The sequence below is a fragment of the Colias eurytheme genome, chromosome 19, assembly GCF_061535395.1.
Source record: "Colias eurytheme isolate Ceu_HAF_F1 chromosome 19, ilColEury1 Martin Lab GWU primary, whole genome shotgun sequence".
Classification (NCBI taxonomy): Eukaryota; Metazoa; Arthropoda; class Insecta; order Lepidoptera; family Pieridae; genus Colias; species Colias eurytheme.
Window position 1 is genome coordinate 8,848,982 of NC_142998.1, and position 56,865 is coordinate 8,905,846.

General features: G+C 32.0%; 7 protein-coding genes across 7 annotated transcripts; all 7 read left to right on the forward strand.

Moving 5' to 3' along the window:
* Window positions 1–502: 502 nt before the first annotated feature.
* Window positions 503–6,890, forward strand: LOC149900305 (uncharacterized). Its single transcript, XM_090113414.1, has 5 exons — window positions 503–653; window positions 2,136–2,340; window positions 4,796–4,954; window positions 5,625–5,735; window positions 6,202–6,890. Exons 1-5 carry the CDS (start codon window positions 503–505, stop codon window positions 6,326–6,328), a joined length of 753 nt encoding a protein of 250 aa, XP_089969540.1. The 3' UTR covers window positions 6,329–6,890.
* A 475-nt stretch (window positions 6,891–7,365) lies between these two features.
* LOC149900306 (uncharacterized) lies at window positions 7,366–11,580 on the forward strand. Its single transcript, XM_090113415.1, has 5 exons — window positions 7,366–7,563; window positions 8,773–8,986; window positions 9,929–10,171; window positions 10,786–10,890; window positions 11,460–11,580. The coding sequence occupies exons 1-5, from the start codon at window positions 7,401–7,403 to the stop codon at window positions 11,578–11,580; spliced, it is 846 nt and encodes a 281-aa protein (XP_089969541.1). The 5' UTR covers window positions 7,366–7,400.
* Window positions 11,581–13,146: 1,566 nt separating this feature from the next.
* LOC149900307 (uncharacterized) lies at window positions 13,147–19,650 on the forward strand. Its single transcript, XM_090113229.1, has 5 exons — window positions 13,147–13,473; window positions 13,762–13,978; window positions 14,209–14,409; window positions 16,529–16,636; window positions 19,536–19,650. The coding sequence occupies exons 1-5, from the start codon at window positions 13,302–13,304 to the stop codon at window positions 19,627–19,629; spliced, it is 792 nt and encodes a 263-aa protein (XP_089969355.1). The 5' UTR covers window positions 13,147–13,301; the 3' UTR covers window positions 19,630–19,650.
* Window positions 19,651–21,903: 2,253 nt separating this feature from the next.
* LOC149900308 (uncharacterized) lies at window positions 21,904–26,427 on the forward strand. Its single transcript, XM_090113441.1, has 4 exons — window positions 21,904–22,082; window positions 23,804–23,982; window positions 25,005–25,115; window positions 26,269–26,427. Exons 1-4 carry the CDS (start codon window positions 21,948–21,950, stop codon window positions 26,408–26,410), a joined length of 567 nt encoding a protein of 188 aa, XP_089969567.1. The 5' UTR covers window positions 21,904–21,947; the 3' UTR covers window positions 26,411–26,427.
* A 7,451-nt stretch (window positions 26,428–33,878) lies between these two features.
* On the forward strand, window positions 33,879–38,126 carry LOC149900309 (uncharacterized). Its single transcript, XM_090113416.1, has 4 exons — window positions 33,879–34,022; window positions 35,324–35,499; window positions 36,595–36,705; window positions 37,988–38,126. Exons 1-4 carry the CDS (start codon window positions 33,879–33,881, stop codon window positions 38,124–38,126), a joined length of 570 nt encoding a protein of 189 aa, XP_089969542.1.
* Window positions 38,127–39,284: 1,158 nt separating this feature from the next.
* On the forward strand, window positions 39,285–41,869 carry LOC149900310 (uncharacterized). The gene is made up of 4 exons (XM_090113002.1): window positions 39,285–39,428; window positions 39,698–39,873; window positions 40,174–40,284; window positions 41,696–41,869. Exons 1-4 carry the CDS (start codon window positions 39,285–39,287, stop codon window positions 41,832–41,834), a joined length of 570 nt encoding a protein of 189 aa, XP_089969128.1. The 3' UTR covers window positions 41,835–41,869.
* A 4,616-nt stretch (window positions 41,870–46,485) lies between these two features.
* Window positions 46,486–50,363, forward strand: LOC149900311 (uncharacterized). Its single transcript, XM_090113109.1, has 4 exons — window positions 46,486–46,600; window positions 47,091–47,299; window positions 47,876–47,986; window positions 49,917–50,363. The coding sequence occupies exons 1-4, from the start codon at window positions 46,487–46,489 to the stop codon at window positions 50,131–50,133; spliced, it is 651 nt and encodes a 216-aa protein (XP_089969235.1). The 5' UTR covers window position 46,486; the 3' UTR covers window positions 50,134–50,363.
* Window positions 50,364–56,865: the final 6,502 nt, after the last annotated feature.

Below are 56,865 nucleotides of genomic sequence, written 5' to 3' on the forward strand. Positions count from 1 at the left end.
TTATTTTTGCTATTGGCCTAGATTTAAAAAAAATATCCCAGGAATCATTGCAAATATATCCGATCGGTATAGAAATTAATGGTAGGTATTCTATTTCATGAAACGCTTGAATTACAAATCTTTGGATAACTGTAATTTCCGCTGCTGTGATTTCCGGTATGAAAATCTGTTGTGATCAATGGTAATTTAACTTTTTTTAAATATTATTTTTTTTTGTTAACAATGTGTCTAAAGCTAAATCAATTCTATAATTTGAATTTGATTAAGTGTTGTATTAGAGTGAGTTGAGTTGAGTTTTTTTTTTCACTATTTTTAATATGTTTTCATACCGGAGAGCACCCTGTGGTTTACTAATAACGGCTTAACGTTAAGCTGTTTGTACATCGTGATTATCATTTTACTGAGCTCTCTAGTTTACAGATAAATTTATGGTATTAGTGTAATCCAAAATCTCTTAAAAAATGTAACATTTTGTCTCACAAAATAATAAAAAATATTGAAAATGATGAGGATGTTTCAACTTGTTGTGTTTTTGTGTTTTATAGTGACTTGCATTTGTTTGGACTTTAATGCAACTGAGTCAAGTGAGAGTCGAGTGTTGTCAAGGAAGAAGCGATTCTTGATATTTCCTGAAGGAAGTTCTTTTCAATTGGGTGAGAATATTTAAAGATTCAGATTAATTATTACGTTTAGACCTATATCTGCTCTCTAGGTATACTGTTAAAGAACAAAAGTAAACCATTATGGGATTATATACTTTGTAGATGAATACATTTATCTGTTTCAAAAGTTGTTTTTGTCAAGGAAAATAAGGCTTCAAATACCTCTGTGTGTGTGATGATATTTTGCGCATGGGCATTTTTCTTTAAGCTTTGAGTGAGAGTTAGAAGGAGGTATGGGTGCAAACTGCTTCTTCTTTTTGATACACATGCTTTCGATTTTCTAACCTTAAATACATGGTACCAAGTTGATAAAGACATTGAAAATACGCCCTAATACTCACCATCTTTATTAAATTATACTCTTTATAGCGCGTAAAATACAGATAAAACTAGATGTTATGAACGATTGGGCGACTACGCGTTAAAAGGGCCAAAGGGAGCTATTTGCGGTCAAATGAATATACCCCGAATCATTAAAGAATTTACTCATATAAATCAATTGTAAATGAGATTTAGGTTCACACAGGGAAATTGTCGTAGACTTAAAATGTGGAATGCCTTTTTTTCTCGATGAAAGTTGAAGCACGAATTGTAGGTGTGTTTGTAATAATATTTGTGTGTGTTTGTGTGTGTGATTTGACAACACGAATTCTGTGAAAATGTATTAAAATTACGATTCGTCAATTCTTACATAGATAGAATTCTAAAAGATTATAAGTCACCAAGTTCCTCACCAATATAAACTACATAATCAATAAAACGTAGAATCACTTTTGAATACCGATATCAAAAACATGTTTCAATTTTATATTGATGAAACTGAAATTTAGAATCCTGCATATAAAAATATTTGGAGGTAGTTTTATATAAAAAGTTTTAAATAACCGCCAAGACGTGTCAGTCTTTTTTGAATCAATCATGATTCATGAATTTTATATTCGCGTTTTAAATCAGATTTTCTAAACATTTAATTATAATTAAAATTAAATTATAATTAGTGCATATATTTTATGTTTGGAACGCACGAGAAAAAAGAAAAATTTTAGACAGATAAGTCACTTAAGTTTTTTTTCTGTTATGGCAAGAATATATAACTGTTTGCCACACTTGTTTTTTTTTTAATTCAATTTTTTAATCTACATTGAGGCAAAGTATGACATTAGAAATACAGATTATATCTATCTTGTATTTTTTGTGTTTATCTGCAGCTGTAGGTATGAGTAACTTATACGTGTAATATTTTTCCGCTGTTTACTTATACAATTAAGAAAATTTTAAGAAAATTGCAAATAATATGTAAATAGAGTGAAAGAAGTATAAACATATAAATGACCAATTGTAAATACCTTATCAGAACATAATATTTCGACAGATTTTTTACAAAAAACATGCTATTTATAAAGCTATATTGATCGACTTCAAAAAAAGCTTCCATATTCCTCTTTAATCTATATTTTTGTATCAAAATTCCAGTATTCTGCCTCACGTACCCAGCGATCATTAGGATCAGTGATATCTTCATTTGGGGCAACACAGCCGCGCTGGCCTTCGAGCTGCCCCAGGACCCCTACTCCCCCTTCAATCACAAGGCTGACCCCCTCCACAGACGAGTGGATACCAAAGCTATATATTACACCGATGAAGCTGGCCAAATTATTCATAAGCAACCCTATAAACGGTAAGTTAATTGAACACTTTCATTCGTTATCATTTTCACTGTTTTACGTCTTATCAAGAGATAGGTCCTTGCAGGGGATTCATAAAGCTAAGATAATACAAATCAAATTAGACAATATTTTTACATTTCGTAACGAATTATATAATTTTTATGTTCTAATTATTATCATTCTATCATTAAGTTTTCATTCTCCACTAAGAGCTTATTGTTCATCTCTAAATAAAAATATTTCAATTTATTTAAGAACAAGAAATATTACCATAGATATTAAATAGTAACCTTTTACCAATATAAGAGTATATACATGTTGCAAAATGTTCAAATTTGATTCATTAATGCATGCAAATACATTCCCGGATACTTGCTACCGGAAGAAGTGTAAAGAAATGGAATTTTCTCGAAGGGAGCTCGGTCTCAGAGGAAAACAACCCACAAAGGGGACGATCAGGGAACAAACGGCGCGATTGCACATGCAAATTCAGTCTTGGCGGGAAAAACCCGCGCCATTTTGTGTCCGCAAACATATTAGTTTGGCGGGTTTTTAAGTCTTTTGCTGGTAGAGATAGTATTATATAATGTGGTGTTAATATTTGTTTTGGAAATAAAGATACAAGTTGAAAAGTTAGGATATAAAAAAAAATGTTTAGGTAGGCCGTTAGTTAGTTAGAAGTAAATAGAAGATTGAAGATAACCGAACAGTGACATCATAATAATAAAGGTTACCTAATGGTTTCTTTAAAGCAAGCTTCTTTGCTATAAATTGTAATTATAAGATATTTTATATAAGAAAGTATTAAAAAATTACTTACCTACTCATTTACTTAAATCAATACTTTATAACATTCAGTGATGCAAAGGCGTTCCATGTAGTCTTACGACTTACGGGAATATAGAAACATCTCGAAACCTTTTTAAATTCAGGAATATTTTCGCAACTTCCGCGACAGATTTTACACACGAGAAAATTTCCTTGTTGATCCGATACAGATTTGAATGTTCGCTTACTGGGTGTGAGGGACCCGGTGGTGCGTAGGCGACTTTAGTCAACCATATTCCGTACTTTTATATGAATATAATGTAAATAATACACTGGAAAAAATAGGATTATTTCCTCTGATGTTTTGGTTGCAGAGCGCTTTCATCTTTAATTCTGTTAACGATAAAGAAATAACGTTATACGAACACATCATAATGATTTCCATTTATAAATAACTTTCGAATAACAGATTTAAAACCTTTTTAGGCAAGACCCTTACTTTAATTGGGTAATAATTCTGAATAACCAATGAATCGATAGTACCAAGAGCAAAGATAATAACTGAAACTGCTCCATCATTCAAGCTGTAGATGAAATTGGAATTCAATGTTCGCATTAGCTGTGTGCTTAATTCGTGGATTATATTAGTACATACATCCAATAGGGATCAATGTATGAATAAATGTATATTGTGCACTGATCCTATTGTCACCTTTGTCTTAGAGTTTACTATGAACAGTGCAATGCTATTATTGGTTTTCCCTGCACTATATTATGTCTCAGGATTGTCTTGGAATGTTTTTGAGAAACAATGCTCATTTGTTATCAAAGCGTTAGCTAGAGAAACGTAAGTTGAAAATTATTAAAAACTAGCGGTCCGCCCCGGATTCGCCCGTGGTACATGTTTACGTTTTCTCTACTTAAGAACCATCCTCGTACTTCAAGGAATATAATAAAAAAAGAATTATCGAAATCGGCCGTTCAGCCGTTCTCGAGTTATGCGCTTACCAACACATTTTGCGATTCATTTTTATATATAAAGATAAAAATAAAACAATTAGCAAGGTTTTTTTTTCCTTATAAGGAAGAATCCCTAGAAATATGTGGACAATATTAATTCATTTTATGTGCATAATTACGTATAAGACATACATATACAAGTATGATATACAAGTATGTTATATATTTATATATTCATAATGCATTTGCAAAAGACATAATGCATATCTACAATACGGCAGCTGCAGGTCCCCAGACATTGTAAACTCAGTCTTCATTTACATTCCGAAACGCTGTTCTATTTTACTGAACAGTTGGTTGTCGGCTAAATAAATAAATACATAAATATTAATTCTACCAAATTAAATACCTAGATACAAAATAATAAATTATAAACTTACTACAAGATATAACTAATTGTGGTCGATATCCTTTCATGCTATTAAAATAATGTTATTGATATTTTTTGTTTATGAAGCTAAACTTAAATCAATCAAAAGCATAAAAAATACACACTTACCAACATCCATAACTTTAGTCAATTAAATTTCATCATCATCAGCCCACTGCTGGAATGCGGGCCTCCTTTGAGGGTAAATTACATTTACCCAAAGAATTAATTGAAGCTTCATTTCCTATCATATCAATTAGTACAAATGAATTCACCCAAAGCTAACCAGAACGGCATGTGCATTTCAGGAAGCCGATCGTAAATCCTGCCTTTGCGAAACGCAGTGTGGACACGGACAGACGGCAGATTCATGCATCAAGTACTAGATTGGGACTCAGTGAAAACGTCGAGTTCCACAGGACGAGCCGCACTGCTTTGTATGAGAAAATCGAAGTAATGTTACAGGGGTGAGATTCAAACTCAAACTCAAACTCAAACATTTATTTATTCAATTAGACTTCATATAGAAGCACTTTTGAAACGTCGTTACATATTTTAAAATTTACCACCGATTCGGAAAGCAGTATCAGAGAAGAACCGGCAAGAAACTCCATAGATGCTCTTTTAAATCATGTCAGTTTTACAATTTACAAAATACATATGTAACATCATATATTATAATAATTTATTGAACTCAAACTTATGAATAACACCAATGCCTTATTTGTTACTAATTATATACTTAGTTGCATTTTATAATAATGACGTGATAAATTAACAAATAAATGCACTGTACAATCAATCAAAACATTGTTAGTAAAAGTAATCAATGCTCATTTCTGCCAATTTATAATTTTTTTGTTAGAACATGGCATTATATTGTATTTCTTAAACTTATAATTATAGTTTGAAAAATGATTCGTAGTTTTTACGTTTATCATGACATGACAAAACAATATACCACGACATTCATAATATTAATACCATATCCATAGCGCATACCCAAATTTTCGATCCTTTTTCACTGAAGTTTGACCTGTAACCGTTAAAACAATACTGTAATACCCTAAAACTAACCTTATATATCACCTTACATATTATATTATATCACAAACACTTATATTCTTTATATATTAGGTTGGGCGGCAACGGCAGGGAGTGTCTGCTGAAAACGCTATGTATGTACGGTCAGACGAACCATTATCCTCAGGGCGGCTTCCTGCAAGAAATATTACGGGCCGTGTTCACGTAAGCCTTTCAAATATATTATTTCTTTTTTGTGCTGCTATTTGTTACAATTGTTTTTTCGAGTGTGTAGTTTTGATTTGAATTTGAACATCGAACGTTCTTGCTATTGGCTACATTTGTTTTTTAATTATTCTTCTTTATCTATGCTTATAGGCATTATTGTTTTTTTTAAACCTACCATAGATAAATTAAAATAAATATTTTCTTTTTTATATAGAATTAAAACAGAAGATTTGTGTGTTTGCTATAAAGTCCTATTATGCCTACTAATTCTAAAAATAATTATGAATAAATAAAAGATAATTAATTGCATTATAACAACATGCATTTATTAAAAAAATAATTAATTTGCAAGCATGCCACGTTAACCGAAGCCAACATTTAATCACAATACCTCCTTATTATAAAGCTCGAAAATATTTCTTCATCACGGCGTACAGTTCAAGTAATGTGCTCTATTTTTCAGATTACCTAAGAATAATGATCAGGATGTTTATGATGAAGACTACGATGTTGCGCATACAGCGTCGGGATCTTGCGATGAATTGTACCCGGACTGCGCGGCTCTATCCACAGATATTACAAGAACATAAGAATCATTAGCCGTGGCTTATTAGCATGGAGACGGCAAATGTTATTGTTAACTTAACATGGATTGAAATGGATAGGGCATTGTTTGTAAATTGTAATAGATTAAATATTATATAGTTTTTAATAATTAAATTTATTACGTGATTTGATCCCCCTTTTTAATGATTTTTTATTAAAAAGGGGAGTCTTCTCTGATGAAATGGAATGGAATATTATTGAAAGAGAATTGGTTCCATTTCCATTTAAAAATTTGTTAACTAATGTATAGCTGTTTAAATATACGAAATAATACAGACTGCTATTAAAACTTAGTTAAAAAAAATGTTGTGTGGTTTTATGAAACCACGGTAAAAGTGAAACTTAGGCACAAAATTATCGTATTTGTACGCTTACGGTTCGACCGTCACGCGACATGCGCTACACAGACCAAAAAGTTTGAGACGATGTAATAAAAGTTTCACTTTAAAAATAATTATTAAACAAATAGTCACTAATAAATTTATTTAAAAAATTGTAAATAATTTAATTTATTAAGAGCAAAATGTGTTTACAAATAAAATACTCGCACCCAGCATTCTTGTTTTCTTAAAAGACGTCTCTTTCTAAAAATACAAACACACTTCCAACCAGCGAAGTATCTTCGTCATTTGCTAATTTGCAATTTCTTTAATGTGAAAAAGTACTGGTCTATTAACGTCCATAGCTCATTACGTTCATAATTATGTCTTAATTTTAATGGCTCTCCCGCCATCATAGTCAAGAAATTGAAGACATTAAATGGCACCAATTATGAAGTAGACGGTATAAAGTGACACTTCACTTCTTACACCCTATTTATTTCATTATCACGATTCCCTTTTTTGTTTTTTAAAAATCAATAATAATTCTAACACGAATATAACTGTAACGTTGACACGGAACATGTTAATTGCTCTTTCTTTATACATATCCCCGTGCTCCAAGACAGTACATTTTGTGTTTTCTTACTGGCAACTCCATTTTCCAAATTTAAATGAGTTCGAATTTATCGAACGTTTAAATTGTTCCAGTGATTGACACAGATAATTAATTGCCATGCGATTCAGTGCTGTTTTGTTCGCTTTATTTGGCGTTGCAATAAGTGAAAATACAGAATGCAGGGATGAGGTCTGTGAAAAATTGGAGGGAAACGCGACGCGAGTGCTGTCCAGAAGCAAAAGATTTTTAGTGTTCCCAGACGGGAGTTCTCTTCAATTAGGTACGTGGGTAATCTAGTGTTTGCATGACGTATGTGAAAGGAACTAGAAAAAAACATTTGAAATGCTCTAACCCCCAGGTTGCGCCTTTGAAACAATACGCTGATTAAAAATTGCTTTTAAGTAATGAGAGAAAAACAGTCTAGAGTGTTTTTATTTTCAATGGTTTTATATTTATGTTCGTTATAGTTTAGTTTAAATTATGTTAACGTTTAAACGCTGTGAATGAGGGAATTTAACTTAATAATGTCGGTGACTAATTATTATAAAATGAGACGAGTGTTAACATTAGCTATTACATTTATAATATTTATACTGTTATTAATTTTATTAAAGCGAGCGGTTCCGATGAAGAGTTTAAAAGGCAGTAGCACCAGTTCGTGACGAAATCATATGACGTTACAACAAAATGAAAAACTAAACAAACTTTTGAGTCAAGCAATTATATGTCTAAACACAATAGTATATAGGATATTATTACATGAAGAAGCTAGATAACGTTACTTTAAATTAGATTAGTATATTTAAAGGTAATTGAACAGTTACCTGCATGCAACAACCGTGTGATATCCGGTCATGTCATTTTGTGTATGAGAGAGTGCATTTGTTTTGACGTTTACACGTTTTGAATAAATGAATGAATGTTTTGAATTTGCGGCAATGTACAGAATAACATGCTTTAATTTATAGATGCAGCGGTAGACAGAGAATGGCTGAAGAAATGTTTATTAAATTTTTATTTTATTTCTTCGTAATTTAACTAAATTAAAGAAGAAAGATTTGATACTTTGTTACTAAAAACTACTGCACCGATTTGAAAAATTTTTTCAATAGAGAAAGAAGAAGAAAGCTACATACTTCCGTTGGAAACCGACTGCCTTAACTGATTGATTGAAATAAAATTTTGATTGAAAGAAATGGATTCGTTAATCCATTTCTTTCAATCAAAACTGATTTAATAAAATTTAACGTTTTAACCCTTTGAGCCCCAAGCGGCCCGATCGGTCCTAGACACAATAGATTTTCTATTCTATTGTGTCTGTGGTTCCGGGGCCTGAGTTATTATAGGAATCTTTGTACAGCAAATAATTCTAGTATATCGTGAATATTCTTCAAAAATAGCACGTATAATCTTTAAAATAGAGTATGCCTTGTATGCCTATGTAGGTATAAAATTTAACCATTTTTAATGTAAAATATGGTATTTTCAGTATTCTGCCTGCAGACAGCAGCCTTGATTCCCATACAGGATATATTCTTATACAGCAACACAGCTGCATTAGCATGGACCTTGCCAACAGATCCAAAAACGCTGCTCATGTTTAAGGAATATGAAAAGAATGGCATCAGACGAACTGATACTGAGAAGAATGTTTACTATTTGGATAGTGATGGGAGGATCATGGCGAAGGTCCCTTTTAGAAGGTAGGGATTGTTTTTGTTTATGTTACTTTAGATTTATTATGATACTTTAGATTCTTTCTTTCTTTTCTTTTATGTTTTTGCATTGTATTCATTCATATTGTTTTATTTCTGTTTCTGTAATAGTGTTGGAAGAGCGGAACCTCCTGACACAAGCATTTTATTTGCTTACTAGGAGTGTTCCAATCACGAATTTGTTTAAGACCTAATGTAAAGGAAAGAAATAAATATTTTTTTTTTTATTTTTTATTTTAGAGACTGATTAGAATGTAGGTTATGTAAATAATACATAATTCTAATTAGTAATATGAATATCTTGAAACTATATGAATTAAATTTTAATAAGTAGAATGACATTTTTCATAATTATGCTAGAAAAACTCCTTCTTTTTATTTATTTATTTAATAAGGTGCACACCACAGCTGACAATTTTGCCTCGATAAACACAAATTTAATTACATGTTGCGGTGAAATGCCAACCAATTAATTGTATGCACACAGCATAGTTGAGGGAAAAAAAATTATTAAAAATTACATTAATTAGCACAATTCATAGTATCTGTATCTTTACTCACATGTAAGTTCAAGTTTTAAGTTCAATATTTAAATATCATTATGTAATTGTTACACTGAAAGAAAACATAGTCTGAATATATTACGGGTCCTCCTGACACAGGTTTTATCTTAAACTTACTAGGAGGGCCCTACTACTCCAAATTGTGTAAAATTTAGAAAGGAAATAAACTATTTTTATTTTTTTATTTTTATTCATATTTATATCTCTTAATCAATATGAACGAAGCATATTATTTCTCAGAAATAAATAAATCAATATAAGTTACGAATACAGTATAAATACTTAGTGCTTACGTAAAACGTATAGTCTTATCTATTAAACGAACTAGATATCGCTAAAAATCTTAGCCATTTACCAAACCTTTCAGGCCGGCAATCGTGAACCCAGCGTTTGCAAAGCGGAGTGTCAACGAAGCGTCCTTCAAAGAGAGATTAAAAGTCAAGATAGATCGGATGAAAATGCACGAGCGTCAGAAGGGGCAGATGAGGCAGACGGGACAAGCGGAGCAGACGGGGCAGACGGGGCACTTTCCAAAGCTTTCAGATAGTATATCGTTCCATAGAAATAGTCGCGTCGACTTGTACCAGAAACTGGAGGCATTAATTACGACGTGAGTGGATAATGAATCTTCGCCTTTGTGAAATGTTGGGAAGACGCGGTGGATTTGATTTGGGGTGTGAAAAATTACGGGGTGCTGCGCTGTGCAGGAATTTAGTTTGAGTTTTTTAATCTGTGTGAAAACTTCTGGGGTATTTATTAGATACGCATTTTTTTTATTTTTGTTTTTATTTGATTCACAACTTGTAATTGACACAAACAGGCTTAAAAACTATTTACTAAAAAACCTTTGCGGTGTAATTCCTAAATTAGTGAGCACATGGTGTATCGTTTGCGTAAAACTTTCAAATAAATAAACATTTCAAGAGAAAACTATCGGGTTTTTAATTAGGAATTTGTAATGGCCTTGAATAGTAGATAGGTATATTGCATATTTTTTTCAGTATTCCACTTGAGAGAAGTCATAGTGGCCATGCTAACTTAACATTTTATAATGTTGTATATTTAACTCTCCATAGTATATTTCCACTATTATAATTTCCTTTTATAATGGTAATACTTTTCGAAAGTTTTTAACAAAACCTTTGTAACAAAATAATTCAAGTACATAGTAAATTTCCTTCATAAATAGCATCCTTAAAATGGTATATGAATTCCTCTCACAAGGTTGGGGGCGGACGGGCGACAGTGCGTGCTCCGAAAACTATGCGAGTCGGCCAGACTCGGCGACCAAGGCACATTCCTGCAAGAGGTTATACGAGTTGTCTTTACGTAAGTTATATTATTATAGCTTAGGATATAAATTTTCTGATTCCATGAAGATGCCGTTGTTAGCAAAGTTCGAATCCAGCCTCGTGATCGATTTTTTTCTGTTATTTAATAAATGTATATTTAAAAAGCATTTGACTGCCACAAAACCAAAATATCAAATAAGCTACAGTAGTTTGTGCACACATATCAGAAGTAAAATTTCTTTGGCAAGATTCAAAGATACCAAAATCGTCGCCAAACTCCATGACGTGACGGTATTGCCATGACACGACCTTGAAATTTTACTCTCAACGCGCCTAAAGAAGCTTCACTTCTGACACGTGTGCTCGTCACCCACGCTCTTTTTTTTAATAAAAATTAACATTATTTTAATTTCAAATTAACTTATCCTATTTATTATTAAATCAATTCCATAATACTCGGATACGGATACTATTATAAGGAAGGTACCCGGTCCTTTGGAAGGCTTACATGGGAACACGGATCTAACACGCAGAGACCCTTTAGAGAACTGAACTGTGGGAACATTAAAACTAATTACTTAATATCTATTAAAACTATTATTACAGATTTCCAAAACACTCTGATGTACCTACAGAGGATCACAAGATCTACGAAGAAGCTCACGATCCGACACACGACTGCGAAAAAATGTATCCTGGATGTGAACTTTTTGACAAAAGAATGTAATTCTAAATAAAAATAAGAATAAAATAAAAATGTCTATAGAATATTTTTTTTATGTATCTAAAGTCAATTTCCCTTAACTTTAATAAAATTAGTCTTTTTAGGTTATGAGTAGTATTATTATATTATCTGTGGCTATTCTATAGAACGAAATAAAAAAAAGAATCTATCACACTATTTCAAATAGAAATTTGCTTCTATATAGCTATATTGTGGTTATCTTTTTATGATATCCTGTTGAAATAATATAATTTTCATAGCTTTTCCGTTATTTTTGTTTCTATATCTCGATATGAGTCAACTACATGTTATTATGCCAAAACAAAATGCTGTTGTTAGAAATCCTAAAAACTTTTCATGGGCGAGTGAGTCATAGGTAATAGGATAGAGAGTATAAGTAATAAAATAATACTTAAGAAAATCTATAGGTACAGGTTTACAATTATTTTACATTTTTTAAATCTATTGAAAACACCCATAATTTCTAATTCATTTAACATTCACGAATAATGCATAATTATTATAATATTATTATCACTTAATTATCTAGGCATTTGAAAATATTTTCTAATAATCCCAGAATAAAATTATAAAAAATATATAGTTACGGTCGAATTGAGAACCTCCTCCTTTTTTGAAGTCGGTTAAAAAAGAGCGAGTGTGTCGATCACACGTGTCAGAAGTGGATTTTCTTTGGCTATATTCAAATATACCAAAAACGTCACCTTACTCCATGACGTGACGGTATTGCCAAGACGTGACCTTGAAATTTCACTCCAAACGCGCCTAAAAAAGTTTCACTTCAAAAGAAATCAGAAAAAGTTAAACATAACAACTATAACATGTCATGTAAATAGTATGTTCTTAGACTGAGACGATCAAGTTTGAGAAAGTAGACACTATGTATGTACTGTCATGTAGACAATTTAATACATACCTATATTTTTTTTCAATACTTTCTGTATGTATGTAGTTAGTTCTTGATTTTTAATAATATTTATTTTATATCGCAAAGCACAGAATGAATCCTCTACTTTAATTTTCTTATTTTGTTGAGTTAACTTCCAAAGAGCCAAGTATTACTTAGTTATAATATTTTCTTTATTATTCTCAAAACGAAAAATATTACAACATCAGCAAAGGTTAGATTTAGTATTTTCAATATTGTTTTTTACTTTTCAATATTGTAATATCTGCTCACAGATTTACAAGAAAAATAAAAGCTGAAAATGTTCTTGAATAAATTGTGACGTCGTTCTATTTTAATCTAGGAAACTTTCTGCATTAACACAATGCAAACTTTAGAAATTTTCCTCAAAAGAAATTTAGTAATCTTCTTGTATTTTCGGTATCAATATAAATGTTCCAAGCTCCGACTGAAGTGGTCTAATAATAAAATAAGCGGTTTGAAACTCAGTCGCGCTCAGTCGATTAAAATTCATCAGGGCAAACGTTTTCTTTCGTTCGAGCTTTTCTTCGCGACTGTACTCAACCCTAATTGTATGTAAACAGGCCTGTTCTGATTTACAGAGGTCTAAATTTAATATACGTTGGTATGTGAATCAATGTAATGCCAGTTGTTTTGTGGTCGGGATGTTGACTGTGTCTGTTGTGGTAAATATTGGGGCGTGTAAGGTATCGTCGTTAACAAATTCAATATAATTTTTGCCATCTTACAAATTTAAAATATCAAAGTATTTCAAGGTTTTCATTTGATTTACTAAATGTTCGCAATACTTTTGAAGATATGTTTAGTTCTATTTATATGCCCTTTATCATATTCTTCGGAAACAAATTCTACGTCTATCGTGGACACAGAAGATTTGTTATCATCCAAAATTCTTTCAAGGCGAAAGAGATTCCTAAATTTTCCTGATGGGAGTTCATTTCAATTGGGTATGTGATTTAAATCTTATTATTGTTGTGCAATCATTCACCATACTCTGTCGTCTTACGTAGGTACCATTTTATCTTTTACTCGAACTATATTTATAATATTTTCAGGATTTTTACAATTAAAATTTATAATTCGTTAGGAATCCACGTGTAGATTATTATTTCAAGTTCTAAGCTTTATTATAAACAGTTTCGTTATATTCATTATTCTGTTCCATTTGTCCAATATTAAAAGTTAGCCTTCCATTCATGTCAATTTCTGAAGTACGATAACAAACATTTTTTCAGTCATCTGTACCCAAAACCATGGGTACCTCCAACTGGGGAACATTGTCTGGTTTGCAAACACAGCAGCGTTGGCATATGAGCTTCCATCGGACCCTAATTTCTTACTGATGTTTAAGGGCCGTGAAAAAGATTTGATTCAAAATAGGAATGGGATCTCGAAGAATATTTATCTTTTGGATGAGGATGGAAGGGTTTTGAAGAAGTTGCCATATCATAAGTAAGTAAACAAGGAATCTTTTCGATATTTTAATCTTTTATTCTTACTGTATTTCCCTCCTCATTGATAACGTGAAAAGTATTCGTATTTCATATACTCAAATCATTATTTAAGTGATTCAATTATTCTGCTTGACTCGAGATCAATGGAACCCTACATAATATGAATCGTGTTTATATTATGAAAATATGTGTAATGTTTCAATTAAATACCAATATTAATTGTTTTAGGAAATTTATAGTGAACCCCGCTTTTGCCAAGCGGAGCGTTGATGAAATGCCACAAAGCAACCGTCTTAATGCCAAATTAATTAAGGACATACACACAAAACAAGCTGTGAATCACCTTGAAAACTTGGATTCATCAAGTATTGAATTCCATAGAGAAGGAAGAATGGCCTTGTACGAGAAACTAAACGGCTTTCTCACTGCGTAAGTATTAGCGTTCATTTGAAAATATTCGAAGTTGCCAAGTTTATGAGAAATTTGATTTTAATTTGATCATCCTCGCTCTAGGGAGATTAAAGATTCTTATCCTACTACACTTATTATGAAGATGGATGGATGTTTATTTACTTTTTACGCAAAAAATATCTGATTGTCTCTGGGTTAAAAAGAAACTTTTATTTCTCTTTATATTTAATATTTAAAAATGCCTAACTGAGAAGAGACTGCCTAAGAGAAATAAGCAAGTGTAAAAAAAATGTAATATATTATTTTACATATTCATAGTTTATTATAGTAGTGTATACTGTATAGTTACAGAGGAATTTCTTTAAGTATACTAAATCTTAATACTAAAGGCGAAAGTTTGTATGGATGTATGGATGTTTGTTACTCTTTCACGTAAAAACTACTGAACCGATTACAATGAAATTTAGCACACATATAGAGGGTAACTTGGATTAACACATAGGATAGGTTTTATCCCGGAAATCCCACGGGAAGGGGAACTATGCGGGTTTTCCTTTGAAAACGCGGGCGAAGCCGCGGGCGGAAATCTAGTGCGATATAATGGTGCAAACAGATACGAAAACGATGAACTGGGGTACCGTTAGTTCTGATATGCTATGAAAGCATGCATTCCTGAACTATTTCAATGGCTTTATGTGAATATTATTATAAAGTTAAGTTGAATTTTAGTTAGGACATTTTTGTAATTTCTCTTTAGATTTTTTTACCTTATCTATACTAATATTAGAAAGCTGAAGAGTTTGTTTGTTTGTTTGAACGCGCTAACTCAGGAACTACTTGTCCGATTTGGAAAAATACTTTCGGTGTTAGATGGCCCATTTATCGAGGAAGGCTATGGGCTATATATCATCACGCTAAGACTAAAAGGAGCGGAGCAATGCGGGTAAAATCGCGTAGCACAGCTAGTTTCAATTATTATGAATGCCACCACTAAGTTGTAAAGGGGCAGCCGGTTATGGTTGTATCTATGATGACGTTATTCAGAAAGGTTACCTAACAATACCATTTCTTTAAAAATTAAGAATAATAATTATGAGCAATCTCCAGACCAAGACCTATGTAGGAAGTGATCAAATATACCCGATTTTTTGTTAAGGAGGGCAAGGGGTCAAATGTTCCAGCTTATTTACGTTGTCAGTAGGTAACGGATTTTATATTGATACAATATTTTAGTAGAAGTACTTTTCTGTCAGTATGTTTCCTCACAATGTTTTCTTAATATAAATTGTAATATGAATATTTTTGTGGTTACGTAAAAACTAATTAAATAGGTTTAAGTTTTTATCTGTAGAATGCCGTCAGGAATTTTCAGAAACGTTTCAAACAATAATATGAATAAAATAAAATTGTAAACCAGGAGATTCGAGTTGCCATTTTATATTAAAAACGTTTTTCATATAAAAGATCGCTCTTGACTGATTCACACGGACTTATACTTTGCTTTATCCCTCAAGTTTGAAACCGAATAAAAGGAAAAAGGGATTAAAATGTGAAACTTCCTTACAAACAGCTTTGAAGAAGAAACAAAGATTTTTAATACAAAAAGAAATAAACGAGGGTTCCGGAACATTCCGCGTTATATCATGAAATTATTTAGAAGCGTTTTCGCGTTTGTTTAACTTTATTCCTTATATCTATAGGTATTGGATTTACGTTGAAAAGCCTTGAAAGAATGCCTTTTATATTACTTCTATTCAATGCAAAATTGTTCGCTTTGTTTTATTTTAACATGACTGTTCCAAATATGAGAAGATAGTACATAAATTAATGTCTTCAGAAATTGAATTTATGAAACGCTTGATTTATTTATTTTACAATACTGAATTTAGTTTATTTAAGAACTTCTATATAGATGATACTTTCTGTAGTTAAATTGAAGTTATCAGTCGAATGATTTTTTTTGTACGTTAAGTAACCTAAAAAGTATAACGTAAAATAGCTGCTCCAAAAATGGTGATGTAACAAAGAGTCTTCAAAATACTCCAGCATCACGCAAGCATTTTATAAACACCCTTTATAGCTCATCAAAATTCAAAACAGGCTGTGTAAAGTATGTCGGCTAATGTTCTATCCTCAGGCTGGGCTACACGGGCGAGGAATGTGTACTACGCATGCTGTGTGAGACAGGACAGGGCAGAAACGAGCAAGGCACGTTCTTCGAAGAAATCATGAGAGCTACCTTTACGTGAGTGTTTTTAATATAGGCTTAACCCTTCCGTTTAAACGAATGTAAACTCTATCCCACTATCATAAGACACAATATACAATACGCCGCGTTCTCGCAATGTCGATAAAAAATGTATTCGAAACGTTTTACGTTTGAGGCGGTTATAGCGACTATTTGGTTAAATTGAAAAATGAAACACGGTTGCGCGGTAATATTGTTATTGTGTTTTATATGAAAACAAGTTGGCGGTTTCGCTTTTATTCTACGTATTACGAATTAATTAAATATGCTTGGGGGTTTAACTATTTAAGTTGTCCGAATATTCTCGTGAAAATAGGGACATGGGAACAATTGGGCTGGCTATTTTTCAATTTTTCTGGCTAATTGGCCAATATTGTTTCTATTATTGTTTATATTTATTACATTAGTGAAAAGTACAGTACGTTATGGATTATAAAGGGTTTCTACTTTCTTATGTGACACATTTCGAAAAATTTGTGAATCAAAATAAGCTAACGTTTACTAGCCAGCTTATTATGTGGCTGTATTGCAGCTGCTGATAAGCAAGTTATTCTTAAGACGATACACAAAAAAAAATCCACTGCTTGGCGGGCGGAGTCTAATAGCTCGCTATCGCGAACGCGGGTGTGCGCGAAGTCATTCTTGCAAACTCGCCGCGCTGCCGCTGGCCGACTCGGGACAAACATGTATGGAGTCGTCATACAGTTATAATATTGTTATACATTTATTCAATTGTTGATTTATTGGTTTTATTTTCTTGCTTATAAACAAATAATCTTCTTTCCAACAACTACTTAGACATTATTAATAATTATTATTATTTCGTAATGTTTACTTTATTACAAAATAATACAGGTTATAAATAATCTTTAAAATAACAAAAAATATTGTTACTCTGAAAAAATGAAATGGTAATCAATAACGCGGACTACTGAATTGATTTAGATAGAATTTGATGCTGACGTAGATATTACATCATGCCCAGAAATGAAAGGTACTATTTCTGAAAGAAGTTATAAACCCTAATTCTTCTCAGTCAAAGTCAAGAGTGGAAGATATCGCTAATACAGTAAAACTGATGCGAAACTTTGGATGTTAATTTGTATATTTTTTTGTTAGTTGTTACTTAATCACGTCAAGACTACATTACCAATTTTGATAAAATATAGCTAATTGCCTGGATTTACACATAGGATACTTTTTATGCGAACTGAACACTTCTGTGGGATAAAACAGGATTTACGATATATAACCTAATTCCAAGCGGGCAAAGCCGCGGTTGGAATGATATTTTTTTAAATAGAAAAATTGTTTTAAAAAAAACACAAAATATATTGACGCATGTATTTATTTTTTGCACTCTATTATAATTGTAATTATTCATTACAAATAATCAAAATAAAATAGCCAGAACAAAGTTAGGCCCTGGTAGGGTAGGTAGGCAGGTACAGCAATGTGAGACGAACACTGGCTTATTTATACCAATAATAATGTATTATAAACATTAAATTAAGTTTACAACAAAAATACATAATATTAGCTAATGTGAAAACGAATCAACCAATCATCCCACAACAATGAAATGTGCACACAAATATTCATCCAAATCGGTTCATGTGATTAGGAGGAGTGACTGCAGCGCCATTTTCCGGGCCCAATTGTGTTTCCAGATCACCCAGGAACTCAATTTAATATACTTACACAAAATTTTTCGAAATTAAAACTCACATTACTATGTAAATATGAATATAAACCTGTTTTAGTACTAAGCAATTTCCCGCACAGGTGTAGTAAGTATAAATGAAATAAATATCAACATCAAATTCTTTATACAACATACTTATCTACCACCTACTAAGAAATGTAATTCTTGAAATTTTTTCGTATTTTTTTTAAATATAATACTACTCCAATGAGCTCCTGTTCCATATCACGTCCGCCATACTTCCACTAAGTTCACCATGATTTTTTATTTCTTTGCACTTTGTTGCTTTTTGCTAAAAATGGAATCATGCGATAAAACCAGTAGAACGTTGATAACATACATTTTTGACTGAATAAAGGTACTTACGAAGGAGTGGGTTCACATTGTGAACAATCAGTGGGTTTATTTTCCTTCTGGATTCCGGATTTCTGAAAAGATTATCTATGCTATAAATGAAAAAAATCTTACACATTCGTTATGTACTTAAAACAGGGGTACATATCAAACATCGTCTATAATACAATTATCATCAAATTTAAAATAAAACCAACTTCTTCATTAATTTGTTCCAATTGTAAGCATTCTTTTTTCTCCAACCTTTATGTTTCTTCTTCTTATTTTCTTTATTGTCCCCATTTGTCTCATTTTGTCTTATCGTGTTGTCACCCTTTTTTACGATTGCGCGAGCGACACAAGTTCCCCGTGTGACGGCCGTAGCGGGAATGACTCGTGCAGCGATCGGGGTAGGAAGGTACAGGGCGGCTCTCGCTATATTGGCTGGTCGCGCGATAATTTCAAGTATTTCTTGTTTATTTCAAAACCATCGCATATTTCAAAATTCTAAATCGGTAGACGTATAGGTTGTATATTTTATAGTTAATATCCAAAAAGTCGTAACTTTACGTTTGTTATTTCGAAGATGCCAGAGATTATAAAAAAATAACAATGAGAACTTTGTATTTTTTTTCTATCGAGAAAATATCATGGAATCATGTTTCTAAAACGGTAGACGTATTGTGTTACTATTGAACTTTCTTGTCAAGAATTTTCATCACGACAACTTTAATAATATAAAAATTACAAAGGTTTGAAAAGGGCCGTAAATGTTAGAAAAATTAATTCATCACCTTAACCAGAATTATTCTTCGTAATTAGTTTTAAAGTATCTAAAACAAATTTTATGTTTAATAGGTTACCAGGTAAAAAGGACTCAGAATACGACGTGGCTCATACAAGAAAAGAAGACTGTGGAACTATGTATCCTGGATGTGCAATGACCCATTAAAATAATAAACGATAAAAATCATTGCCTTATTTATTTATATTCTATAATTAAAGAAATAGCCTGAGTAAATTATTTTAGTTTTTTTTGTTCATCAAAAACATGCCTATATTTTATTAACTGTCAATTAGAACTTACGTACTTTTAATATTAATAAACGGTAATTTTTCTTCTTCTTTTTTTTAAATGGCAAAATAAACGGTAATTATAAAGAGATTTTGGTGTTAAGACAAATTGCAATTACAGTTGTACGAAACTTCAATTTATATTTACATGTTAGAGCGGGAGACGCTTCGACGCAGCATCAAATGCCATAATCCATGAATTACTTAAGATCAAGCGCTTCGTTAATGTACCTTTTAATGAGACTTAGGCTCAATGTTTCATGATATAAGCCCAATAAGGATTGAACAGACAAAAATGAGTCTTATCCCCCAAAGATTAGAGTTAAAAGCTGTATAATCGAGATAAAAGGTGTTAACATGACTAACGTAATGAATAGACGGCAGTCGTGTTCTAATTCTTTGATCAAACATCCCGGGTCACTGAACAAGCGGGCTCGGGTAGCGATAATAGTGGATAATAATATTTTATATGTTAGCCTGACTGACACAAGTTATGAGTTATATCGCTTCAAACCCGCATATCCATCGCTTTATGCGGGTAAAATGTTCGAATGAAAATAATTTTAAATTAGTATTTTTGGATGACGATATTGAAATAAAAAAAAAAAATGACGTGTGGCACCCGGGGACTGCCGCGGTAAAGCTATTGCATGCTATGCCTTCAAGCCACACCTCCGTGCCCGTCGGAGTGGGGAGCGTGAGGTTTTTTCGTTACGGAATTTCTGGATTCGGTCCCCGCGCTCAAGGCCCGCGATAGAAGCTATGCAATAGCTTAAAAATAACTTCTAAGTATATCATTTGTTAACATATAATAATAATTCTATATTAACATACGGTAAATAAAACTGGTCATAAATTCAATTTAATTTAAAATATGAGTTTTGTTAGTATGTTACTAGATGGCACTACAGGAGATCTGTCAAAATATATTTATACTTTTTTTTTATTCTGTGGCCTGTCAAACTGACATTAAACGCATGTCGCATACGCATAATTCATTAAAAACCATTGTTGTGTAGATTTTGATATAGGTACGGTCTAAATGATATTGATGTTAACGAGGGTTTGTCCATGTTTTGTTCTCATCCATTTTGTCTAAAATATAGGCACAATACAAGTTTGTGTTTCTTTGATAAATTATTTGTTAGGAACAGTTTAATTCTTAGAATAGGCGTAATTCATCTAAGCTTTAGGTTATAGGAATTTCTCTTCAATACAATTACAAGATATTGATTAAGGAGTGTCCAATTTCTCTTGACCTTGTGTCCATTATCTGTAATTGAATTATAAAATAAAATAAAACTACAATTTTTTACTATACTGTCTTTTATTATGTACTTATGTACTATACTTATAAAATTAATGTTATGATAAAGTTGAAGAGTTTGTTTGTTTGAACGCGCTAATCTCGGGAACTACTAGTCCGATTTGAAAAATTCGGTGGATAGTCATTTATCGAGGAAGGTTATAGGCTATATATCATCTCGCTAAGACCAACAGGAGCGGAGCACAATTAGTATTTGATATAATTTATTTAATTAACTCTACCTCTATTTTACTGATTTATATGAAATAGCAGCAACTACAGCTTAAAGATCCAACTCTTAGGCAGATAAGAGACAAATATTTTATTATATTTTGGTGTTAAATTTTACAGTAAATCTAACAAGTCTCTATAGGAACAAAACCTTGTATTATTCATCATCAACCATCCATTCAGCCGAAAACAGGACATAGGACCCTCAGTGTGCCGAAATTAGATATATTTTGTTACACTAAATACCTACTCGTAGGAAATTGGTTATAGCAATTAATATAAAACTAAGTTTTCGTATCAGATTGCAGCTTTCAAAGTCTTTTGTAACCAATTTCCACATTCAGTCTATTTCTAAACATGTAACTTTTGCTTGGATAATACAAATGGATATCTTCCATACACCATAAGAGTACCAAGGTTCTATCACAGAAAAGGTTCATTTCCTTCTCTCAATGTACCTTTTACAAAACCAAACTTTACCAGTAAAAACAAAATACACCGGCCTTTTTTGAAGTCGGATAAAACCACATCGCACGACCATGTTTGTCACTCAGCAAACATAACGTTTATGTGCATTAGTCTCAAACAATCATCTCGTGACATGCTCATGAAGAACCAGCTTGAAACAGTAATGTTTTTCTGTTTTATTTTACTCTACAATGCTCCTTTGCGCAGTATTATTGTTCCTGTGTTTATGGGAGGGGAACACAGAACAGTGTCCTAATGTGAAGACGTCGCTAGGTGCGATACGGAAGAGACGGCATTTGGTGTTCCCCGATTCTGCTAATGTTGTGGTAAGTTTTGATTTTGATAAAAATAAACATTTTTTTTGAGTTCAAAAATGAATGCAGTTCATTTGAAAGTGCGGCTCTGTCTTCCTAGCTAGGAAAATTAAGGAAGGCATTTCCTTCCCAGAGAGTATGTCTAGAACAAAACAAAGATTACATTAATAGAAAAACAGAAAAAAGAATCAATAAAATTCTGTGTTTACAAGTTTGCGCGCGCGTGTGTGTGTGTGTGTGTGTGATTATAATATATATTACTACGTAGATAATTATGTATTACATAATATGTATTGTTATTATATTTGTAACTAGCTGTGCCCTGCAGGTAAAACTGCTGCATTTCTCTCTATATAGTCTATAGCCTTCCTCGATAAATAAGCTATCTAACACCGAAATAATTATTCAAATCGGACCAGTATTTTCTGAGATTAGCGCGTTAGAACAAACGAAACTTTTTAGCGTTAAATATTAGTATTGGTATACTTAGATTATTTAGTTAATGTCCCACTTTTTGTAACTATGTTTGGTAAATTAAACAAAATGATGTTAAACTATTGATGTCGAATCTTAGTTGTTTATGAAATAGTTAAGAAAGTAAATAGACAAAAACAATAACAAACAAGCTATGTTGCTCTTGATGGAAATTAGTTTTAAAACATTGATAAAATTGTTTGTATAGTCACGTGCTACCTTTAGTAGGTTTTATGTTAATTTGAGAAGGGTCACCCATAATGCGTTATTTATAATATTAGAAATAGAATATTTCGTACATACAGATATTACCGAATTTACAGGATAGGTAGAGCTTAAATATCAAAATAGTGATATTTTTAATCTTTATATACTTAATACACGCTAATGAGAATTAACAGGCACTTTCTAGGTGGACGTGACTTACCACCTTACATCTCATTTCATTTTATTACACACCGAGTGGTTGGCCTAATTATAGCATACATATATTTTTAAGTTCCTTTTAATACTAAGATAAGGATAGCGATAAGGCCGCCAAATTGTACATTTATTTTAAGTTAAATATCGTTTTTTGTAAATTTTGTTTTTGTGTGCATTGTACAATAAAGTGTTTTCTATTCTATTCTATTCTAATACTTTCATTTCATAATTCATTTCATCTCGTCACCACTTTCTATCAGGTGGGAGTGGGGTCTAACTATCTACGTATAAAAAAATCTCATTTATTTGAAATAAACTTAATTGAAAATGGAAATGTGTGTTTTTATAAATTAATGGGTGCTTTATTTTCACTTGGTTTGCGTCTAGATCCATACTAATATTATAAATGCGAAAGTAACTCTGTCTGTCTGTCTGTTACTCAATCACGCCTAAACTACTGAACCAATTTGCATGAAATTTGGTATGGAGATATTTTGATACCCGAGAAAGGACATCTTTTATTGCGAAATATGTAGGTACCACGGGCGAAGCCGGGGCGGACCACTAGTAAACCATTAAGTTGACAACCACAGGCCAGTTGAAAGTGAATAAATAGATATTATGTCTAGACTAGACATAATAAAATCATTAACACATTTAAAACATTTTCTTAAAATATATTTGCACCTTTTTCAAAATGATGTCACCATCTATACGTAACATTTTACATTCTCGATAGAATCGCTCTCATAAATCAACTATTAAAACGACTTCATACATCTAAAAGTTCGCCGGAATATGTCTCATAAACTATTATTATTTATGTATTTTTTCAGCTCACTATGTCTCTGGTAAAAGCGTTCATGACCCACGCTCCGTCAGGTTGGAATATAGCTTTAGAAATTGATGTATTATACCCGTTGCCAGATGAAAAATTCCTGAACGAGCACAGAAGAAAAAAGTACCACAGACAAAAAAGAGACTTCTGGGAACGGCTGGAGAAAGCTATAGATTTGTAAGTATTTTTTATATATTAAACTAACTTACCGCCCGCGGCTTCGCCCGCTTTACCTAAAACCTAATAAATTATATACTAAAACCTTCCTCTTGAATCACTCTATTAAAAAAACCGCATCAAAATCCGTTGGGTGGTTTTAAAGATTTAAGCATACAAAGGGACAGAGAAAGCTACTTTGTTTTGTACTATGTAGTGATCATAAAATGTGTATGTTTTTGTGTGTTTTATTTGTCATCTAGGTCTTTTTTTTCTAAGTTACTTGATAGAACAATAAAATATCACGAAGTTTTACTAATTAGAATAATAAAATTTATGCAAAATTATGTCCATCAGTTATACACATAGATAAAAAGCATCCAAGCCAAGATCTTAAAATTATTCACTTAAAATCACAATGACTTTCTTCGAAGAAGGAAATTCAAAGGAAGATTTTTAATTTTCTATCAATTATCAAAAGCACAATTAACCGTCCGATCCAATAAGATTCTCATTAAGACTGCTTCGAGATGCAATAAAGGCTTTAAATCGATTCAATGCAAGAAGACAAAATTGATTGAGCAAAATGAGAACAGATACTAGAAGTAAATGTTAAATTGTAGTGATTTTTCGTTATCTAAGGAGAGATCTATTGATATTATTGCCTTACAAGATTTTAGACCATGATGACCAATAAAAATAATATTAACATTAAAATGAGCACTGCACTGCACTCAAATTCGTTACAATCTTAATATATATAAATCTTGTGTCACAATGTTTGTCCTCAATGGACTCCTAAACCACTTAGCCGATTATAATAAAATTCGTACACCATGTGCAGTTCGATCCAACTTGAGAGATAGGATAGTTTAAACATGTAGGTACCACGAGCGAAGCCGGGGCGGACCGCTAGTGCCTTATATTTATTTACCAATTATAATTATGATGGAGATTTCTTCTTCTGTATTATTCATTCAATTTATTAATATTTCTGTAACCACTCGATAGACAAATACTTAATAATTATTTTAACTCTTCAGTCATAACCTGAACGGTCGTGCGTGTATCCTTCGATGCATTTGCGAGAGTGAGCGACATCTTGCTCCGAAGGGGAAATCCTTAGTACATGATATATTGAGAGCTATATTTACGTGAGTACCAACTAATTAATAATTTTATATCTCTTATTATGAAATAACCGTACCTATAGTTTTAGACTTAAAAAAGTGAATTATATTGGACCCAAGGCTTTTCACTGTTATCATTCAAATTTATCCAAATCTGTTCAGCTGTTTGGGCAAAAAATTAAAGAAGCTGTGGATTTGAAAGTAACTTTGTCTGTTGCACTTTCTTGTCCAAATCAAATAACCACTTTTGATATTTGGTATGATGAAGAGATAGGCTAGATATTTGTAAAAGAAAAAAATACTTTTTGTCTCATAAACCAAAGGAAGTGAGTGAGGTAAGAAAAGTTCCTACGAGCGAAGTCGCGGGAATCGAGAATAAAGCTAGTTGGTATAATAAATATGTATTTTAGAAGGTTCGCTGAACGTATCGCGATGATATGTATCGTTGCATATTACAATGCAGATTATTCAAATGTATGTTTCATCGCGATATGTGCAGCGGAACACAGGTGTGGCTCGTTCAAACTTAATACTAAGTTTTAAATTAGCTGTATTGCAATTAGCATTTTGTACTACTAATTAGCATTTATAAGATAGTGCGCTTTGTTTTGCTTTGCAATTCTGGTTTTGAGTAGGTATTCTAGCATAATATTCTAGTATAGTTAAAAAAATATAAAAATAGGTAGGTATTTGAAAAAAAAAATACATAAGAAATAAGTAAATTAGGTACTATGTATTTTATTATATTTTAATAAAATGATGCAGTTTCATGTGGATTTAAGATCAAGACCATTTCTATCGATGAATACTGATAGAGACGAATAAAAAGATTTATTGCGTTGTTTTTCCACCTTAATTAAAGAATGAAATTAATTTAATCTGCCCTTTAAGAGCGCGTATAAAGCTAGCGAATTTCTAGAATTCAGCCGCGCACTGCCGCGCCCCCGCATCACACCCCGCACACACCCGGCTCATCGAACGTTCATAAAGTTCATCGCACGCTAAATAAAACACAATATACCTGTCTCGCTCGTTCAACACGTACTTTCGGTAGTATATGTAAAATAATTATATATAACAGTGAACTAATCAATAAAATATACATTGTGTTTATTTTCAGAGGTGTATTTGCTATTTCAAAAAGTCCTGTATTAATTCTCGAAAATGTTTTTTCCAGAGCGCCCATACAGGAAGAGGATTTCATGAATGAAGTTGGAGAGACATACAGAGAAATGCTTCAACCAAAGTTTTGTGATAGCAACAACGATTGTCCATTTTCCATCCTCAGTTTTGTATTCGCATTGGGTAAACAAAAATAAATAGGCATACGGTAATTAGTAGCAAAAATGTATTATATCGATAAAATATATTTTATAAGCCAAAAAGTATTTTATTTAGCAAACTATAACCGTAACCGTAAAGAGCAAACTCAAACAGAAACTTAATCATTTATTTCGTCGACTTGACTCACAGCTAGACTTCTTTAAGTCGTCATATTATATTACAATTAGTTACCAATTTCCTTAGAAATCAGTTTCATTAGAAAACGGGCGGCAACCTCTTGAGTTCTTACGATCTTTATTTTTATTTCCTTCTATAAAGGTCTTTAACCTTTTATTCCAATAAAAAAAAAAAAGTGTGTGCGTGTAACCTTTACGCGCGATTGAAGTAAAACTTCTTTGGCGTTGACGACATATATCACTGAAATGATTAAATATTAACTTAAATAAATAAATATTATATTATAATTTAATTATATTTATTATTCATGTGCTTTACAAAGATTATTTAAATGTTATATTAATATTATTCATTCGAAACAGGTAATTGAATGTCATCATAATTTCTTACGTACGAAATTATAGGTTTGTGGTAACTATAATGTGAAACATAAATTTTACTCTCTAAATTTGCTACTTTTCTTGAAAATACAGCATCTATCGTTGTACCGAAACGCGTTGTTGAATGAAGTCGAGAAGTATTCATAGATAAATCAAATTTTTCTTCTAAAAAATCAATTAACGGCTGAGATTCCTGAGAGCGAAAATTAACATTAAAATCTCCAGTTAGAATCATCGGTAATTCATGATAATTACTATTTAAAAGTCGAGAACCTTCAATTGTGAAGTGAAGTAATTGCTGATGAATAAATTTTATGATATTTGTCAGGCTAGTATTTGTAGAAATATAAATAACAACGATAATCACAGGTTGGTCATTCGTATTAACACATCGAACCAAGGCGATGTCACCAATTTGTGAAACCTCATCGGAAATTTGTGATAATATAGTTGGTGAAATATTTTGAATTGGTGTTACATTGTTCAGTGTATCTGTAGATGAATGATATACAGCTACTCCACCAGCAGTTGAGTTGGGTCGTTTGTATTGGGTAACGCAATAAAAATTTTCAATAAGAATTTGTTCGTCATTTTTCATCCAAGTTTCGGAAAATAACAGCAATGTGGACCTTTTTAATACTTTATCATTCAGATCAGAAACATGAGCACGTAAACTTTGGCAGTTGAAGGAAAATAGTGTAATGTTACTCTCATTTACAAGGTTATATAATTCTTCCTGTTGTGTTATTAGGCGAGAATTTGAAAGTCTTTCAAATTCACACTGTAAATCAACTATTCCCCCTGGACGCTTTCTTCCATGATAAAATTTGTTGTCATCGGTGTTTGAGACAATGAACAATCCATTTATTACTCGTGATAATGCTACATATAACAGCTGCTGACTGTGACTTTTATTGTATTCATAAACGATTTGATCAAAAGTACCACCTTGAGACTTATGTATTGTAAGCGCACAAGCAGATACTAATGGAAAGTGATTTCTCTTTGCAAATATTGTCTTATTTCTATTCATTGGTACAGATGACGATCTTCGTAAAATTGGGACTGCTGTTCTACTAATGTTTAGAGTTTGAATATGATGGGCAGCTTTTTTCCTAATTTTCTCTCCTATCTTACCAGGAAACTCAAGCCATAAGCGTATGATGTTATCACTGTCATCACGTTCAATATACACTAACTTTCCAACACAACCGTTGGCTAAGCCATCAGATACATCAATATTGGTTGTAATAATGTAAAATTTGTTAAGAACTAATATGATTTCATAAGGCGATCCTCCTGTATCAATAACTGACATTTTATGAAATTGTTGGCGTACATATGCTTCTTGTTCAACTGAATGACAACCTATATACATATCTGTTGCTATGGATACTACTTTGTCTTCAGCAATATTTAAAATAGATTGATTATAATCCGCAACATGTTTATTTTTATTTTTAATTTACTTATTTTAAAAGTAATAAATAAACAAGTATATTTAGAGATTTTCAAAAAATTTTGCAATTTAAAATAATGTTTTTAAAACTGTTGAATTTTTCATTCACTTTGCTATTCACAATTGATCCGTTTGAAAATTTGAAAATAAATAATCCTAATTGATTATGATATTTGCCACTAGCTGGCGTATAAGTCAAGAAGCGTGTAGTATATGACATATACTTACAACCAATCAGAATTATTATTTTTAAATGGCGGAAACTACGCAGACTATAGTAAGCGTTACTTCCGTCAGAAAATAAATCTGAGTTACTCCCTAGTCGCGCCTAAAGAAGTTTTACTTCAAAAAGTATTATGACGTAAAAACTGAGTTAGAAAGGCACAATAAGAAAGTCTGGAATGCCCCTTTTTTGAGTTCTTCTGGATTCATAAATATTATTGAAAAAAAAAACTTTTTAATTTTATATTTACTAAATTTACAATTGTTATCACTACATAGTATAAAACAAAGTCGCTTTCTCTGTCCCTATGTCCCTTTGTATGCTTATTGCTTTAAAACTACGCAACGGATTTTGATGCGGTTTTTTTAAATAGATAGAGTGATTCAAGAGGAAGGTTTTAGTGTATAATTTATTAGGTTTTAGACAAAGCAGGCGAAGCCGCGGGCGGTAAGCTAGTATTACTACATAATATAAGATATCATTTACTTTTATTATAATGTCGAAGTGCCGTAACATCAAGACTAGTATGATATAACGTGGTATCCTGCTGGGAAATATTTCATGTTTACACCATAGTTCACAGCGTAGGAACTTTTACTGCTGGAATAAATTCGTTTTATAATTGTTAAATATAAGTACCTATAGAGCTTTTTATGGGTATTCTAAAGCGCGTCACACACGGTGAAGATACTATAATATTTTATCTTAAGATACGTTACTATTTTATATTATAGTATCATAAGGTATCCGGTATCAGCGTTCTTACCATCATTTTTCTTTTGGTTATTGCGTATACTAAGACCCCTGTGGAACCGCCATCCTGTTACAAATGACCCACAAAATTTCGGGTCAGTTGTAACAGGATGGCGGTTCTACAGGGGTCTTAGTAAGCAATGACAAAAAGACAAATGATGGTCAGAACGCTGATACCGGATACCTTAAGATACTGTAATAATATAAAATATTACAGTATCTTAAGATAAAATATTATAGTATCTTCACCGTGTGCGCTTACGTTGGGAGATGTAATTTCCCACATAATAAACTATGCTACATATTTTTGAAGTAAAACTTCTTTAGGCGCGACTAGGGAGTAACTCAGATTTATTTTCTGACGGAAGTAACGCTGTGTAGTTTCCGCCATTTAAAAATAATAATTCTGATTGGTTGTAAGTATATGTCATATACTACACGCTTCTTGACTTATACGCCAGCTAGTGGCAAATATCATAATCAATTAGGATTATTTATTTTCAAATTTTCAAACGGATCAATTGTGAATAGCAAAGTGAATGAAAAATTCAACAGTTTTAAAAACATTATTTTAAATTGCAAAATTTTTTGAAAATCTCTTAATATACTTGTTTATTTATTACTTTTAAAATAAGTAAATTAAAAATAAAAATAAACATGTTGCGGATTATAATCAATCTATTTTAAATATTGCTGAAGACAAAGTAGTATCCATAGCAACAGATATGTATATAGGTTGTCATTCAGTTGAACAAGAAGCATATGTACGCCAACAATTTCATAAAATGTCAGTTATTGATACAGGAGGATCGCCTTATGAAATCATATTAGTTCTTAACAAATTTTACATTATTACAACCAATATTGATGTATCTGATGGCTTAGCCAACGGTTGTGTTGGAAAGTTAGTGTATATTGAACGTGATGACAGTGATAACATCATACGCTTATGGCTTGAGTTTCCTGGTAAGATAGGAGAGAAAATTAGGAAAAAAGCTGCCCATCATATTCAAACTCTAAACATTAGTAGAACAGCAGTCCCAATTTTATGAAGATCGTCATCTGTACCAATGAATAGAAATAAGACAATATTTGCAAAGAGAAATCACTTTCCATTAGTATCTGCTTGTGCGCTTACAATACATAAGTCTCAAGGTGGTACTTTTGATCAAATCGTTTATGAATACAATAAAAGTCACAGTCAGCAGCTGTTATATGTAGCATTATCACGAGTAACTGATATAAATGGATTGTTCATTGTCTCAAACACCGATGACAACAAATTTTATCATGGAAGAAAGCGTCCAGGGGGAATAGTTGATTTACAGTGTGAATTTGAAAGACTTTCAAATTCTCGCCTAATAACACAACAGGAAGAATTATATAACCTTGTAAATGAGAGTAACATTACACTATTTTCCTTCAACTGCCAAAGTTTACGTGCTCATGTTTCTGATCTGAATGATAAAGTATTAAAAAGGTCCACATTGCTGTTATTTTCCGAAACTTGGATGAAAAATGACGAACAAATTCTTATTGAAAATTTTTATTGCGTTACCCAATACAAACGACCCAACTCAACTGCTGGTGGAGTGGCTGTATATCATTCATCTACAGATACACTGAACAATGTATTCACCAATTCAAAATATTTCACAAACGATATTATCACAAATTTCCGATGAGGTTTCACAAATTGGTGACATCGCCTTGGTTCGATGTGTTAATACGAATGACCAACCTGTGATTATCGTTGTTCATCAGCAATTACTTCACTTCACAATTGAAGGTTCTCGACTTTTAAATAGTAATTATCATGAATTACCGATGATTCTAACTGGAGATTTTAATGTTAATTTTCGCTCTCAGGAATCTCAGCCGTTAATTGATTTTTTAGAAGAAAAATTTGATTTATCTATGAATACTTCTCGACTTCATTCAACAACGCGTTTCGGTACAACGATAGATGCTGTATTTTCAAGAAAAGTAGCAAATTTAGAGAGTAAAATTTATGTTTCACATTATAGTTACCACAAACCTATAATTTCGTACGTAAGAAATTATGATGACATTCAATTACCTAATAAGAGCGCAGCTAGTAATTAATAACAAACAAAAAATCGGTCCTCTTTAATACTAAGTACTTGACTTATTGACTTCAAATGCAATAAAATTTATTATCGCAATCTTCACACTTTAAAGTCTTGTCCGCCTTAACCTCTCAATTTGTACCAGGTTACACAATGTTTCCTAATTTTTACATCAAAAGTAGCGACGAAGTTTCTTTTCCTTCCTATAACTTTTAAATACTTGCAACTCACCCTTAAACAAATTTTCTAACCCGTGTTTATTATTAAGCTTATATTATAGTATTCCTCGTCAATCAAACCTAATGAATTTGCACTAAGAAGATAAATTTTCAGATAAATTTACATAGCCACACGTGTCATGAGTATGCAAAAAAGTGTGTGAAAAAATTTTAGCTCAGATTTGTATGTGTAGGGCTTTTTGAGACTCGCTGATAAAGTTTCTTATAGCCTATTCAACATATCGTAAATTACTATCTACTTATAACAAGTAAGCTTAAATGAACATATCTAATCCGTGAAAACACAATATAACGGTATATTTTAGGTTATAATTATACAGGGTTACTTGTAAAACACCAGCAACCTCGGAGGACAAGATAGCTAACATCATAAGTAACAACATTTGTTCTACGACTATTGATAATTTGTTAGATTTTATTTTCATACAAAAATAAATATTCATTTAATTTTCCGTTTGAATATTATAAACTCTACGCGCATACCAATAATTACGTCAACAAGAAGCGAACGAGAGGGGGAAGGTGCGTCTCGCCATCCTTTCGATAATGAATAGAACATAGACTTACAAAATATGTTAGGAGAGTAGGTACAATAATAATAATATAATAATAATCATTTATTTGCAGACACATGAAGTCCATAGTAAATAAATTTAGGTACATATGAATCAAAAATTATAATTTTACAAAATCAAAAATAACTCAAGAATACATGCATATTATAACAATGTCAAAAATTATTATAATACAAAAATTAAAATATAATATACTTCATTTCTAATTAATTAATAAAAACAATAAAAGCTTAAAAAATCATTTAAAAATAATTTATTGCGTTATGCCAAAAGTCGTAGAACAAATGTTGTCATTTATGTTGCTAGCTATCTTGTCCTGCGAGGTTGCTGGTGTTTTACAAGTAACCCTGTAGGTATATAAATAAATGTTCTACTTTTTTGCAATAATGATCAATCGGTTTAAATAAGATGGTTTCATCTCAAGCATGCTTTAAGGCATACAATAGCGCCCTTGCCTTTTTCAGAATCAGTTGATTTAGTTTCGTAGAACATTTGTATTTATTCTATTCCACAAACCATCTTGGTATTAATTAGTATAGGTATATACTTTTTATAATATACTTACATCTATTCCCACACAAATTAAGTTCTTTTTAGATACACCTAGGCCCTCCACATTGAATTTTAAAAATCGCTCTTTATTGTGAATTGTTTACCTAATTAGTCTATTTAGAAATAAAAGCTTGCAAAAAGCCACGTGTTCAAACTATATCTTGGTCAAATTAGTAACGATCAATTAACATTGCTTAAGATAATTATTATCTCACCCATTCCATTGACTGCACAACACAAATATTATATTAATTATAATTAATTGCTACATTGATTGTAAATAAATACGATATTGGTTACAAATAACTTATTTATTAGATACTCTATGTCGAAAAGCTATTTATAACAAAAATTACATAATATTACCTAATGTTTCTTTATCTATAACAACATGCTGACTTAGCAATTTTTTTTGCAGGATACACCTATTACTTTTGTGTAAAAATAGATTACGATGAATAAAAAAATGCGTTAATGAAATGCGACAACTTTTCATGGATTTTCATCTTCCATATTATATTTCATTAATGCTATAATAGGCTCTCTGAACTAATACAGTTTTATTTACCTAAGTTTTAAATTTAGCATTATAAAACCTTTAATTCTAAGAGGAACTCAATTGTAAAACCTTGACCCATAAATTAATATTTAATTTAATATTAGAAAAATGGAATTTCAATTCTATTTCAAATTATTATGACACAATGAACACCTTGTGCAATACCTTAAAAAGTTGTAACAACTGAATGGATAAAGATTACGATTATATACTTAATATCCTGAGGCGCCTAGCTGGGGCAAAAGGCTTCGACAGTATTTCGTCATGTAACCCGACGATTGTAATATAGGTATTTATATAGGGAAAGCCCCGCATGCCCTCGTATGACCCCGCGGTATACTTGAAAAAGCTATCGTAAATATATCATTGTACACTCACATATTGCGCAATGAAATATACTAAAAACTTTACAATAGATACCTTCCACACTTCGTGACAAACTTGAAGTAGACGCCGGGATAGGCTGTGCTGTATGATTTAATATTTTTATATAATAATGTTATTTTTCATTTTATTTTTGATTGTAAGTCCGTGTGTGTGTGAACAATATATGTTTGAAAAATGTCCCAATGTGAAGACAAATATAGGTGCTATTCGAAAGCGAAGACATTTAGTTTTTCCGGATGGAAGCAATGTTGTTGTAAGTATTCATTATTAATTTATAATTGTTACAGTATTGTGTTAATAATTGTTACTGTAACTGTGAATGGGAAATAAAGGTAAATGTTTAACCGTTGCATTTAATTATTTTAGTAATATTATGTAGATAGTTGTATTTTATAAATTAGTAGCTTTCCGCCCGCGGCTTCGCCCGCTTTGTCTAAAACATAATAAATTATATACTAAAACCTTCCTCTTGAATCACTCTATCTATTAAAAAAAACCGCATCAAAATCCGTTTCGTAGTTTTAAAGATTTAAGCATACATTGGGACATAGGGACAGGGAAAGCGACTTTGTTTTATACTATGTAGTGACTATGTAGTGATATCATCCCACACAATAAGCAGTGTAAATTATTCAATATAATATAATTATTAAGAATTGAAGTAGAATGCATCATCAAAATCTAAAACTTATATTTATTTTGATTCCTAATAATAGCTAAGTACCAAAAGTTAGTTGTGATGTCAATCATTTATTAATCTTAAAATATTCACATTAAATCTTATCATACCGTAACTTATTGATAACTAAAAAGTAAAAAAGGCAATCATGCAAAAAAGGAGATAATAATAATCCAGAAAGAGAATATGGTTAATAAAAGACTTTGCGAGTACTAAAGTGCATTACTAACTTCATGATTACAGGAAAATATAAGTGTCTTAATTTATGGGATTTGTATTGGAAAATCTTTAGAAAATCTCAGTTTGACTTCCATCCTGTGATCATAGCTAATAAATGGAAGACTTTACGAGTATTATCATAAGGTAGCATTTAGAATATTCAATGTTAAATGTATGTACAATACAGTAAGGGGTGCTTATAGGTCGTACGTGAGGGTGCTTATAAACAAATGATAAGTTCGATATTCGGGCTCATACCCGCTGCGGAATTTCATCACCGCAACGCCCGTCACTATCCTACTTCCATGCACATCATTTGGACCACTGGTGAACGAGTACCGTACGCTTCTCACCACGCTTTTTACCACGTACTACCCTGTGAAATAGTCTACCCCCTTCGGTATTCCCGCACGTGCCTTACATGGATTTATTAAAAAAAAGAGCCTACATCCACCTTCGACAATCGGTAACAGCCTCGCGTAGGTATCTTTGTAAGTGTTCATGGGCGTTGGTTATCTCCTTATTAGGTGAGGCACCTGCTCCATTACCTGCTCTTTAAAAAAAATTTTTTTTTAACAAATTAAAGTTTTTTTATTGTATAGATTTACTTTTTTCTCTACAAAAGTATTAAAATAAATTAATATTTCCTCTTCCAGATCACGATATCGTTAGCCAAGGTGTTCTTAACTCACGTACCATCTGGTTGGTACGTGGTGTCAGATCTGGACGTCTTGTTCCCTTTACCAGACCAAAAGTTCTCTGATAAGCACAGGAGAAAGCATCACAAGCAGAAGAGGCAGATATGGCAGCAGATAGAAGACGCCCTTTACGTGTAGTGTGATTATTCCATTTTAGATCATGTATACTTAAAATAGAGTTTAAATTGTTTTAACTGTTCGTATATGAAAAGGTTGGACAAAAATGTCCAAAATCATGATTGCTGGGAATTGTACCCTATTATATTTATAAATTAAAAACTTCATTACGGATTTTAAACGCGATTTCTTCATTATATTATTAACCCGACGCTTCGAACACTTAACAGCGAGCATGCCCACTGGGGTTAATAGGGGAGGAATAAATCGCGTTTAAAATGTCTTTAATTTCTAAATGTATATTTCTAATCATTCAATCACATTACGAGTAAATTTGTAGTGGAGGCTGGCGAGTCTGGATTTGGATTCATTTTTTCCGTTTTTTTTAGTGAACGCCTCCGAACACGTTAAGTGTTATATATGTAGCACAATGAGAAAGCAAATTTACTTTATTTATATTACAAATATCATCAATCAATCGAACTATTTAGGAACTTTCGGACGTCACATATCCTAATTATTAAATTATGCACGATGAAATAACATCCGTTTCAAAGGCACGAGCTATTTTTTTGTATACTAAAAAGTTGTCTCAAATATAATTCAGTCACTTTAATACAAGCTAGAATGGATTACTATAATATATTTGGGACTGACATAAATTATAACATTTTTGTAAAGTTAATTGTTTTTCTGAGGATGCCTCTAGGTCAAAGATATACATTTTATCCAGACGTTTGAATTTAAATTTAACATTTATAATTATAATATCAATACTAATATTATAAATGCGAAAGTAACTCTGTCTGTCTGTCTGTTACTCAATCACGCCTAAACTACTGAACCAATTTGCATGAAATTTGGTATGGAGATATTTTGATACCCGAGAAAGGACATAGGCTACCTTTTATTGCGAAATATGTACCACGGGCGAAGCCGGGACGGACCACTAGTATTTTATAATTTATAATTTTACTTATAGGGCCAAGGCCAAAGATCAATTATTGGTTTGCGAATGAATCTGTCTAAAATGAAATCAAAATGATACTTATTGTAATTAATTATTTTTTATTGTAGGATAGAACTTAACCTAAACAAATGAACCTTTCCAGTAACAACATGGATGGTCGAGAATGTGTGCTACGTAGCATCTGCGAAAGCAAGAAATATCTCGCACCGCAAGGGAAGTCGCTAGTTCATGACCTCTTGAGGGCAATATTTACGTGAGTGTTTAACTATCATTATTATTGCTATGGATATCTGCTATTCTTCTTTTTAAGGAGGGAAAAAGAATTTTCTTTAAGGCTACGGTAGCACAGCAGTTTTGATTAACGCTTAGATCCTAGTGGCTGTATTCTAGCTGAGTCGAGACGCCAAATGAACTTTTTTATCATTCGTTTTATTAAAGTTTGTTTTGTCATAGTATAAAGAGAACAAGTAAGTCATCTTTGAACAAAGGTAATCCACGCCGTTGGTATGTACGCGGAGCGCTTTGCCACGCCCACCGTTCATGACCGTTCGCAAACTTGACGCATGCACACAACGCCGCGCCACTCGGTTCCTTCTCGTGGACCGTTCTCGCCAGGGGCGCGCCATTGCTGTGAGCGGTCGGTGTTTGTTTATGCAATTATTTAAAATATATCAACGACAAGTGACAATCCTGCGCCTCGCGAGTTAAGGTACCGTGCGCTCCTAAACATAGACTATATATACTTACTCCTAAACGCCAGGAGGCGGCTTACTTGTTCTCTTTATACTATGGTTTTATTCGCGAGTAGTAGAGTACAAGATATTTGTCGCGTTTTGCATAATTTATAAAAACAATACGTCCTTAAGTTTAGTCAGTAATAAGTTGAATTATTTTAACATTGAATAATTAGGACTAAACGAATGAGAACTAAATCTACATAAAAATGTACATATTAGGTTATGTATTTATTTTCATACTTAATAATTAATATGTATCATATTGTTACTCCTTGGTACAGTGGTTGGCGCTTGAGCGTAGAACCGATGGGTCCTGGGGTTCGATTCCCGGTGGAGACGAAAAAAAAAATGTCTCGGTCTGGCAGGACACAGAAGGCTGATCACCTACTTGTCCCTAAAGAAAATCGATCAGTGAAACAGATGTATGAATAATGCATCTGCCCCTCACCCCACTACGGGGACACGGGACTTTACATTATATTGTTATTAAAGGGGTCGGACTTCACATGTATGATTCCAAATTTCGTAATATTTTAATTGAGTTATGAGAACTAAATATAGGTATGATAACTATATAGGTATGATATAATTTTTTTACTGTTCTCGTCCGGCCAATTAGCTTGTATATCTTTTAATGTGGTTGCCTGGAAGAGATCACTACTAAGTGATAAGGCCGCCAAATAAGTTGTACCCTGTCTTTTTCCGTAATTACGTATAGTTCTAAGGTTTCCTGTACAACTTTATTGATGCGTTAAATAAATACAACAAATAAATAAATGTAACAATTATTATTTTCAGAGCGCCATTGCGAGAGGACGAAAATGAAATAAGTGAAATGTACAGAGAAATATTGGATCCGAACTTCTGTGACCGGCCTCATAACTGTCCATTTTCCATCCTGGATTTTATTTTAAAGCTTAATAAACAAAAGCATTAAGTTCAATTTATGAAATCAAACCTGAAAAAAAAAAGAAATAAAAAACTGTGATATAATAGACACGAGTTTATTACAAAATTTCGATTTTTATTTATCTCTATAAAGGTAGTTGATTCATTATTATAAAATTTAACCTCCATGAACTGCACACGCTGCCGTACTGCATGCACCGCATACGCATTATGCCAAAACGCTTTTTAACGCCTTAGGGCTCCCGCACATGGGCCACCGGCCACCGGCCACAAAACGCCGCCACCGGCATATTTCCTGTACTTTTCATAAATTTTATATGGACTCGCCGCACACGTTTGACGCCGGTGGCTACCACACGCTACACGCTTCTAGCTTCTCGTGGCAGCGCTTGTGGCTGTCGCGAGTGGCTCGTCTGCGGCGACACTTAACGTGACTATGTAACAAAAAACCTGAAACTGATGTTTTAAAGATCATCTACTAAGCATTTTAAATAATGCCTTTAAAACATAATTATACTAAAGTACATACGGGTTAAATTAAAATCACGGCTTTGTGGAATAATAACTCTTAAAGTGTCTTCACATTATAAGTTAGGGAATGCATTATTTTTTGTTCAGTTTTTTCCACCACACCAGTACGTAAAGATTGATTGGATTATTTAGTTATTGAAGTGAAAACTTCTTTAGCGGCGTTGGGTATAAAATCTTAAACTCGCGTCAGGACACGTGGCCTGATCGAAAAAGCGTAAGACGGATGTTTTTTTTTTTAGCCCTTATATTCCATGCGTGAGACGGATACCATTCCAAAATATCAAACATGCTCAACGTTAATAATCAAGTTTTCACTTCTGCCGGCACTCCCGGAGTGCAACCCGTCTTTTTTTTAAACTTTCTTTGAAAGTATTATTTTTAAATATTATAATTAATATAATATTTATTATAGGAAGTATGTATAGGCATCTTTCAAAGGGGAAAGCCTGCCTATACGGCATGCCATCGTATGACCCCGTGATATAGTTGAAAAAGCTTACGTATATATATCATTGTACATTAATTCACATATATCACAATGAAATATACTAAAAACCGTACAATAGATATTAGATACCTTCCACACTTCGTGACAAACTTGATGTAGGCGTCGGGATAGGCTGTGCTGTATGATTTAAAATTTTTATATATAAAAATGTTATATTTCATTTTGCTTTTGATCGTAAGTCCGTGTGTGTGTGAGCAATATATGTTTGAAAAATGTCCCAATGTGAAAACTAATATAGGTGCTATAAGAAAGCGAAGACATTTAGTTTTTCCCGATGGAAGCAATGTTGTTGTAAGTATTCATTATTGAATATTTAAGGTAAATTTTTAAGTTTTAACCATTGCATTTGATTATTTTAGTAAAATGTTATGTACATTTTACTAATTAAAATTATTTTAGTAAAATGTTATGTACATTTTACTAAAATTTGCTGTCTTCGTCGCCGTTGTTGATACTATAACCGAACCATTACCAGAATTTAACAAAGTGGAGTTTTTTAATGTATAAATTTACTTTTTTCTCTACTAAAGTATAAAATAAACGAATATTTCCTCTCTCAGATCACGATATCGTTAGCCAAGGTGTTCTTAACCCACGTACCATCTGGTTGGAGCGTTGTGTCGGATCTGGACGTCTTGTTCCCACTACCAGACCAAAAGTTCTCCGATGAGAACAGGAGGAAGCATCACAAGCAGAAGAGGCAGATCTGGCAGCAGATAGAAGACGCCCTTTACGGGTAGAGTGATTATTCCACTTTGATCATGACGTAGACTTACAATAGAATTATCAGAGTTCTACATATATATGACAGAAAGTCAAATTTACATAAATATCATCAATCAATCGAACTATTAAGGCAGTTTTTGACGTCAATTGCTCGTGCACAATTTATAAATTAGGATAATTTAGTCATGACAATGCAGTAACATCCGTTTCCGTAAAAAGTTATCTTAAATAGTATTCAGTTTCTTTAATACTATAATACTTTAATACTAGCTAAAAGGGATTACTATATATTTGAGAGGAATATTTACAGTAACAACATGGATGGTCGAGAATGTGTACTACGTAGCATCTGCGAAAGCAAGAGATATCTCGCACCGCAAGGGAAGTCGCTAGTTCATGACCTCTTGAGGGCAATATTTACGTGAGTGTTGAATACTCTTGTTATTATAGCTATGGATCTGCTGCTTTTCAATTTATTTAAGGTAAAATAAATTTGAATCTTGCAGGCTACGGCCGCAAAGGAGGTTTGATTAATATCTAGAGCCTAGTGGCATGGGTTTTGTTAGATAGAGTCTTGGCGCAGAAGTCAAAGAAAGCACTGTACATAATATACCTTGTTCGTTTTACTAAACTGGGGCCTTAGACAAAGTAACAATTAAAAAACGATAACGAAGTTAGAAAAGGCAAAAATGTATGGGATTGACATACGCCGCGTTAGATCACGTGGTCTATCTAATGTCAATCCCATACATTTTTCCTTTTCTAACTTCGTTATCGTTTTTTAATTGTTACTTTGTCTAAGGCCCCTGGTCGTTAGGTGACTCGCTAGCCTCTAAGCACCAAGCAGCCGCTTGTCTGTGTGGGTACGGCCTACGCCTACTGCTAGAGTACAAAATATTTTTGTCGATATAGTTTAATAATTATTACGGTATTAAAAACAATACTTCTTAAAGTTTTTTTGGCAGGTGTCGCTTATAATGTGACGTGTTTACTCGACTATCCTTTCAATAGTTAACCCAAATAACAACTAATATCTTAATCTTAATCTTAATACTATTATAAAGGCGAAAGTTTGTATGGATGTATGGATGTATGGATGTATGGATGTTTGTTACTCTTTCACGTAAAAACTACTGAACCGATTACAATGAAATTTAGCACACATATAGAGGGTAACTTGGATTAACACATAGGAAAGGTTTTATCCCGGAAATCCCACGGGAACGGGAACTATGCGGGTTTTCCTTTAAAAACGCGGGCGAAGCCGCGGGCGGAAATCTAGTCTAGCATATAACACAGATAAGTAAACCACTGGTTTCTATTTTATTGGCAATATATAAATGTAACATTATATTATAGGGGATTGCCATTAATGTTCTCTATTCGGGATGCGGTCATGTGAATAATGCGCAATGGTTGAAAATAGCTAATATTAATCACCTATTACTATTAATAACTGTATGATTATTATTGTTAACAGTGTATGTGGGTATACGTCAATATGTGTGTGTTAGGACGTTTGCCCCAAATGTTGAACTGCATGAACAATGAACATTATGAACTTATAATCTCTATCTGGACACAAATGTTATCTATATTATTATGTTTGTAAAGTATAATTATTTTAACTTCGCTCTTTTGAGCGAGAAACACTGCAACATCTTTTATCTATAAGTATAAAAATATATTGTGCCACACAAAGGTTTCATAATTTTTGGTTGCAATGTTCATTTGATAACTTATTTAACAGGAAAGCGATGTCCATGTGTTAATTTAGTAGGACTTTACTAAAATATTAATTGAATACTAAATATAACAATTATTATTTTCAGAGCACCATTGCAAGAGGACGAAAATGAAATAAGTGAAATGTACAGAGAAATATTGGATCCGAACTTCTGTGACCGGCCTCATAACTGTCCATTTTCCATCCTGGATTTTATTTTAAAGCTTAATAAACAAAAGTATTGAAATCTAAATAGAAGAAAATTCAAGAAATTCGCAATTCGAACCCTGTGATATTATTATTTTTTATTATTTAAAAAACAGTTAAAACATAACCATTGACATAACCATTGAAATGACACATTAAAAAAAAAACGATAGATACGAATTTATTATTAAATTTCGAATTTTAATTTTATTAAACTTTCACTTTTATTAAATCTATACTAATATTATAGAGTTGAAGAGTTTGTTTGTTTGTTTGTTTATTTGAACGCGCTAATCTCGGGAACTACTGGTCCGATTTGAAAAATTCTTTCGGTGTTAGATAGCCCATTTATCGAGGAAGGTTATAGGCTATATATCATCACGATTCGACCAACAGGGGTGGAGCTACGGGTGTGAAACCGCGCGGAGCAGCTAGTTTATTATAAAAGAATAAAAGTTACAAAATTAAAAGAAAACTATGTTAAAGCGCGACACGATATGTTAAAATTTACTTTTATGTAATAACTCATTATTTAATTGGAGTTGATTTTCGAAGGACATTGAAGAAATTCTTTACAGAAAATGAAAAATTCCTTTAATAGATTATGGCTGGGAAAATTATATATTATTAAGTACCTAGTTATTGTAGTTCTTTTTATAATAAAATATGTTTATTATAATGTTTTAATTTTTTTTTATTCTATTTAGCGATTGTTATTAAATAATGGATTCTGCTCTTATCGCAAATTTAATATAAAGTTCCAAATGATATGCACGATTTACAAATTAATTTGATATTATAATATTCGAAGTAAGATATGAGAGAAAGTTTGAAAGATTACGTGTAACGTGAGCTTAGCTTCGTAAGTAGGCCGTACGTTGAAATATACGTGTGTGTGTTCTGATATAGGAATTTAATCTAAAAATAATAAATATACATAGATGAAAAAACAGACTAAAAAACACGCTTTGGTGTACCCGGTAAATTATTGTATTTTTGACTTTTAATTATAATTATTGTTGACACAAGTTTACAAAATTTTGAAGTAAATCTTTATGTTTAAAATTGTCAAATGGTACGAGTCAAAAGGTAATACACAAACATACAAATAGATAGACATTGAATGAAAATAATGGTCGTCTTTATGCATCCATACTATTGGAATAAGTATTAGTACTGTGTAACATTGAACATACCATAAAATGCAAATGATAAATTGTGACTTTCAACATATACATTAGGAATGATTCGGGTAAACATAATTGCTTAGTACCTACACACAGGTTAAATCACAATATACACCTTCGCGAGATAATAACTTTTAAAGTATCTTTAAATTAAAAGTTGGAGACATCATTATTTTTATTCAGTTTTTCCCACCAGACCAGTAATCGTAAGGTTGATTATATGAATTATTTAGCTAGGTATCCAAAAATATTGTGATTGATATTTGCCTTTGATTATTTATATAATTATAATCATTTTAAATTATCTTAACTACAAAGTATTTCTGAATACTACAAGTTTTCTAAATATTTCCTTTGGCATAAAATTTGCATAAAAAGCGACGTTTTTGAAACAAATAACCTCCCGTATATTTTATTATAAGTATTCCCCATATCAAGTTAATTGCCTTATAATCCGCGCACGTGGAGCTTATCTCAACGGGGCTAGATTATTCATAATGGATAATATCAATACAAATTTCTATTCCTATAGCATTTTCAACGCAAATGAATGTTGGTGAAAGCTAGTTGAAACAGAGATCTTAATACTATTATAAAGGCGAAAGTTTGTATAGATGTATGGATGTTTGTTACTTTTCACGTAAAAACTACTGAACCGATTACAATGAAATTTAGCACACATATAGAGGGTAACTTGGATTAGCACATAGGATAGGTTTTATCCCGGAAATCCCACGGGAACGGGAACTATGCGCGTTTTCCTTTGAAAACGCGGGCGAAGCCGCGGGCGGAAATCTAGTACTATTATAAAGGTGAAAGTTTGTATGGATGTATGGATGTTTGTTACTCTTTCACGTAAAAACTACTGAACCGATTACAATGAAATTTAGCACACATATAGAGGGTAACTTGGATTAACACATAGGATAGGTTTTATCCCGGAAATCCCACGGGAACGGGAACTATGCGGGTTTTCCTTTGAAAACGCGGGCGAAGCCGCGGGCGGAAATCTAGTATCATAATACTTCGGAAAATTATGATGTGAGTATAAGCATTATTTGAAATTAGTACACAGTGGATATGATTTTGTTTATAATAGTAATAATTATTTTATTTGATAATTATATTATAAGTATAAAATAAATACAATACCTATACATAGATGGTAAACGATTATTTCTTGCTAGATGCGCTTCGCGGTTTCACCCGCGTGGCTCCGCTTCTTGGTCTTAGTGTGATAATATAAAGCTTATAGTCTTCCTCGATAAATGGGCTATCTAAAACCGAAACAATTTTTCAAATCTGACTAGTAATTCCTGAGATTAGCGCGTTCAAACAAACAAACTCTTCAGCTTTATAATATTAGTATAGATTATTCACTCGTACTCTGAAAGACCTTGCAATATTGACACAAAACAAACTTAAAAAAGGAAACTATAAAAACAAACTGAACAATTTCGTCGGATTGTATTTATTTTAGGAGTCACAGCAAATCTGATGAAGTTGGCACGGATTCTTTTCAAGTTATTTCCTTGGACGCGAGCAATTTGTAGTTTTCCCTCGAATACTTATCGCTTTAAACCAAACGACTTGGCTTAGCCCGATTTACAATACTTTTGGTGTATCAAATTGCATTATATATGGATATTCTAATTAAAATTATATGACGTCACATTTATGTGTTTCTATTTGTGTATTGTGTGTTTATAGGTGAAAATCGTTGGTATGTACCAATGTAATTGTGTATGTGTGGAATGTTATACAGTATTAGTCTTTTCCGTAGTAGTAAGTTAATTTTAGTACTAAATTATTGTTATTGTAATTGGTAGGTACACTAAAAATGAAAGAAAAGTTCACATAATGTTTTGTTATATTCTTTAAAAAATTATCAAGGGAAACCGTATATTAAAAAACCTTTTGTATTGTAACAGATACTTAATTTTTCATTCCAAGAAAATGAAAATATCCTTGAAAATTCTTTCAAGTTAAAAATTGTATGAAAATAGAAGTTTTAAGAATAGAATTGATGCTATCCATTGCTATTGCAAAAATGCAATCAATTCATTGCAATCGAAGTGGTTACATACATTGTAGATTCAAACTAGGTACGTCTTAAATAAAAGTTGCCTGCTATAAAAAGGAGATATAAAAACATCTTAATACTTTGTAGTGGACACCAAGAAGTTTTAATACTGTGTTGAGGTTATTTCATTAGATTCTTGATTTGGTTTGTTTTTAAGTTTATAATATGATTGGATATCAAGGGTTTTTCCATTAAAAATCGCTCTGGAGAATGAAATGGGTAAAAGGCAAATAACCTGTTTTTATAGTGGGGAAATCTTCCAAAGATACCCACGGCCCCCGGAGAAGGAGCCGTGGGCTATGTCGGATTCTTACCGACCAAAACCCCACTGTGTTCCGTCGAGCCCACAGGTCGAGCCGCTTTAATGATGGGGTATTGGTTGGAATTCTTCCGCGACTTATAACAGCAAAAGAAAACAAAGAAATTTATAAGAAAAATATCACAATAATGATTTCAATATTAGTTATACAATGAAAAAGTAAAATAAAAGTACATAATTTATATCACGCTGCATCTAAATCTTGCATGTTCTTAATTAGATCAAGAATCTCGGGACAGAGTTAAATATTAATTGATATAATATAATGTAAACCGTACAAAAAGTATTATATTTAATAAATAAATAAATATATATAATAAATATATTTAAATACATTATGTTCATGTCCATAAGCAAAAAATAACATGGACGTATAAAACATTTTCACTAAATATTTGTCGCAGCTCATGAATCATTCAAGTAAGTGTTAGGGAATATTTTCTTTGAGGACGTAGCTTAACCTAAATATCGAGATCTTTGAGCCTTTTCTCGGTAATTCGATATTTGGCCATTTTGTTGTAAATTAGTTTCTTTTGGGATACGATTTTGGGGATTACTCTTTATAAATTAATTCGGATTTAACTTTAATCGAAAAAGTTTTTAAGTTAGTAAAAAATCATTGTTAGACTAAGTAGCGCTTTTAACTTACACGTGGAAACAATTTTGGTCAAGTTTTATTTTATATTTTCATTTTAAAACACTATATTGTATAGTTAAGAATTCAAATATCTATTTTAAAAAATAAAAATGATTAAATATTGAAAACATCAATATTACAAAAAAATAGACGCATTTAATGTTTATTTATCATACTACGCACGACTCTAAAGCCAAGTTATCCTTCAGGAGTTGACGTTGAAAAAATATGTACCTAACATATATTTGTACGTGACCCGGACTGTCCCAGTTTCTCGTCACGAATAAAATATGAGAATAATCCTAAACAGGCAGTAATTTGTGCTCACTGTCACTTCACTTCATTACCGTATTCCTGTGAAAATATCACCGTTACTAGAGATGACATACATTCTCCGAAATTATTGTTTGCTTGAATTTCTTGGCGTTTAGATTTAGTAGTACATTTGCTTTCGATAGTTCATGATGCTGTACGGTGTTTTGTTGTGTTTGGTGGGTGCTGTGGCAGTTTTGTCAGATTCCACTGTTTTGTCAAGACGAAAACGATACGTCGCTTTTCCGGAAGGATCCAGTTTTTCGGTAAGTTTGCTTTGAGCTTCACCTTGGCAATGTAATTTTTTATTACTTGCTATTCTTAAGATCCGCTATAACCTCTTTAAAATATTATCAATACGGTTGAAAAAAGCCATTTTTTCCATTACATTAAAGTACGAAAATATTCTAAATTTATTGCATCAGAAATATTGCTATTCCTCCTATATAGTTTCAGTTTTTATTGATAGACGTGTCACCTAAAAAACCTACATTCTTAGCTCTTACTAAGTACTGTTCTACCATCCTCTATTATATTCTAAAGTTTAAACATGTACTGTCTTACCACAAAAAACTTAAGACGGGGTTTAACTTTGAGCGCGGGATGTCTTAAATCTGGTTTTGTCGTATTTCACATAGACAACTATTAAAGTGGCAGATCCCTGGTTTTAAAGTTAGACTGTGTTTTAATTTTGTGGTAATACGAAAACTATCTACCATCCTCCATAATATTATCCTAACAACGATAATATTACAGTGCGCAGGATGCTTTACAGTGGGTACGCTTGGCCAGCCTGCCATCTCCTCCTCTCCAGGGATCTTCACTTTCGGCCTGAACTGGGGCATAGCGTATGAACTGCCGAATGTCACGGAGACAGCATATGCATATAGGAGGAAGAAGAAGCCTCTAATGCAGCGCAGGAGTCGCAGAGATTTGTATGAAAAACTGGAGCTGATTATAGATAAGTAAGTTTTTTTTGGTACATGTAGGTAGTTAAGACAGGTTTGATGATTTAAGAAACTGTTAACTGATGTTTTCCATACCACAAGGGTTATCTATACATATAATAAATCTGTAGAAGGATCAATTCTGTACATTGAAAATATTGAAAAAATAAATAGCAATAGGGGGTGTTACTGGATCGATACCAAACCCAAATAGGTGATTAAAAAAATTTTTGTCTGTCTGTCTGTCTGTCTGTATGTGAAGGCATCACGTAAAAACTAACGGTTCGATTTCGATGAAACTTGGTATAATTATACCTTATTATCCTGGGCATAAAATAGGATACTTTTTATCCCGGAAAAATACGTAGAAATAAATAAATCTTAATTTTTCCGCGCGGACGGAGTCGCGGGCGGAAGCTAGTAAATACATAAGTTAATCCATTCAGAGATTACGTGTGAGGAGACGTAATCTTACAGTTATAAATACTTTTACTGCTTAAACGAAGCACTATAATGAAATAAGTATTGCACTTGAGAAATAAAAAAAAAATTAGTAAAAGTTTGTAGTTTTTTATAATTCATCGATTCTTTCAGTATGGGATATAATGGAAGACAGTGTATTCTAAAAACTTTATGTGAGACAACACAACGCATCGTACCTCACGGAGAAAACATGATAGAAGAGATTTTTAGAACCTTGTTCACGTAAGTTTTATAACTTTATTCTTTAAAGTTTTAGTATTCATTCTACTTAATTATATAATATAATAATATATACTAATATATAAAACTACCCGTGTGGCTCTGCTTCTGTGTGTCTTAGCGTGATAATATTATATAGGCTTCCTCGATAAATGGGCTATCCAACACCGAAAGAATTTTTCACATCGAACCAGTAGCTGTGCCAGTAATTCTTGAGATTAGCGCATTCAAACAAACTCACTCTTCAGCGTTAATATATTAAGTACCTATAGATAATAAGTGTTTTTTTGGGTTCGATCCTCGGTAGAATACTTAAAAATAGGCCTCTGTTTACAATACACATAGGTACATACAACTGTAGAGATAAACTACGATAACATGGCGCGCCCCTCCAAAATTCAAAACGTTTGAAAGTATTTGTGAAAGTATTTACAATGCACCACCAAGATTCACAACGCATGTGTGCGTAATGAGACGGCCGTCAAACAAAAACAAATCCACGGATTTGTTGCTAATGGCGCTGCACTGACGTATTCTATGAAAACGACACGTGCGTTGTCTTGGGCGCTCGGCAACTTATGATTAGTTGACCAACAAATCTGGACGTAAAGTACTAAAGACGAATACGTACAACTACATACAAACTCCTTCGTAAGGATGTCACTACACACATTGAAACAGTAATTTGGAGGGGCGCGCCATGTTATCGTAGTTTATCTCTAACGTACTTTTCTAAAATATTATTACGTGCTATAGCTAGGTACATCTTGACATTATATGTGCATTGAAAATAGTTAAATCCGATCTCTAAAGCAAAACAAAAGAGCATATAAAACTTAACTCATGCTTCTTTTTCTAGTTTGTAGGCGTTCATAAATTCAACCTAGTTTAAAATTGTTTCTAATCACTGAATTCTATTTAAATCTGTTGACACGAGGAAAATACGAAGGACCATTACGAATTTTGACTTTACGTAGATTTAAAATTACTAATCCATCGCAGCATCGTATAATCCCGCCCATTAATAAGGCTTTACCGCCAAGTAGATAGAGCGTAATGCTTAAATCGGTCATAAAATTTAAAAGCAAATTTAAAGGAATCTTCCATGTTTTTCTGAAATAATTTGATTACAGTTTCACGTTTTGGAAATATCAATAAACATTCACTTATAATTAAATAGTAGGTATTTGTTTCAAGTAAAACAATAAACACTAAAAATAAAAAAAAATAAAATAAATGCTTTAATTCATGATTTACGTAGTTTTAGTGCTTACAGATCTTTCTCAGTTTTAAAATTATTATTTTTTGTCGTGTTACTTTTTACACGTGGTTTTACGGCATTTATTTCCTTAACTACTATTTACTTAATCCATATTTTTGAAATTACTTAATAAAAATCCTAATTATTATTAAATAAGGTAGTATTCAGACATTTGCATGTATCATTTCATATCATCCTATGTAACATTTTTATATGGCATTTCAAGTTCAACCAACAAAATAACTAAAGCAGGCAATGTAGAGCTGATGAATATATTATACTAGCGGTCCGCCCCGGCTTCGCCCGTGGTACCTACATGTTTAAACTATCCTATCTCTCAAGTTGGATCGAACTGCACATGGTGTGCGAATTTTATTATAATCGGTTAAGTGGTTTAGGAGTCCATTGAGGACAAACATTGTGACACGAGATTTATATATATTAAGATAAACTAGCTTTCCGCCCTTGGCTTCGCCCGCTTTGTCTAAGACCTAATAAATTATGTATTAAAGAGGAAGCTCTTGAATCACTCTATCTACTTAATAAAATAAAACCGCATCAAAATCAGTTGCGTAGTTTTAAAGATTTAAGTATACAAAGGGACATAGAGACAGATTAAACGACTTTGTTTTATACTGCGTATCGATATTTCAAGTGTTTATTTATTTACAGGCTACCAATGGCGAAGTTGTTACCAACAGAACCTCTAGAACACGCGGTGTACGACTCAGCACATCGGCTAGGCGCCTTATTAAAGTCATGCGATAACTACAAGTGTCCCTTTTCTTTGGTAGATCTTGCTAAAGGCTATTACAATGCGCCTCCGCCTTCAGTCGATATTGCTAAGAGTCCCTGGGCCCTGTTTAGTAATAGTTTTGGAAAGGTTTAAAGTTTGTTTGAATCATGTGATAGTTAAATATGTTGTTGAAAGTCAATGATGATAGGCTTTTAGTTCACTGTATTTTTCTTATTTCTCTCTACAAAATTTGTGACAATTTGCATAGATCAATTCCAAAATGTTTACCAAGAAATATATAAAATACTGTATATATCAAAATAGATTAATTCAAAAATGCGTGTTCATGAATTACTTTGTTATCTTTAGTTATTTTATGTATAATAATTAGTGTTGTAAAATGTTTAATTAAGTTATGTAGTATTATTGCTTGTTCAATTTCAAAATTGAATTGAATTGACACTGAATGAATGATAATACTTAATATTGTAATATAATATGTGAGAAAACTATATAAAAAAATACGTGTGGCACTCGAGGACTGCCGCGGTAAAGCTATTGCATAGCATCGCATCGCTGAGCCGGTTTGAGTGGAGGGTGTTAGGATTTTTCGTTACGGAATTTTTTACATTCGCCGCGCTCAAGGCCCGCGATAGAAGATATGCAATAGCTTAATTTCGTCGTGGCTTCTAGGTGAATGAAATAAAACACTCGTATTTATTATTAACGCATAACATTTAATATTTATAGTTCATATTATAGTACATTTCAGTATTAGCTGTAAGAAGTCAAGTGTATTCATAATAGTATGTAGTGCTTGATTTTTAATTAACATTACAAAATGAGACTTAACCTAGTTACAGCTACAGTATTCGCGTCACTTATGATAAGTTTGACTTTACATTATTATTTTTACATTACATATAATAATAATAATACTATTGAGCTATACGTTTTAATTCATAAATAGTAGCATAGTGCACTCTTACAGATAAGTGGCATTTTTACAAACAATAGACGAATCTTAAACTATGTATATATAGAAATTACTGAGATCTATTATTGTGTTTTAATTATAATACCTTATAATTTAAATAATATAGGAATTTTCGTGTTACTAACTATTAACGATATTAATTTACGTGGTGTTCATCCTGCGAATGTCATTTTCATCGACCAATGGAGTGTGGAAATTGTAAGCTTATTTTTATAAAAAAGAGTAGATAACCACAGACTACACACTAATAATAAAATAGGTCTGTAATTTAAAAATCAAGAAAACACGCTTTAAAAAGATAAAACCATGAAATTATTATTCTCAGCGATAATTATTGATAAGTATAGCAAGTTTCAATTCATTCTGTTCGTTTAAAATGCGTTCAGATCGAGTCCAAATGAGTCGGTTGCATACAAACATACAGGTGAAGGTGAATTTGAGGTGAAACCTATGCAAGAGATCCCCACTAAAAAAGGTGAAGCTAGTATTTTTGAATTCAAATCACTGTCAAATGTTTAAAACAGTTTTAACATGAATTAGTTAAAACTGTTAAACAAACAATATAATAATGGAGTTTAATAAAAAATTATCTTACAATTTCCACACAAACACCGCCGTTACTCGTGACTAGAAAAGTGAAAATAATATCATAAAAAACTGAAAAATTACAACTAGAAGAGGACATTAAATATTTAATATTAACAATAAAACTCTTAAAATATATACACAATATTATATACAATAACCTTATATAGAAAGAGCAATAGACACATGATAGCTGTATGGAAACAGAGGAATGAGAATCAAGTAATAATAAATTAAGGCACGAATACAATTTATACAATTTTAGTAAGAAAATTAATAAATATATAACAAACTGAGACAGATTTAAAGAAGGAAAGAAGATAGAAAGAAGAAAGACATGAAGTAATGTTCAGTAGTAAATTAATTAAAGCTTTAATATTATTAATGAAAGACAATATCAGTTGAAAGAAATAATATGAGAAAGATATAGATAATAGAAATTGAAGAAATAAAAAATTTCAAGACATTTATAGATAGTAACAAGTTTATACGCCAAAGAGTCACAAATTATAGGCATACGATACTAATATAACAAAATACACAATAATAAGATAAAAATAAAACATTAATAGCCATTACAATACATTAATTATATCAGTATTTACATCTAATCGTGTTGGAAGCTCAACGCCGTTTTCTTTGTGATTTCAACTACTTATATTTATAACTTACCCTAGGTAAATGTTTACATAAAACGTTCAGAATCATAATGGAAAAGCTATCACGAAGTAAACAACACAAATAAATCGTACAAAAAGGAAACAAGCAAGTTGTATCGGAAAAACATTGAATAAATCAAAAACTTTCGATAGAAACAAATTAATATCGAATAAGAAACAACCTTACGCCACGCTTGGAAGACGTTTTTTAAAATAGCGAACTTACCTAAATATTAGTTGATTATATACAAGAAGATAAAGACTAAATGTGTCAAACGATAGAAATAAATATGTAAAGTGCAAGAAAAATTATGATTCCAAAAGTGAATTAATACACAAACGCTATACGAAATTCTAGATTTCGATGAACCTAATTATAAAGCGTTACGGATTACTGTTGACTCCATTCAAATCAAATTTACAAGTACAATGGACATCATTAAAATTAAAAATGAATATACTATGAATATATTAATGGTAAAATTCAACTTATTAACAACTGATTTATTGCTGAACGTTAAAATCTCGAAACAACTTAAAACGTATCTAACGTTACCTACGATTAATCTTTACACTAAAGATATCGAACGAAATATAGAAAAATAACTTGTCGATACGATATAATTTAATTATCTATGTTGATCAGCTATATGTACATGTCAACATTTCAGTTAAGTCGATTCTTAAAATTATTGACAGCCATTTGATAGCTGACTATGAGCTCCTGCCCTTTCACCCGCTGTAGACAAACTCACTTTATTTATTTATTTTAATATTTAAATAATAAAAAAAGAATTTTAATAAAAGTGAATCGACAAAAGCAAAAGTAGAAGTGAATCTTATTTTACATAATGTAAAGTATACATGTGTTTTCGGAATAAATATTGCACGAACATACATATTAGGATTTTAGAAAATATAAGATTCGGATATATAATGTTAAGCGAAACATATTAATTTGTGACATTTAGCAATGGTTTTCCATGCATATTATGAGTTAAGTTATCTGAAGATAATTTTACGATAGAAAAAGGAGACAGTAGGAATGAATAACCTTTCGAATATAATGTAATGCTCATTCTCTGTATTACAACCAGTTCTCTATCTCACCAGACAAAATGTTTCTAACAGTTAGTTCTTTTTTATTGCCGATAAGAAGCGAAGAGAGAATAGAAGCGTTTGGCCACAACCTGGTCTGAATATGTTAAGCTAAGATGTGGTCTAAGATGTTACGCGCTCCCTAGTACCGTTAGGTAGGTACCCGTTCACTCTATATTTTTTATTGTACTCGTCGGGGAACACAGATTCAGCAAGCATGTTCCGGTACCTTATGGTTCGGATGAAGAATAAAAATCTGGTGAGAGCCTACTAAAATTATAAACGCGAAAGTCTGTAAGGATATTTGTTAATCTTTCACGCAAATACTGCTGAACTAGGTAGCTTCAGCTATTGGGTCTACTGGGTTTTAGTCTGAGTCCCAGAATAAGACATAGGCAGAATAAGACGGAGACTATTTTTATCCCGGAAATCCCATAGAAACGGGAACTATGCGGGTTTTTCATTGAAAACGCGGGCAAAGCCGCGGGTAGAGTTCTGGTAGAGAATAAAATTGCTTCGATTATATAAGTGGTATGTTGCAATTTCCCCGGACCGCTGTTTGAGTTTGAGTTGGTATTGAGTGTTACACATTACTTACTAGACATTATGTAAAATAAGTTTTACGTATCTATTACGTCTTGCTGTCTAATTATTATTAATATTAATGATAGTGTTAATAGGAAGAAAATCTTAGTTACTATAATATGTATCATAATATATAATGGCAGTGTTTGGTAATGATTTCCTAGCTTAAAATATAAGCGTTATGGTAGTTTTTTTACATGATACAGAACAATAATAAAATAAACAAATATGTGTATCTTTTAATGTACAGCACAAATATAATCATAAATGATATGAAATTAGTAAAACGAAGCTTTTATAGAAAATAAAGATGAATTAATTACCGTCAATAATAACAACAAGCAGAAAAAGAATAAGTCAAGGAAAAATAAATAAATGTTGATTATGGATTTAAAACATGATAATTATTAAAATAATAAATTCCAGTAAATTTATCTAGCATCGGGCTATCGAGCCGACTCATTCGTCGACTAACTCTAAAAAACATTGAGAAGCTAATGTAACTACTTATAATTTAGACGTTCTCAATTGAATACTTATTACTGAAGAACTAGCGTAATTTTATTTTCTCCTATCTACCACCATCTATACGAAAAACTACTATTACATACCCGTTTATCACCCGAAATGGTGCAGACCTTTTAACTGCACTATTCTCACGAAATTTCAACACAACGAACAATGTGAAAACAACTTTTAATCTACAAACGAGTCTTTCAGACACAAATAAGGTTTAAACCAATTCGCTTCAACAACGTTTACATAAACTATACCTGAGCTAAGACGACTATAAAACAAAGAGATTAACGAAAAACCACGCACAAGTTTCATCTCATATTATTAGATAGTAATCGTTGTATCGGCTTAGCTCATCCAGTTACAACAAAACTACGGGTCTACTCTATAAATACACTCACATCAACTTCGTAACAAAATGTACGCATTGCTTATCTCTCGAATTTTTATTGCAATATGAGTAATACATCGAAAGTAATAAACTTCCATTTTTATTACACTAACTCTCCCTTATGGAGTAATATTTACAAATACACATTTACTTCGTACCATATATCTTACTTCCATCTAGTATATTCTTTATCCGACACAATATTCATGTCTTATTAGTCTATGGTGTTTAGAAAATCTAATTATTTTACTTGTATTCATATAAAAATAACAACAGACCGTTTATTTTCTAGCAAATATCTACAATTAAATTAGATAATCACGGAACAGTGAGGGAAGCCTGTGGACTTAACTAACAGTATGTTACTGATAATACTAATTTGGTGTGTTTCGGTGCGTGCAATAGCACATTCCTACTTCGATTAATATATGTGATGTACTTATAGTAAAATTATTGAACAATTCCATTAAAAAATTCCTTTGAACCGTGATTGAGGCAGACAGCTCCGAGACCGGTGTTACGGCGGATCGTGCGATCATCGACCAATAAGAGGGTAGCAATCTGTTAGACGTGAGTTCCCATTTATCACTGTTCGCATGGTTTACCTACGTGACGTTCACATCGAACCTAATTTCTACCCCTATATCAATCCTGACATAGCTCAGAGCTGCTTACTAGCGATTCTTGCGTCCGTTCGGAACAGTGGGTACTATAATTCTTTCAACCTTTAGCGAGCGTCCGAAGATGCATTAGCATCATCCGTATTTACTAACATTATGTCATCTAATGTAAACTAGCCTTCGCTTGCAACGTTACAAACATCTAAACACATTCAACAACACATATTATAAACATTTAAGACGAATCACACAATACGGTTTTATTTCACTATACCATTCCCTGTTTTCCTATCTCTTGCTGTGTTTATTAAAATATGAATAACTTTGATTTAACTAGATTATCATTAGGTATCTAATAATCATGAATTACTTTGACATATCAAAAACGCGGCTCGAAATTTTTTATTTATTATTATTATTACGACAAATTCTACAATACCCTACAAATGGGTTAATGTGGATTGTGGTGTAACATGACGCGCTTAGGTGCGCTAGATAAGATGACCTCAAAAGTACAAACTACGAAATTTTAGAGTATGAAGTGGATAGGTACGAACGAAATGAATTACTAAACGATTCTAATCTAGGGAAAAATTTTAGACTACCTAATTTTTTATGACTAAATTCACAAACCTCAACAATGATTTTAATATCTAAGACTTTACGTGGTAAAGTGCCGTTAAGTGTGTAAAATACATTACAATCAGTGAAATCGTGAGATTACAAATCAAGAGAAGTTTGTGTACTAATTTTACCCTGTACTCTAGGATTGTTATTGAAAATACAAATACGTTATTAATAGTTACAGAATTAGATACTTCCGATAAGAATAGACGCGGAGTCCAACGATCAGTCATTGTTTTGGGCAAGCAATGTAAGAAACTATGAACAAGCATATAAAAAAATGAACGACAATTCTTAACTTAATCAGTTGGCTTTTTCGAAACTATGAGATAACTGGCAATATTTGGCACAAGTTAAAATTGTAATTAATTAAATGAGTTATCAAACTATCTAAGAATACCGAGTATTATAAAAGTTATATTTTACAATTGGCAGTCAATTGTTTTATCGAAACCTAGTCAAACAATATCACTGACGCGATTCTTGTTATCATTTTACTTATTTGGCATCATAATATTATGAGATTCAATTATTTCTGATACCTAATTATTTAACCTAACGATATCTACATCTTTTATTACATCTACAGGGCATATTATGATCGTCATATTCATATTGTCCATATTATTTTTACGCGAGTACGCAGTTTATAAAATATTAAATGTATAATTCACAATACTTATTTAACCCACACCTCAACTACATGCCCTACACATTGAGGACGTTCGCACGAAAATATTATACGTATTTACGGCGCTCTATTAATTAGTTTATTTGAAATTGCTTTTATAATACTTAAAGTGTTTTTAA

Excerpts from the sequence above, each read along its gene's own strand:
- LOC149900308 (XM_090113441.1), top strand. The coding sequence starts at position 21,948 with ATGCTCCTTTGCGCAGTATTATTGTTCCTGTGTTTATGGGAGGGGAAC. Across the intron at positions 22,083-23,803 it reads CCGATTCTGCTAATGTTGTG|CTCACTATGTCTCTGGTAAA; the intron begins GTAAGTTTTGAT and ends GTATTTTTTCAG. Across the intron at positions 23,983-25,004 it reads CTGGAGAAAGCTATAGATTT|TCATAACCTGAACGGTCGTG; the intron begins GTAAGTATTTTT and ends TTAACTCTTCAG.
- LOC149900306 (XM_090113415.1), top strand. The coding sequence starts at position 7,401 with ATGCGATTCAGTGCTGTTTTGTTCGCTTTATTTGGCGTTGCAATAAGT. Across the intron at positions 7,564-8,772 it reads CGGGAGTTCTCTTCAATTAG|TATTCTGCCTGCAGACAGCA; the intron begins GTACGTGGGTAA and ends TGGTATTTTCAG. Across the intron at positions 10,891-11,459 it reads GTTATACGAGTTGTCTTTAC|ATTTCCAAAACACTCTGATG; the intron begins GTAAGTTATATT and ends CTATTATTACAG.
- LOC149900311 (XM_090113109.1), top strand. The coding sequence starts at position 46,487 with ATGCTGTACGGTGTTTTGTTGTGTTTGGTGGGTGCTGTGGCAGTTTTG. Across the intron at positions 46,601-47,090 it reads CGGAAGGATCCAGTTTTTCG|TGCGCAGGATGCTTTACAGT; the intron begins GTAAGTTTGCTT and ends ATAATATTACAG. Across the intron at positions 47,300-47,875 it reads CTGGAGCTGATTATAGATAA|TATGGGATATAATGGAAGAC; the intron begins GTAAGTTTTTTT and ends CGATTCTTTCAG.
- LOC149900307 (XM_090113229.1), top strand. The coding sequence starts at position 13,302 with ATGTTCGCAATACTTTTGAAGATATGTTTAGTTCTATTTATATGCCCT. Across the intron at positions 13,979-14,208 it reads AAGAAGTTGCCATATCATAA|GAAATTTATAGTGAACCCCG; the intron begins GTAAGTAAACAA and ends TAATTGTTTTAG. Across the intron at positions 14,410-16,528 it reads CTAAACGGCTTTCTCACTGC|GCTGGGCTACACGGGCGAGG; the intron begins GTAAGTATTAGC and ends TTCTATCCTCAG.
- LOC149900310 (XM_090113002.1), top strand. The coding sequence starts at position 39,285 with ATGTTATATTTCATTTTGCTTTTGATCGTAAGTCCGTGTGTGTGTGAG. Across the intron at positions 39,429-39,697 it reads CCGATGGAAGCAATGTTGTT|ATCACGATATCGTTAGCCAA; the intron begins GTAAGTATTCAT and ends TTCCTCTCTCAG. Across the intron at positions 40,285-41,695 it reads CTCTTGAGGGCAATATTTAC|AGCACCATTGCAAGAGGACG; the intron begins GTGAGTGTTGAA and ends TATTATTTTCAG.
- LOC149900309 (XM_090113416.1), top strand. The coding sequence starts at position 33,879 with ATGTTATTTTTCATTTTATTTTTGATTGTAAGTCCGTGTGTGTGTGAA. Across the intron at positions 34,023-35,323 it reads CGGATGGAAGCAATGTTGTT|ATCACGATATCGTTAGCCAA; the intron begins GTAAGTATTCAT and ends TTCCTCTTCCAG. Across the intron at positions 36,706-37,987 it reads CTCTTGAGGGCAATATTTAC|AGCGCCATTGCGAGAGGACG; the intron begins GTGAGTGTTTAA and ends TATTATTTTCAG.
- LOC149900305 (XM_090113414.1), top strand. The coding sequence starts at position 503 with ATGATGAGGATGTTTCAACTTGTTGTGTTTTTGTGTTTTATAGTGACT. Across the intron at positions 654-2,135 it reads AGGAAGTTCTTTTCAATTGG|TATTCTGCCTCACGTACCCA; the intron begins GTGAGAATATTT and ends TCAAAATTCCAG. Across the intron at positions 5,736-6,201 it reads ATATTACGGGCCGTGTTCAC|ATTACCTAAGAATAATGATC; the intron begins GTAAGCCTTTCA and ends TCTATTTTTCAG.